Below are 72089 nucleotides of genomic sequence, written 5' to 3'. Positions count from 1 at the left end.
GAACGTATTTAATACATATTCTGTTGGAACGTATTTAATACATATTCTGTTGGAACGTATTTAATACATATTCTTTTGGAACGTATTTAATACATATTCTGTTGGAACGTATTTAATACATATTTTGTTGGAACGTATTTAATTCATATTCTGTTGGAACGTATTTTATACATATTTTGTTGAACGTATTTAATACAAATTCTGTTGGAAGGTATTCAATACATATTCTGTTGGAACGTATTTAATACATATTCTATTGGAACGTATTTAATACATATTCTGTTGGAACGTATTTAATACATATTCTATTGGAACGTATTTGATACATATTCTGAGGGGACATATTTCATACATATTCTGTTGGAACGACCTTGATACATATTCTGTTGGAACGACCTTAATACATATTCTGTTGGAACGTATTTAATACATATTCTTTTGGAACGTATTTAATACATATTCTGAGGGGACATATTTAATACATATTCTGTTGGAACGACATTGATACATATTTTGTAGGGACGTATTTAATACATATTCTGTTGAAAGTATTTGATACATATTCGGTTGGAACGTATTTAATACATATTCTGTTGGAACGTATTTAATATATATTCTGTTGGAACGTATTTAATACATATTTTGTTGGAACGTATTTAATACATATTCTGTTGGAACGACCTTGATACATATTCTGTTGGAACGTATTTAATACATATGTTGTTGGAACGTATTTAATACATATTCTGTTGGAACGACATTGATACATATTCTATTGGAACGTATTTAATACATATTCTGTTGGAACGTATTTAATACATATTCTGTTGGAACGTATTAAATACATATTCTGTTGGAACGTATTTAATACATATTCTGTTGGAACTTATTTAATACATATTCTGTTGGAACGACATTGATACATATTCTGTTGGAACGTACTTAATACATATTCTGTTTGAACGTATTTAAAACATATTCTGTTGAACGTATTTAATACATATTCTGTTGGAACGTATTTAATACATATTCTGTTGGAACGTATTTAATACATATTCTGTTGGAACGTTTTTAATACATATTCTGTTGGAACGTATTTAATACATATTCTTTTGGAACGTATTTAATACATATTCTGTTGGAACGTATTTAATACATATTCTGTTGGAACGTATTTGATACATATTCTGTTGGAACGTATTTGATACATATTCTGTTGGAACGTATTTAATACATATTCTTTTGGAACGTATTTAATACATATTCTGTTGGAACGTATTTAATACATATTCTGTTGGAACGTATTTAAGACATATTCTGTTGGAACGTATTTAATACATATTCTGTTGGAACGTATTTAAGACATATTCTGTTGGAACGTATTTAATACATATTCTGTTGGAACGACCTTGATACATATTCTGTTGGAACGTATTTAATACATATTCTGTTGGAACGTATTTAATACATATTCTGTTGGAACTTATTTAATACATATTCTTTTGGAACGACATTGATACATATTCTGTTGGAACGTATTTAATACATATTCTGTTGGAACGTATTTAATACATATTCTGTTGAACGTATTTAATACATATTCTGTTGGAACGTATTTAATACATATTCTGTTGGAACGTATTTAATACATATTCTGTTGGAACGTATTTAATACATATTCTTTTGGAACGTATTTAATACATATTCTGTTGGAACGTATTTAATACATATTTTGTTGGAACGTATTTAATTCATATTCTGTTGGAACGTATTTTATACATATTTTGTTGAACGTATTTAATACAAATTCTGTTGGAAGGTATTCAATACATATTCTGTTGGAACGTATTTAATACATATTCTATTGGAACGTATTTAATACATATTCTGTTGGAACGTATTTAATACATATTCTATTGGAACGTATTTGATACATATTCTGAGGGGACATATTTCATACATATTCTGTTGGAACGACCTTGATACATATTCTGTTGGAACGACCTTAATACATATTCTGTTGGAACGTATTTAATACATATTCTTTTGGAACGTATTTAATACATATTCTGAGGGGACATATTTAATACATATTCTGCTGGAACGACATTGATACATATTTTGTAGGGACGTATTTAATACATATTCTGTTGGAACGTATTTAAGACATATTCTGTTGGAACGTATTTAATACATATTCTTTTGGAACGTATTTAATACATATTCTGAGGGGACATATTTAATACATATTCTGTTGGAACGACATTGATACATATTTTGTAGGGACGTATTTAATACATATTCTGTTGGAACGTATTTAAGACATATTCTGTTGGAACGTATTTAATACATATTCTGTTGGAACGACCTTGATACATATTCTGTTGGAACGTATTTAATACATATTCTGTTGGAACGTATTTAATACATATTCTGTTGGAACGTATTTAATACATATTCTGTTGGAACGTATTTAATACATATTCTGTTGGAACGTATTTAATACATATTCAGTTCCAACGTATTTAATACATATTTTGTTGAACGTATTTAATACATATTCTGTTGGAACGTATTTCATACATATTCAGTTCGAACGTATTTAATACATATTTTGTTGAACGTATTTAATACATATTCTGTTGGAACATATTTAATACATATTCTGTTGGAACGTATTTAATACATATTCTGTTGGATCGTATTTAATACATATTCTGTTGGAACGTATTTAATACATATTCTGTTGGAACGTATTTAATACATATTCTGTTTGAACGTATTTGATACATATTCTGTTGGAACTTATTTAATACATATTCTGTTGGAACGTATTTAATACATATTCTGTTGGAACGTATTTAATACATAATCTGTTGGAACCTTTTTGATACATATTCTGTTGGAACTTATTTAATACATATTCTGTTGGAACGTATTTAATACAAATTCTATTGGAATGTATTTAATACATATTCTGAGGGGACATATTTAATACATATTCTGTTGGAACGACATTGATACATATTTTGTAGGGACGTATTTAATACATATTCTGTTGAAACGTATTTAAGACATATTCTGTTGGAACGTATTTAATACATATTCTGTTGGAACGACCTTGATACATATTCTGTTGGAACGTATTTAATACATATTCTGTTGGAACGTATTTAATACATATTCTGTTTGAACGTATTTAATACATATTCTGTTGGAACGTATTTAATACATATTCTGTTGGAACGTATTTAATACATATTATGTTGGAACGTATTTAATACATATTCAGTTCCAACGTATTTAATACATATTTTGTTGAACGTATTTAATACATATTCTGTTGGAACGTATTTAATACATATTCAGTTCGAACGTATTTAATACATATTTTGTTGAACGTATTTAATACATATTCTGTTGGAACGTATTTAATACATATTCTGTTGGAACGTATTTAATACATATTCTGTTGGAACGTATTTAATACATATTCTGTTGGAACGTATTTAATACATATTCTGTTGGAACGTATTTGATACATATTCTGTTGGAACTTATTTAATACATATTCTGTTGGAACGTATTTAATACATATTCTGTTGGAACGTATTTAATACATATTCTGTTGGAACCTTTTTGATACATATTCTGTTGGAACTTATTTAATACATATTCTGTTGGAACGTATTTAATACATATTCTGTTGGAACGTATTTAATACATATTCTGAGGGGACATATTTAATACATATTTTGTTGGAACGTATTTAATACGTATTTTATACATATTCTGTTGGAACGTATTTAATACATATTCTGTTGGAATGTATTTAATATATATTCTGTTGGAACGTATTTAATACATATTCTGATGGAACGTATTTAATACATATTCTGTTGGCACGTATTTAATACATATTCTGTTGGAACGTATTTAATACATATTCTGTTGGAACGTATTTAATTCATATTCTGTGGGGACATATTTAATACATATTCTGTTGGAACTACATTGATACATATTCTGTTGGAACGTATTTGATACATATTCTGTAAGAACGTATTTAATTCATATTCTGTTTGAACGCATTAAGTACATATTCTGTTTGAACGTATTTAATACATATTCTGTTGGAACGTATTTAATACATATTCTGTCATGTTGGTGTCAGTATATGTAGTATCTCACCCCAACTACATCTGTAGTAACACTGGCTTCCTACATGGATATGTATGTCGTGTTGGTGTCAGTATATTTAGTATCTCACTCCAAACTACATCTGTAGTAACACTGGCTTCCCACATGGATGTGTATGAACATAATGGTGTCAATATATTTAAAGTCTTACCCTCAAATACAGAAGCATCAGACACGTCACATTTCACAAAGAGGACATTGTCTGTTCCACTGGAAGCTTGTAGCTCCTTGGCAGTTGCCTCCCCTTGGTCCACTTTGACATCCGCGACACAAACCTGACCAGAAAAGGAACTAATATGTCAGACAGTGTATCTTCTTTCTTCAGATCCTTGATTGATGGGTGAAACAGACATAGACTATTATACAAGTTGGTCCAGGGCATCTACACCCTAAAGGGTTTACTATCCAGAGAGAATTTGTGTTCTGGGGCGGCTTTCCTTTGAAAACTCCGAAATTTAAAAAATGGAGGAAGTATAGAAATGAAGCCGAATCGTTTTGGTAGCTAACGTCTGACTTAACCCACGCGTCTTTCATTTAGGTTGGGCGGTCAAAGTTCGTTTAGAGTTCACGTGACGCGACTTCCTATGCAGATGTCCTCAGGTCTTCACACTGATACTTGGTTTTAAAAAGATTGAGACGTAGACATTGTAACTAGTAACATGTAAAAGTGAAGGATTTTGTTGATTGCTAAATAGATATGCATTATAACCTTTTGAGTAACAGACAAGCAAAGTGGTGTTTGGGAGACTCGTACAAACTCGACTCACAGAATAAAACAATAGAATCCAATTATTGCCTAGAAAATAATATCGGTATCTGACATAAATATCTTGAACCAATCTGTAAATATCTCTGTAAAAGGAATATTCTCACGATCAGTCGTAATAGTGTTTTCCTTGAAGCCTTGGATCGACCACATCGCACCATGACTTCAAAGATGTGATCAGAGCAAGTGGGTATTACTCCTCACATATAACGCGCTGAGAAATGCTACTAAAAATAATATTGAAGTGTTTTGTTTGTTTGGGTTGTATTTCAAGAAGAACACTTTTACCTTTGCACCCTTCTTCAGCACAGCTTCAGCCACGGCCTTCCCGAACCCCTGTGCACCTCCAGTGATGAACACGACCTTATCTTTCAGCTGCATGTCGACGACAGGTATGCTGAAGGTGTACATATTATATATAAATGTAATTACTATACTGCTCTGTGAACAGGGCTACAATAAGTGTGTGTTAATACATCGGACTGAAAACAACATTAAATTTCCACAACAGCTGTAAAACTAATAACATGATTATTGCATGGGGGGCATAGAAAACAATTTATATCATACGTCATGGCCAGATATATATTAAATGTCATTTCATTTGTTTCATATACCTTTACTACGTAATATAAACTGTATACATAGAGAATCTAACCCTCGTGTCTTTTGATATCAAATATATCAAAACGAGTTGATAAAAGTGGAAACATTCCGAGGCTTGCCGAGGATTTTTGCCACTTTTATCAACGAGTATTGATATATTTGATATCAAAAGACACGATGGTGAGGTTTTATTTATCATCCAACATCATTCTTCAAACTTTTCAATTTGTAGACAGTAATTAGCAGTGTTTTAAGTGCAAAGAATACTGCTAACAGCTTCAGTGACGTCACAATGGTCTGCAAAGCATTGTGATATAATTTCATTGCAGCGATATCTACAGTTTTGGAAGATAAAATTGAATAAATCAAATCTATTTTCAAAATATGTACTGAAACTATCAGTGACAGCCCTTATCACAAAGCCTACCAAAAATCATAACTAGCACCTGACCTTTTGCCTAGTGCTTCTGATATAACCTGTTGGAACGTGTCGAAATTGTTTTCACGTTGCGGATGGGTGAGTGAGTATTGCTTCTCGTCACTTTAAAGACAAACCCTTATGCACCACGGCGTGTCATCTTAATTCCAGTGGAAGGCAAAGTCGGGCTGCTCCGGACGTCTATCGGTATAATCCACGAGCGTGGACATTGAGGAGGATCAAGTGATGTAACTATTAGATTCAAATCCACAATCAGCACTTGCGGGGAAGGGGAAGGGTTTCCTTGCTTGTTGTTTAACGCCGCACTCAGCAATATTCCGGCTTTATGACGGCGGTCTGCAAATAATCGAGCCTGTTCAAGACAATCTAGTAATTGACATCATGAGCGTCAGTCTACGCAATTGGGATACGATGACATGCATCAACCAAGTCAGCGAGTTTGACCATCCGATCCCATTAGTCGCTCCTTACGATAGTAACTTTTAACGACAAGCATGGGTTGCTGAAGACCTATTCTACCCCGAATCGCAAGGCTAAGGGACGCAACTTTTCACAACTAAGGTGCGGCATATTAAACAACACACACGCACAGAAACCTACCTTCACCCATACACCCTCATCATGTTCAATAAACTACCACTCCTTAACGGCATCGCCTAAAGTCGGGCCGGGCCGGGCCAAGACGGGCCAAATTGTTATTGGCTAATTAGTTCATTATCGGCGATCATACCTACATATTATTGATGCAACATACACATGACATTACCATGCAACAATCACCAACCAAAACCGTGCACCATAATTAAGTATTTCGGAGTAAATCACTTGAAAACCAGAAAGTGGAGTTGTGTGTAAGCGTCGCTGATCTAGGTAACATGTAAAAGAGCAATCGTTAAACGAAAAAAGATTTGAAACGTATCAAATGCTTCTAGCTATAATGATACAAATTTCCATCTGTCGGCATAGCGTTTCTATTTATAGGAACTTCTATATCTAAGTAAATACCTTGTTTTCTTTAAATGTGATTTACTGTGACATTATAAAGTGGTATATGGGTAGCTAAAATACTAAGCTACAGATGTAAACACATTTGATGATCCATCTGTGTGTTTAAAGTTGGTTTTGACAGCCCGGGCCAAGTCGGACCCAAAACAGACAAAACACTGAGAATGTAGAGGGAAAAGGGCTTCACTTTGAGCACCTTGTTTTCTTAAAATACGATGTACTGAGATATCATAAAGTTGTATATAGGTAGATAAAATACTAAGCTACAGATGTAAACACATTTAATGATACATCTATGTGTTTAAAGTTGATTTTGACAGCCCTGGCCAAGTCGGACCTAACACTTCTGACAGAGATTTTCTTAAGAAAATACAGTAAATGTGTTTGACTTTAACGGACCGGTTTTCTTTAAATTCGATGTACTGTGACATTATAAAGTGGTATATAGGTAGATGTAATACTAATCTATAGATGTAAATATATTTGATGGTACATCTATGTGTTTAAAGTTGGTTTTGACAGCCCGGACCAAGTCAGACCCAACACAAGCCAAACACTTTTGAAAGAGACTATGTTGAGAATGTAGAGTGAAAAGGGCTTCACTTTGAGCACCTTGTTTTCTTTAAATACGATGTACTGAGATATTATAAAGAGGTATATAGGTAGATAAAATACTACGCTACAGATGTAAACACATTTGATGATACATTTATGTATTTAAAGTTGATTTTGACAGCCCGGGCCAAATCGGACCCAACACTTCTGACAGAGATTTTCTTAAGAAAATACAGGAAAGGTGTTTGACTTTAACGGAACAGTTTTCTTAAGATGTACTGTGACATTATAAAGTGGTATATAGGTAGATAACATACTTATCTATAGATGTAAATACATTTGATGATACATCTATGTATTTTAAGTTGGTTTTGACAGCCCGGACCAAGTCAGATCCAACACAAGCCAAACACTTTTGATAGAGACTATGTTGAGAATGTAGAGGGAAAAGGGCTTCACTTTGAGCACTGTGTTTTCTTTAACCAGCGCAATATGAGACAATAAAGTGGTATATAATTAGATATAATACAAGTCTTTAGGTATAAAGAATGATTATTAACTTTAGAAGTGCAAGGACAGTTATTAACACATGTCGTGTCAGCCTTATGGCATTCGCGAATATCCACTTCCAGAAAACATCGATCCTGTGTTGGTTTAACTTGAATTCGTAAAGGTTAATTAGGGATGCCCAACAAGTTAATTAATGAACGGTGAGTAGTCAAAACGCTGTCATTTCCTGGCCAGGACATCACACCCCTACACGCTAAGGTCAGTGAGAAACATCCTCATCAAAGAAAACACACAGTCAAGACACTGACTTTTCTACGAGGACTCACGGTATGTAGTCATAATTATCAGTTTATTACATTGTTGAAGATGCATTTTGATTCAAACTCAATTAAATGAGCAAAACTATACGTTTGTGGACATTTGAGATCTGTCCAGATATGCACCTTCCGTTTTATTATTCTGCAATCCATGTTTAGCATTACCCGCTAGACAGGCCCGGCCCGACTTTTAGGCAATCCCCTCCTTAACTCACACAATCATCAAAGCCGCTGATATATTGTACTCCTTCTACTCATAACTATTGCAAAAAAACAATCGAAGGCGTCACGATTAGAACCACTGGAAGGCAAAATTAGATAATTTAACCGGTTGGATTTACAGGATTTGCTGTTCACATCAAAACCCCTTCCATATCCAATAGCATGTCACCTTGACCCACAAATTCTATTTACTTGTATTTTAGCCTTGAATTATATACAGACCTCACCCGTTTACCTTGTGCTACACGACAGACGTTCAAGTATGAGTGTCTGGTGTGTATGCACGCCGACGTTATAGACAGAATGTAACCAAAATACTATTTGTGTTCCACATAATTGTTACTCACCGCGTTGCCCGATGCAATCGTCAATCGCAAGTCTCGGATTTGCTCAGAGTCAACGTCCCCGAGATATCGAACTTTAAACTTTCAACTTCGACACTATCGTGTGCAGCGACCAGAACTGGGTCGGTGCAGAAGCCTGTCTAAAACTGGGACAGTTTGCAGGGCGATGGGTGAATATCTGTGCACACGCCTACCTAGCGCTAGTGAGGACAGTTTACAAAGACTGCATGTTTGTTTGTTTGTTTTTTAACTCCACGTTCAGCAATACCCCAGCTTTTTGACGACGGCCTGTAAATAATCGTGACTGCACCAGACAAGAGAGATGGCAAAAGATTGTGCATCCTTCCCGTATCACTTGGACGCGCCTACGGATGCAGCTGGCAACATTGTCCCAAGTGCTTGGTCTTACCCTAAATAATAAAGATCTGTTGGCAAAATTCAAAAGCTATCTGAACATGCCGGCAAGGACTTTGAGTCCATAACGATTGATCCCTCAGGTTAGTAGCAATCTTCACATTTAGTATATTTAGTGGAAAATATGATATGAAAGACATCAGAGCTTCAGACAGATTTGAATGCTGAGGGATAAGTAAGCGATTATATGTGAGGTTAAATTTTGAAAATTTGTTGCAAGGGCCAGGTAAGGATGTATGTCAGATCGATAACCAAGGCCACAGGTCAGTCTGAAGTACTGAGGTAACAGTGACAATTAAGGTCATTTGGTTTGACCAGCATCAGACTGCAAGTGTATTATAGGTGAGGTGAAATTGGGTTTAACGTCGCGTCCAAGATTATTGCACTTATATAGCGACGTGCATGCACGTGTATGTGTGTGTGTGGCTGCTTGTACTAGTCCGGACTGATGCCGATTTATAGTGCTAGCTCACTGAGATACCATGCCGCAGTTTAACATGAGTACCCCACTCAGACACAGTATACTGACTCCGAGCCGACCAGTCCTTGTTTTAGCCCCTTAATGCCGAGCGCCAGACAGGGTAACAACAAGTACAATCTTTTAACGTCTTTTTGTATGACGCGGCCCGGGATCGAACCCTGGACCTTCCGCTCCACGGGCGGACGCTCTACCACAAGACCACGGAGGCGGTCGCAAGTGTATTATATGTATCATGTATATCATTGTATAATGTATGTCTTATTCCTCTTTCTTGTACAAAACATGTCTAACTGTGCAATGTGAAATGCATTTTAAGTATGTACTTAGTCATGTTAGTGATTAAATACTAAAGCCATCTGAAAATATACAAACAATATTTCATGAAAAATGCATGATAAATTTAACAATATGTCAAATAGCAAATTTATCTCTTCTTGCGACTCTTTTCATATACATGAATTTCATCAAGATGTTGCCATTTACTTCCATGTCTCATGTATATGTATTTTACTACTGGGATGGGATGCCTTTTGGTTGTTTTGGTTATATACTGAACCAAATTAAAAACTTCACAATCCTAAAATTTTAACATTTTGACCAGTTTGTGGGCCCTTATTGTGTATTTAAACAGTAATGACCACGTATTGTCTTCAGATAACACCCGTTTTTGTGCAGGTGAATCGATCAAAATCATGTGCACAGCACTATAGTGGCAAAAGTGTTTTTTCACGTGCAACTGGTCACGTGACCATAATACCGCACCTGTTTTCAGCCATACTTGTTAGCAGTCATTAACAAAAATAGAAAAACACAAGAAAACAAAAATCTTTACGGCCATTTGTCATGCCACGCCTTTCAAATGTGCAACGTGAACGTGCCACCGGCATGTTGCAGACAGGAACGTCCGTAGCTGAAGTCGCAAGGACGATGGGTTGTAGTCGACGGAATGTTTATGATTTACAGACGCGTCTACAGCAAACGGGTACCACCGCTGATCGCCCTCGGCCAGGTCGACCACGTTTGACGTCACATGCAGAGGATCGTCAGATTGTCCTACGTCACCTCCGTAACCGATTTTTGACGGCTACATCAACCAGAAAAGAACTGTTTAGGGGTAGACTGAGTGCGCAAACTCTTCGAAACCGCCCGAGAACTGCTCACCTTCAAGCACGACGGCCATACTGCGGGCCGATTCTGACTCAGTTACACAGACATCAACGTCAATTGTGGGCACAGCGACACTTACGATGAACTCGGAGGAATTGGAATCAAGTCGTCTTCAGTGATGAATCCCGATTTAATCTTGAGTTGCTGATGGTAGGACGAGGGTGTGGAGGCGCCGTCATGAACGTTACGCCCAATGTTGTGTACAGGAAGTTGACAGATTTCGAGGCGGAAGTGTCATGGTGTGGGGTGCTTTCAGTGGCAATGCACGTTCCAGGCTTCTTGTCATCCGTGGCAACCTCAACTCTGCTGCTTACCTCGACCAGGTACTGGCACCAGAACTTCTGCCTTTTATGGCAGCACATGGACCCGGTTTGATCTTCCAACACGACAATGCCAGACCCCACACAGCAATTCTGACAAGGAATTTCCTTCAGAATGTGGGAGTCAACGTCATGGACTGGCCGTCAAGGTCTCCCGACCTCAATCCCATCGAACACGTCTGGGATGTTCCTGGCAGAAGTCTGCGCACTCTCCAGAACCAACCACAGAATTTGCAAGATCTTGGCACCATTTTGCAGCAACAATGGCATCGTCTTCCCAATCATGTAAAGACGTTCTGCTGGACTGCACACTGCATATGGTGGCGCTCGTGAAACGTCCTTAACTCTGGATGTCACACTGACATTCCCAATTGGGTTAACTTAATCTCAACTGATATCAGTGCAAAACTGCGATAGCTGTTATAATAACAGCAACACGTGTGTACGTGGCCATTGTGCATGTGACCAGAAGAACCGGGCAATGTTGTGTGACCTGTTTTTGGCAATGATACAGGTTCAATGTCGGCCAGTGGACGCTACCAACAGACCATACAGGTAGCGCGATAGCGTGTAAATAATCTTGATCTACTTTCGTAAGTGACAAAAGCGGATTCCGCCGGTATCCAGTGGTCACTCGGGCACGGCTTGAGTTCTGTCACGTGATTATCAGCCATACCTTTTCGACCCTCTATCAACTTTCATTAACTGCTCAACTTTTGACAGGGTTATTCCTTATGTTACAGGTGCTTGATTATTTATGGTAATATGTATACGTATAGTATTACATTGCATAATAGACAACTGCATTTGTCATTCATCAGATAACATTTCCCAAATCATACTTTATATCTATGGAAAGTTTGTTTGTTGTGTAACGCCACACTCAGCAATATTCTAGCAATATGACGGCGGTATGTTAATAATCGAGTCAGGACCAGACAATCCAGTGATTGATATCATGAGCATCGATCCACGCTATTGGGATGCGATGACATGCATCAACCAAGTCAGCGGGCCTGACCATCCGTTCCCTTTTGTCGCCTCTGACAGCAAGCATAGTCGCCTTTTACGGCAAGCATGGGTTGCTAAAGACCTATTCGAACCCGGATCTCGGGAAAGTAGGGGAAAGTCCTTTCTGCGTAAGCGTATATGTATCTGATGTTCGGCTTATGTTTCAGGATTTGTTTCACCTGATATCATCACCGATTTTCAGTGATTCAGTGGAATCTGTTTCGGTGGATGAACCAGATTGGTTATTCTCTGTCCTTGATGTTTTATATTTCAGTAATTAAACACAGTGGACATGTACAAGATTATGTGTGCTCCACACAATTCACTCCTGCAACAAGGTAACTTAATTCTTATCTTCACTAAACTGATAGGCCGAAGCAATTGAAGAATTATAGATGCATCAATAGGGAGGCAAAATTCACCTGATGCAAGCTTCATTAGCCGTGTTGAGAATATCCATATTGGCCTTGTCTTCCTGGGTCACATGGTAAAACTTTACACCCTGGACCCTGTTTCCTAGAAGAAGGATCTGTCGTCATGAGTCAAAACATACAGGGTAAATACATATACTTATCTAACCTTTACATTAAAATACTAGCTTCTGATTGGATAAGGAGCGGGCAATTATTTTACATGTAGGTCCCTCATGTTTCCCGCTGACAAATCATTCGTAACACACCTTAGGTAAGCTTATCTCGCATAAGTGTCGATGAGCTGAAATGAACCGTTGTTTATAAGAATGTACAGGGCAAAGGGAAGTAACTCGGTTCGTTTGAAAAAATAGTTACATCAAAGCGTTTCTCTCAGTTAAACTTCGGACGTACATGTATATTCCGGGTCTGTATGACTGAATGTCGGTGACATAAATTAGTTGTCAACAGATAGGCTCACACACAGGGTAAATCGCACCCAATCCCCCTCGAAATTGGTTGACTACTTATAATGTAGAGAAGACAAGATGTCGTAATAGCATGTTTTATTCACAACATGTCATCGATCACTCATGTCGCTCATTTGTTGAGCGCCTTTCGCTTTATGGCAAAGATTCCAAGGCCATTGGACCATCTCCTGACTTCAGTGGATATACATACAACCATACATAATCCTTTCGGACTGTTTTATCTGTTTTGATTATATATATCTAACAAAATACCATGGATTACACGAAGGCTTTCTCTGTGGTCCGCATACACATCATGCAGTACTTTGCAATTTCTTTTTAAAAGGCATTTTAATACTACTGATTAAGTTCTTGTATCTTCTTGGGACTATTTCATGTGGTATTTTGGTATTACTCCGCCGGGACCAGTGACAACTTCATCTTTTCCACACCTTCTTTGCCTTTGATGGTGATGGCTGTGCCGTTGATGGTGTCGTCCTCCATTGCCAGCAGGAATGCCTCCACCACCTGGTCTACCCTGGAACATAGAGTGAGTGAGTGACTTCGGATTAACGCCGCTTTGAACAGTATTTCAGTTATAGCACGGCGTGTCAGCTTAATGTGGGATAACAAATCAAAGTTGTGCAGGTCTCAGACGTTTACCACATTATCGAGATCCACGAGCACGGGTTTGGTGCTAAAAATATAATCGGATCGAATCGGGATTCAAACCCAAAATCGTAGGTTTCCAGCGTGCCCAAGGGACGCAACTCTACACAGTGAAATGCGGCGCTTTAGACGACTGGGCCATCCGTTTCCCCTGGAACTCACATCAGATGCCACAACACAAAACAAGCAGAACATTACATTAACCCGTGAATGCGAATTTAGGAGTTCCAAAACAGGGGAACGTGGTGCCCTATTCGAAAAATGTATTGATTATCTTTAAACCTGTGTCTATGAATATCGATGATGTTTCTAATCATACAAACTCGTATTGCCAAATCAAATTCATATTATGATGAAGTGATAGAAATGGCAGCATTGTGGAATTCTCAAAAACACAAGGGGAAACACTGTATTTGTTCAGGGCACTTTGTCAAATTGAAAGCAAATGTCATCTCAAGTTTAATGAGAAAACAGCATGCGAAATGCTGGACATTCTCACAGATGAGGATATATCTGTGTTCCGTGATATTACTGGAATACTGTTAAAAGCGGCGTTAAATCCAACCCACTCACTCACTCACTCACTCACTCACTCAATGTATATAATGTCAGAGTTACACAGTAATATTCACAAGACTGTATAAGGAGGGATGACCTCAACTTTCCTTTTATGTCGGACAATATTTAACCAGCCTCTATGTTTACATTTCACAACTTTTGAAGTATAATCGAGCATGCTGTTTCTGCGAAGTTTGTGGCAGGTGGGGCAGAATACACTCACCTTTTCGCGAACATCTGGTTTCATGACGAATTGATAGTGATTCATAAACACATGCTTATGATACGGTCGGAATCGCACCATTGACCCTGCGTTTAGCAGAGGCTTGTAATGATTATGGAAAAGGTTTTGTCGTTCGAGACGTCTATCAATTCATTAAAAACCGACTTCATCTCATTATCTCATTAATAATCATGATAATAGGTTTGTTGTTCAGTTGTTAAGAATAATGGGTGCGTTCTTACGTGCAGTACACGACTTGTTCCATAACCTGCTTGAAGTGTGCGGGGTTTATGATCTGGTCATCAGCCAAGTCAAGCAGAGCCGTCTTAGCGCCCGACGGGCAGATACTAACCAGGCGAATTTCGGCGGCCTTCATTTCGGGGTTTTGCTGATGAAACAATGACATAATGTAGTGTATATTGTTGTCATTCACTGATGGGATAACGTCATCATACATTTATTCACATAACCATTTAACTGCATTTGAAAATGCCGTTAACTGCTTTGCATATAATCGAGACGTTGGCGTTCACGCTGTTGCGTTTATGCCAGTAGGGGCAGACAATTTGAGTTTGTATCGAGATTAGATATTTTCAGCTATAGCTACAAAACCAGATCCTGCATAATTCATAACTTTGAACCAAGAATTTTCGGGAACAATTTATGCTTTTGGATAAAACCCCAGTCCCTCAGCCCCTCAGCCCCCCAACACCCGCCCCAGCTCCAACCCCCGCCCCAACCCCCGCCCCAGCTCCAACCCCTAACCCCACCCCCACCAGAATATGTGATGGTTGGAACCTTACACATTTACACAATATTACCGGAAGAGTGGAGCGTTTCGCTCATTCCAAAAGTAGAAGATGTGGGTATTTATATCGAGTATGCATATATCCAGATCAAGGCGCAATATACTTGTATAAAAAACTATTTGAAATAAACTTACTGCCCAGCTCGCTGTGAAATGATAAACAGCACTTTTACTGGCTGCGTAAGCAGGGAACCAGTACGTAGGAAACAAACCTTAAAAAAGACAGAAAGAAAGAATAAAGTTTACAACATTCAAGTGCGTCGGAATCATACACTCGACTCTTAGCAGAGATATCGTGTGACTATGGAAAGGGTCGTGTCGCTTTTGGTAACCTTCAAAGATTATTAAGCATTAAGCATTATTAAGTGCAAGCATCACTTAGGAAGGGTTTCTTATTCATGCAAGTTATGGTATAACTGCTTCAGAGTAAGTGTGTCATATCTTTATGCAATGTTACCTTGTAACATGGTAGCTAGTTGGTCGATAATTGTGTTTGTTGTTTAACACAGCAATATTGCAGCCATATGACGGAGGTCTGTAGATAATCGAGTCTGGACCAGACAAACCAGTCACTGACATCCATCCCGTTGGTCGCCTCTTACGACAAACATGGGTCGAGACCCATTTTAAACCGGATCTTCACGGGGGCAGTCGCTAAGGGCAGGAAGCAAAGTAGATAGACTTCTCCTCCTCCAACGTCTCTCAAGCCACCCAATCACTCACAGACCTGCCACAACTTAAACACCTCATCTATGATCCGGAATATGATGTTTTGCATTATTGGATAAGAATGAACACTTCATACCTGCCAATGAAGCAGTATTGATGATGACACCGCCTCTACCCCCTTTATCCTTCCTCATGTGATTCAGCGCCATCATTGTCCCCCGCAGTACGCCACCCTGGAAGTTGACAGCAATAACGACATATGACAGTAAAAAGATATAGAGGGTGGTTGTATATTTATCAAAATTCGAAAAGTTCAGTTTTTTAGAAACCCAATGTTAAAATTCCGCAACACAACACATGCTTTTTTATCAAAAGATTGAACCTCATCTGAAACATGGAAGATAGATTGATAACTGGTGACCATATTTCCCATACTAGGATTGCTTGGGACTTTTAGTATGTTGTTCTTGGGACCTTGTAGAAATGCATTGAGGTGAAATAAATAACGTTGCAAATTGTTCCATGTGAAACCTCATTTTGCCTGGACTATGTGAGCGGTTGTATATCATGTGTATGGTGGATACTAAACTTTCAAACACTTACGAAGTTGATTTCGAGCTGTTTTTCCCATATTCGTTCATCCATGATGCCCGCATTGTTGCACATTACATCAACGTGACCAAATTTCGAGACGGCAGCTTTGAAAGCATCTAGATTAAAAGAGTCATACATATAGGTACACAATTATTGAGGTTCACCTCTATAGATATACATGGAGGGTTGAAGCCGTCTTGTTCAAAGCCAGAAACTAAAAATCGTAAAACAAATCGACAGCCGTATTATGAATATTATGTGTTTAATTATAAATGGAAGCAACATATAAACAAGGGGAAATGTTACAGGAGTGTATACACTGACCAATATTGTCACAAATGACTGAAAACACAACCAACACAACCAATGATCTGCACGTGCAACTCGAGGTATTATAGATATATTGTTTCTAACCTGATTAGTGAGTGCGTATGGTTTTACGCCGCTTTTAGCAATATTCCACCAATATCACGACAGGGTACAACAGAAATTGGTTACACACATGTGGGGAATCGAACCCATGTTTTCAGCGTGACAAGCTAACGCTTTAGCCAGTCGGCTACTCCACCGCCTCCAAGCCACATTAACAGCAGCAGTTGAGAATAGGCACTTGAAAACTACATGGACTACGACTCGCACCAGAGCTATTGGGATGTTCCAAACGACCACTCGAACTATTGCATATACACCAAGACATGAGGGAGGATATCGGAACCTTGTTCACCTCGTCAGGTTTCTAATCAACACAAGCAGCATGTTCTGTTTGCGTCCTTTCTCTGCTTGCTCCCCTGTCATTTGCCCTATCAATAGTTGCACCTAGTTTATATTTATTATGAATGTACTTAAGAAGTTGGCATTCAAGTGGTCTAAACCCTTACCTTGAAGTTGAGTTCCGATTGAACAGTATTGTTATGCTTATACTCATCAGAATCGTCGCATTTGATTCATATTCTGTGGAACGACATTGATACATATTCTGTTGGAACGTATTTAATACATATTCTGTTGGAACGACATTAATACATATTTTGTTGGAACGTATTTAATAAATATTCTGTTGGAACGACATTGATACAAATTATGTTGGAACGTATTTAATACATATTCTGTTGGAACGAATATTTAGTATCTCACCCCAACTACATCTGTAGTAACACTGGCTTCCCACATGGATGTGTATGTCGTGTTGGTGTCAGTATATTTAGTATCTCACCCCCAACAACAACTGTAGTAACACTGGCTTCCCGCATGGATGTGTATGTCGTGTTGGTGTCAGTATATTTAGTATCTCACCCTAACTACATCTGTAGTAACACTAGCTTCCCACATGGATGTGTATGTCGCGTTGGTGTCAGTATATTTAGTATCTCACCCCTACTACATCTGTAGTAACACTAGCTTCCCAAGTGGATGTGGATGTCGTGTTGGTGTCAGTATATTTAGTATCTCACCCCAACTACATCTGTAGTAACACTAGCTTCCCGCATGGATGTGTATGTCGTGTTGGTGTCAGTATATTTAGTAACTCACCCCAACTACATCTGTAGTAACACTAGCTTCCCACATGGATGTGTATGTCGCGTTGGTGTCAGTATATTTAGTATCTCACCCCAACTACATCTGTAGTAACACTAGCTTCCCAAGTGGATGTGTATGTCGTGTTGGTGTCAGTATATTTAGTATCTCACCCCAACTACATCTGTAGTAACACTGGCTTCCCACATGGATGTGTATGTCGTGTTGGTGTCAGTACATTTAGTATCTCCTCCAAACTACAACTGTAGTAACACTGGCTTCCCGCATGGATGTGTATGTCGTGTTGGTGTCAGTATATTTAGTAACTCATCCCAACTACATCTGTAGTAACACTAGCTTCCCACATGGATGTGTATGTCGCGTTGGTGTCAGTATATTTAGTATCTCACCCCAACTACATCTGTAGTAACACTAGCTTCCCAAGTGGATGTGTATGTCGTGTTGGTGTCAGTATATTTAGTATCTCACCCCAACTACATCTGTAGTAACACTGGCTTCCCGCATGGATGTGTATGTCGTGTTGGTGTCAGTATATTTAGTAACTCACCCCAACTACATCTGTAGTAACACTAGCTTCCCACATGGATGTGTATGTCGCGTTGGTGTCAGTATATTTAGTATCTCACCCCTACTACATCTGTAGTAACACTAGCTTCCCAAGTGGATGTGTATGTCGTGTTGGTGTCAGTATATTTAGTATCTCACCCCAACTACATCTGTAGTAACACTGGCTTCCCACATGGATGTGTATGTCGTGTTGGTGTCAGTATATTTAGTATCTCCTCCAAACTACATCTGTAGTAATACTGGCTTCCCACATGGATGTGCATGTACATGATGGTGTCAATATATTTAGAGTCTTACCCTCAAATACAGAAGCATCAGACACGTCACATTTCACAAAGAGGACATTGTCTGCTCCACTGGAAGCTTGTAGCTCCTTGGCAGTTGCCTCCCCTTGGTCCACTTTGACATCCGCGACACAAACCTGACAAGAAAAGGAACTAATATGTCAAACAGTGTATCTTCTTTCTTCAGATCCTTGCTTGATGGGTGAAACAGACATAGACTTTTATACAAGTTGGTCATTAACACCAGTGTGCATTTGTCTTCTCACATCTAAGAAACCTTATAGAAATCAGATCTTTCATTCCAATACGAAACAGCTTTACGTGAAGATCTGAGAACACCTCCATAAAACGACTGTATCTTGAACATGATGATATCGGGTAGTTCCGAATGCAAAACAATAAAGCCACGCTATTATATTGCTGAGGATATTGTATACATCCTGTATTTGATGAGCGCCAGGCCATCTACACCCAAAAGGGATTATCCCGAGTGCATTTGTGTTCTGGGGCAGCACTCCTTTGATGAGACCGAAATTTCAAAAATGGAGGATGTATAGAAATGAAGCCGAATCGTTTTGGTAGGTAACGTCTGACTGAACCCACGCGTCTTTCATTTAGATTGTGCGGTCAAAGTTCGTTCACGTGACGCGACTTCCTATGCAGATGTCCTCAGGTCTTCACACTGATACTTGGTTTTAAAAAGATTGAGACGTAGACATTGTAACTAGTAACATGTAAAAGTGTAGGGTTTTGTTGATTGCTGAATCGATATGTATTATAACCTTTTGAGTAACAGACAAGCAAAGTGGTGTTTGGGAGGCTCGTACAAATTCGGCTCACAAAATAAAATAATAGAATCCAATTATTGTCTCGAAAATAATATTGGAATCTGAACTCATCTGTAAATATCTCTGTAAAAGGAATATTCTCACTATGAGTCGTGATAGTGTTTTCTTTGACGTCTTGGATCGACCACATCACACCATGAGTTCAAAGATGTGATCAGAGCAAGAGGGTATTACTCCTCACATATAACGCGGTGGGAAATGCTACTAAAAATAATATTGAAGTGTTTTGTTTGTTTGGGTTGTATTTCAAGAACACTTTTACCTTTGCACCCTTCTTCAGCACAGCTTCAGCCACGGCCTTCCCGAACCCCTGTGCACCTCCAGTGATGAACACGACCTTATCTTTCAGCTGCATGTCGACGACAGGTATGCTGAAGGTGTACATATTATATATAAATGTAATTACTATACTGCTCTGTGAACAGGGCTACAATAGGTGTATGTTAATACATCGGACTGAAAACAACATTAAATTTCCACAACAGCTGTAAAACTAATAACATGATTATTGCATGGGGGGCATAGAAAACAATTTATATCATACGTCATGGCCAGATATATATTAAATGTCATTTAATTTGTTTCATATCCCTTTACTCTGTAATATAAACTGTTTACAATTGAATAAATCAAATCTATTTTCAAAATATGTACTGAAACTATCAGTGACAGCCCTTATCACAAAGCCTTCCAAAAATCATAACTAGCACCTGACGTTTTGCCTAGTGCTTCTGATATAACCTGTTGGGACGTGTCGAAATTTTGTGTCATCTTTATTCCAGTGGAAAGCAAAGTGGAGCTGCTTGTTGTTTAACGCCGCACTCAGCAATATTCCAGCTATATGACGGCGGTCTGTAAATAATCGCGTCTGGACAAGACAATCCAGTAACTGACATCATGAGCATCAATTTACGCAATTGGGATACGATGACATGCATCAACCAAGTCAGCGAGTTTGACCATCCGATCCCATTAGTCGCTCCTTACGATAGTCACTTTTAACGACAAGCACGGGTTGCTGAAGACCTATTCTACCCCGAATCGCAAGGCTAAGGGACGCAACTTTTCACAACTAAGGTGCGGCAGATTAAACAACACACACGCACAGAAACCTACCTTCACCCATACACCCTCACCATATTTAATAAACTACCACTCCTTAACTCACACAAACATCAAAGCCGCTGATATATTGTACTCCTTCTGCTCATTACAAAAAAAACTATTACAAAAAACAATCAAAGACCCCACGATTAGAACCCCTAGAAGACAAAATTAGATAATTTAACCGGTTGGATTTACAGGATTTGCTGTTCACCTTAAAACCCCTTCTATATCCAATAGCATGTCACCTTGACCCACAAATTCTATTTACTTGTACTTTAGCCTTGAATTATTTACAGACCTCACCCGTTTACCTTGTGCTATACGACAGACGTCCAAGTATGAGTGTCTGGTGTGTAAGCACGCCGGCGTTATAGACAGGATGTAACCAAAATATTATTTGTGTTCCACATAAAAACTCACCGCGTTCGTTGCCCGCTGCGATCGTGAATAGCAAGTCTCGGATTTGCTCAGAGCCCACGTCCCCGAGATATCGAACTTTGAACTTTGAACTTTGAACTTTGAACTTCGACACTATCGTGTGCAGCGACCAGAACTGGGTCAGTGAAGACGCCTGTCTAAAACTGGGACAGTTTGCAGGGCGATCGGTGAATATCTGTGCACACGCCTTCCTAGCGCTAGTGAGGACAGTTTACAAAGACTGCATGTTTGTTTGTTTGTTTGTTTTTTAACTCCGCGTTCAGCAATACTCTAGCTTTTTGACGACGGCCTGTAAATTATCGTGTCTGCACCAGACAAACCAGTGATTGATATCATGAGCGGATCAGTGATTGATATCATTTGGGATACGATGACATTCTTCAACCAAGTCAGCGATCCCGTTAGTCGGCTCTTAAGAAAAGCATAGTCGCCTTTACGGCAAACGTGGGTTGCTGAAGCGAGAATGATGTATGTACAAATATTGGTGTACCGGCGATAATGTTCCCGAACAATCTACGTACAACCGGTACATCCGACAGGGACGGGACATGTCAAACCACGGACCTAAGAAAGGTTATTTAGGTCCATGGTCAAATCCATTTCGCGACACCGCATGGTGCGTGTAAGTATAGGTGAAAACACACCGAGGTTTTGGTTGAAATTTTTTAACACCATTAGCTATAGTGTGTTTAATTTTTTCAAACAGAACCTCGGAGATGTTTAGAATACAGTTAGGGACATTCTCACGATCTCGACCTCTGAGAAGAAACTGAATATACACAAAGTTCGAGAACGCGAGCACGCCAGATAATGAAATCTCGCATTCTCGCATTCTGGCGATTTAAAGGCTTGCAGCCAGATTTGACAAGTCGAGATTGTGAGATTGCGATATTGCGATAAGCGATCATAGATCAAATGCAGAGACATGTAGCAGAATATGTGTGTGCATCGATAAATGATGTCAAAAACACAGCTACTGGTGTGATTCGTTTTATTAGATTATGCCCTTTCTTTCACACCCTGAAATGCACAATAACACTCAATAAGAATCTTGTAAATTATGACAATTAAAATGGGAACATGATACTTCATTAGGATAACCTTATACATATATAGAGGATATGTATACGTCCGAATATGATACATCATTAGAATTACGTTATACATACATATAGTATATGCATACATCAAATCAAAATACTTCTTAGGTGGTGTAAAACGTCATCAATAGATAAACATAATAATAATTATAATATATATTTACATGTGGTGATAAGTAAACATACCAGAAGTATGGCCTCTAGGTGTAGGTGACACTTTAGTCTGTCACGACTACATCATACATGGCCAGGGCAACAGTGACATCAAAGTACCTATAAATATGGAAGTTATTCTAAATGTACAATAAAACTAGCTTCCTTGCACAATGCTCTTGCACGTGTGGACATTATTATCAAATCGGTGCTATTGTTTATACATATTGACAGATCTGAACACAGCACTACCATAAAACACAATAAATTACTAAACATCCTAAAACTATCAGAAATGTCCACACACTTACAATACATTTTAACACATATATGATAATAGCCTCATAAACATAGTCAAACAACACTCTGTCCAGGAGAATCGGACATTGACTAAATCTCACACACATCATAACAAATACCTTATTTAACGTACACCTATTTATGTAATCTTATTTATGAAAAGATAGATTTATATATGTTTGAATATTAAATTGGAAACATACCTTGACTTTACAAAATCTGTAAAATGTGTCCACTTGCTGTCGCCTGTCAGTGACTTGTCTGTGTAGTGACTGAGGTGCAAGTGAGGGTTAAAAAGCATGCAAAGCTGACCCTTAGGAAAACAATAGGGTCAACCACTCAACCAGAACATTTGCACTGGCTGACACAAAGGAGCTGATAGAGTAGTGACTGAACCAAGCATAACTAAGTTAAAAGGTGTTGTATCAAATCTTCATTAAAATCCCTAAAACCCATACTGCAAACTAATACTAAATACTAATACTAAATACTAATATTAATAATAATACTAATGCCAATACTAACTACAGTATCAAGTTTCAACGGCTCATTATTTTGTGTAAATAAAGAACTCATCCTCCATCTGCCTGAAAATAAATCTGCTCAGTCCCCAAATAAAGTCTCGACCACAATATGGCCATCCTCTTCAATACAGAGTATTCCGTTAGTAAAGCCGTAATCTTTGATATCGAGACGTGAGCATGATAGATATTATGTCTGTAACACTTATTGATAATCATTTCAAAACTTCCATTTCAAGATGTCAGACAGTATTGTGTATGCCCACCTCGTCCTGAATTGACAGGGCGAATTATACTGCATTGCAGGAGTAAGGATGCCGCATTGGCCAGGCTACAGATGCTGACACCTCCAAACGGTTCGACATCTTGATTGCAATAACGTTCTTCTTACATCTGCCAGGAAAAGCTTGAATCTGTTCTCTCCTGTGAACATGACTCTTTACCAGTTTCTGTTCCACCAGCGATACAGTCTGTCAGCGTTACGTCTCGTATAGCTCTGTAGGCTCTAATATTCTACCGACACACTCTTCTGGACACTGTCAAGCGACTAGGAGGAAGGCTCAGCTGATGATGTCACAGTGATAATATCATTCCTCAGATGGAGGATACGCACGCAGCGTTTCCTGGATGGTGATGACAAGAGGTCTGCCACTCCAAGACCTGTCTCTCTTCCACCCAGTCTGCTTCAATCAGGCTATGCGCCTGGTGACTGTCATTAGTCTACAGCCAAAACCCCTTACGGCGTGGTCATGCGTTGCTCGTTGTTGTATCAGAACAGCTTGTTCTCTCTGTTGTAGAGTTAATCTTAGCATGACATTGTCCAACGGTTTGATACGCATGTCTTGTTTGTGGGTTGGCATGCTGTAAGTGCAGCCAAAGTTTAACTTCAAATTCAAGTTCCCTTGATCGGCGGCACGTTTATTAGTAGAATGCACTAACTTAAAAAAAGGAAACGGAATTGGAATAAGCCCATTCTGCCCCAGCAAGCTGTCAGCAAGTCTGTTCGCCCTACATGAAAGGTTTGTAGTTGTTCCCACCGACAGGGCCTCAAATAACACAACCATTATACGTTAATTGTTTGATCAAAGAACTTGGTATAAATGACATATCAAATAATGCCACATGTAACCTCTTTTGTACCGGATTCCAAAGCTACATACAAATCTGTACAAAGAGAGAGATTGACGAGTCAAGCAAATGTACCACCAAATCCCTGTCTCAAATACTAAGCATAACCCTTATTTCAATTCTTTATATCAGTATAAAGGTCATAGGCCCACGTACAAATACTCATTCAAAATACAGTATGAGGCAGATGCCAGAGGGTATTAAGTGACAGTATTTCGGATTGCAAGTGCTTCCAGTATATACTTAACACAATTAGTTACAATACTAGTGCGGTTACAAGATAAAAGTGTATTATATTTAATAAAGTAGGATTGGAAGAGTAATAAATAGGTAAATACTTATTTCTTAAATATCTGTAACATGGGCAGACAAGCATAAAATGAAACTCATCTCCAATTTCCTGTAAATTACAAAATCTGCACTGCCTATAACAGTACTCTATACCGCATCTTCTGCCTAAATTAACCATCAATGGCAACTCGCCAACTCTTAACAAACAAAACATACTTCTATAATGACGGCTTGTGATTTCACAGAGATACTTTTCAACTGTTAGCAATGACTTATATTCCTCATACATTGATAATTTACGTATTTCATCAACTTTACAATACCAGTTCTGTTGGTTACAATCTTTTAACCTTTGAATAAATGCATTAATAAAGAGGGTCTCATAACCAACTTCCTGCGAAAACCACACGTGGCCAAATCCATAACTGAATAATAATCTTTTGACACCAGTTACCCATGTATTGCGATTAACTTCATCTAAAGATTTCAGCATTAAATAACATTGCTTAGGGTATCTATAACTGGGTAAAGATAACAATTTCAACCAATATTTAATACATCTCTTGTGATAATCAATAAATAATCTTTATCTACCACATTCGCCAAGGGCAGCAACTTTTGTAACATGACTTCCAATTCCAATAGTAAATTTACAGAATTTAATCTGAAATTTTTCAATTGCTGCAATTTTGGAATAGCCCCATATTTCTGAAGTGTATAATAATACAGGCTTCATTTGACTGTTATATATTTTGAAAAGTATATGTACGGTTATGTTCTTCAAACAATGCTGTAATTTCTTAACGACAAACATAGCCTTATTTGCCTTCTGAACAAGAGAGCTGATACCAGTCGTCCAACACAGCCGATTTGAAAATAACAAACCAAGATAATTATAATAGGTAGATACATTAACATTAACATCTCCAAACCTCCATTTCTCAGTACTCCTATGTTTTCCACCATTTCTGAAATCTAAAATTTCAATCTTACTAAGGTTAACTTCTAAACCCCATTTAGTACAGAAAGACATAAGGATATTAAGTTTTCGTTGGAAACAAACTACAGTATCATCAATTATGCACAAATCACCGGCATACAATATCAACAAAATGTCTAGAGATTCTTGACTCACAAATATTCCCCTCTCGCCGGAGGACTGCAACATTGATTTTAATTCAACAATAAGCAAAGAGAACAATATTGGGCTAAGGGTGCAGCCTTGGCGTACACAACTTAGCGTTTCAAAGCAGCAAGTTGCTGTGCTATTTGATAACTTTACAGCCGATTTCACTTTTAAATACATATCTTTAATGACATAAAATAACTTTCCATGTATACCCTTATTTAACATGACATACCACAACAATTTTCTATTTACACAATAAAAGGTTTTTCGAAAAACAACAAATAAACAGTAAAATCTGCCATTAGCTTTAGATAAGTATTCCTGTATTAGAATTTGCAACACAAATATATTATCAATGGTGCTGTATCCAGCTCTAAAACCTGCCTGAGACTCTGGTATCTTATCGTAAATGTCACAAAACATAGTAAGCCGTTTATTAAGAATAAAAGTAAATATTTTACCCAATGCATCACTAAGTGTAATACCCCTATAATTGTTAACATCAAATTTGCTGCCTTTCTTATGAAGGGGAGTAAGTAAACCTCCAGCCCAATCCTCAGGAAAATTACCACTCTGGATAATAGCGTTATATAATATAACTAGATAAGGAAGAAGATTACCCTTGCAACACTTTATCATTTCTGGTAGAACTCCATCGGGACCAGCCGCCTTACCATCTTTCAAGTGATTAATAGCATGTAAAATCTCTGGTTAAGTGATTTCACAATCCAAAATATCATTTAATTCTTCATCATTGCAGACAAAACAGTTAAATTCCTCATGTTCATAAACAAAACTCTCAGCGGAAGCAAGATTATCATGATCAACATCATAATCAGTTATATTCAAAATATTTTTAAAGTAGGAGACCCATTCTGATGGAGCTATAAACTGAGTTGCCTTACTGTTTTTTTATACCAGTCCCTTCACTTGGTTCCAGAAGATCTTAGGACTACAAGTATGAGACATTAAATCCTCAAGTAATCGCTCTTCAAAAATCAATTTCTTTTGTCTACACATATTTCGATACGCATTTCTTAACTGTCTAATCTGTTGTAGATAGTTCAGATCACCAGTTATTCTAAACATATTAAGAATACGATATTTCTCATATTTCAGCTCTTTACATTCGCTATCATGCCATATTGCTCCTGAAAATGTACATATGTTTGAACTTGTAATTACCTTCATATCACTGACAGAAGCACAAGTAATGATCAATGGTGTCAACTTTGTAACAGCACAATCAACACCGCTAGAAATATCACCCATGAAATCATCAAAACTATATGATGATTGCGAGTCGCGAAGTAACTCAGAAAACGCTTCAGCCTTACCAGCACACCATCGGTATCTACAACTAGATTCTGCATTATCAGCATTCGTGTTACTGATAACATTCTCTGTATCTGTAACAGCAAACTTAAACACAATGGGAAAATGATCTGACTCACATCTTGTGGCTACACTGAAATCATAATTCAGTACTAAATAAGTCAGATGAACATAAACAATAATCAACCATGCTGGCACCCCCACCAGCAAAGAATGTAAAATCCCCGCGGGGATCTGATATTGTTCTCCCATTCATCATATGTATATCAAGAGAACAGCATAAATCTATTAAATCACAACCATAGGAGTTTACATGATCATCTGTCCACTTTCTAGATATGCTAAAACTGTCAGTTTTATAATTCAAATCTTCCAGTGAAAGAATGTATTTGTTGCCATCCTGTAAAATAAAATCCTTTAAGTTGCCTGTTCTAGCATTCATGTCACCCATAATCACAAAAACAAAGTCTTCAATATCAGCATCTGTGATGCACGAGAGCAAACAGTTTTCTAAATAATCAATCCCTTTCTGCAGTCTTGGGTCGCTCCGGACGGATGAATATACAGGGTGAATATACACACACCCATATAAAATATCATATGTGTAACCAAAATGTTTCTTATCCAAAAGCACAAAAATACAACAGTAAAGTCAGACCAGATCTTCTTGATGTATTGACTTGAAAAATGGCTAACGCAAACGGCAACACCGCCTCTGTTATTAAAGTCCCGTTGGTTAATATACTTAGACAAATTAAAAACTTCACATTTTTAAAAGTAACCCCATATATGATATACAACGGACAAATGTATCAGAGAAGGTAATTTTTAATCATTAATGTCTAAAGAAGGATTTTAATTTACGGTGGTAACCATAATTTGTTCCAAGCACCTACGGTATTCGGTAATAACATCAACAGTTTAAATCATTAGTCCCAAGCACGAGAATCTGATGGCACACAAGTTCAGTTGCCTGTATAGTCACCATGTGGGTTGACAACTGCCACACAACGCCTCCACATGGACCTTGTGATGCTTGTGAACACATGATTGGAACGACGACGCCATTGTTGCTGCAAAATGGTGCTGAGATCTTGCAAATTCTGTGGTTGGTTCTGGAGAGTGCGCAGACTTATGCCAAGAGCATCCCAGACGTGTTCGATGGGATTGAGGTCGGAAGACGTTCATGACGGCGCCTCCACACCCTCGCCCTACCATCAGCAAATGGAAGATTAAATCGGGATTCATCACTGAAGACGACTTGATTCCAATTCCTCTGAGTCCATCGTAAATGTCGCTGTGCCCACAATTGACGTTGACGTCTGTGTAATTGAGTCAGAATCGGCCCGCAGTATGGCCGTCGTGCTTGAAGGTGAGCAGTTCTCAGACGGTTTCGAAGAGTTTGCGCACTCAGTTCATTTCTGGTTGATGTAGCCGTCAAAATCGGTTACGGAGGTGACGAAAGACAATCTGACGATCCTCTTCATGTGACGTCACACGTGGTCGACCTGGCCGAGGGCGATCAGCGGTGGTACCCGTTTGCTGTAGACGCGTCTGTAAATCATAAACAGTCCGTCGACTACAACCCATCGTCCTTGCGACTTCAGCTACGGACGTTCCCGTCTGCCACATGACGGTGGCACGTTCACGTTGCACATTTGAAAGGCGTGGCATGACAAATGGCCGTAAAGATTTTTGTTTTCTTGTGTATTTCTTTTATTGTTAATGACTGCTAACAAGTATGGGTGTAAACACGTGCGGTATTATGGTCACGTGACCAGTTGCACGTGAAAAAACACTTTTGCCACTATAGTGCTGTGCACATGATTTTGATCGATTCACCTGCACAAAAACGGGTGTTATCTGAAGACAATACGTGGTCATTACTGTTTAAATACACAGTAAGGGCCCACAATGATAACTGGTCAAAATGTTAAAATTTTAGGATTGTGAAGTTTTTAATTTGGTTCAGTATATAAACAGTACGGTTTGTAAATATAGAAGAAATGTCATCTTTATTTACATTGTTCCTTATTTCAACAAATCCAATGACATCAAACTTCAGACAATAATGTATAAAGTCAGAGTCAGCTGGTTTCTGTTTCAAACCATGAACATTCCATGTTACTATTTCAAACCAAGTACTCACATCAATCTCTGGCGGCAACTGGTGGACCGGGCCATCTTCCTAGCTTATGCCGGGCGAGCTGATGACATCATCAGACGCACTCACTGCACGTGAAAGTCCTGGCTTGTGACCTGATTTGACAGTTGTGACACAGTCTAACCCCAGGTCATAGGAATAAAAATTATCCTCAGTATACAGCTTATCAAACCGCAAAAATACCTTCAAACCTGATTCACGCGCCTGAAACATCTTCGGGAGGAGTTTCTTTCTCTTCTGTCGCACCAATGGGGAGAAGTCCTCAGTAATAAACATACCAGTGTCCTTCAAAGCTTTAGATGCCCTCAGAATAGCGTGTTTGTCCTTGTCGTCTGCTAGCTTAACAATAATAGCCTTCCCCTTCGTAATGCGATGTGCCCTTTGAATGTTCACATCATCTAATAACTGCAGGTCGTCCCTAAGGACATTTTTTACAATCAGTTCACAATCAGTCCATGACTCTGTTTCATTACCTCTCGGGACACCGTGAAATATCAGATTGTTACGCCTGCTCACATTCTCAAGGTAATCACGTTTGTCATCCATTGCTTTCATCTAATCTTTCAAACGAAAATTTTCCTCTTCTAGGGCTTGACATCGGTTATTAGTCTCAGAATTCTGCTCTAAAACCATCTTCACTGTACTCTCAACAGTCTGAAGTTTCAGATTCATATCATCATTAGAACGCTGAATTTTGTCTATCTTACATGACACTCTTCTCAGTTCATCCAACACAGTTTGTAAAGTTTTTTCACTTGCCTTTGAGGATAATGTAAGTTGCTTCTCTCCACCTTTACCACCAGTAGTAGATCTAGTTTGTACGCCATCATTAGAATCCGGACCTGGGTTGGGTTCGACACCTCCCATCAGTAACAGCATGAGAATGAGGTTCAGCACAACCAAGCGGGTATGTATACCAACCAGCGCGTAAAAACGAGGGATGCGTCCACGTCTGGCCTTATTTGCTTTTCTCGTCAATATCTTGATGATGACTGTAGCAAATCCTCCTACAGCCACCCGATATTGTTCCAGACACATTCCCATCGTTGTATTTCAATAGTTTATATATCACTGACCTCAAATTCTCTTTGAAATACACTTTCACTTCAGACACATGGGTGAGTCGACTACCCAGTCCGCCATCTTACCACAAGTTAATACCCTTAATACAATCAAGGAAGGACTACTTTCTTTATATTCAGAGAAAGTATTTAAGACAGGTGGAATTAATATCATATGGATTCTCAAAAACTCAAAGGATTTGCTTGACGTTCTGCAATCTCACAAAAGAACCAAGTTTCATTCTGTCAAAACATTTGATTTCTCAACTTTGTACACCACTATCCAACATGACAAGCTTAAGGAAAAACTTCATTCCTTGATCCTTGGGGCTTTTGTTATAAACACGTCTTGACTACAGATACAGTGTACATTACACAACTTTTGAGACACACTCGAGCATGATCTCTCTACCAAGAATTCAAAGAGCGTCGTATGACTCTTGCTCAGAAGTTATTTGATCAATGTTACACCACTCAAGGCCTCAGTAAAGCTTTCAAAACATTTTATGGTAGACATGTGGAGGACATTTCCAAATTTGACGCATCAGTGACAAAAATGATGCCCGATGCAAAAACCTATTTTAACTTGTACCATATGTTCCAATGTTTATTCAGGTGAACATTTGACATCCCTTTGCATGTGTTTGTGACGGGTACCACCATTGGGGCAGGATACGCTCACCTCTTCGCGAATACCTGGTATCATCACTATTTAATAGTGATTCAGAAACACATGCTCATGATATAGTCGGAATCGTACAATCGACTCTGCGTTATGCAGTGATTTCTATTGGATATGGAAAAGGTTTTGTCGCTTTATTTACATGAACCAAGTCGATTTGTCTCCTGTTGGACAGTTTGTCCCCGAGACATATCACAAGCTTGATACCATTTACCATACAAATGTTGAATGAACAAAATAGACACTGTTTGGCCCGAGACAGCTTTGTGGTCTTTTAAAAATGGTCTTTTATCATACAAAAATGCTTTATAATACTTCTATATTCAATGTTCTGTTTTCGGGTGTCTCCCTGCCCCGATATTGCTGGAATGAAGCTAAAAGCGGCGTAAATCCATACTCACTCACTACATATTTCACTCTGTTTCGACGGATATTCTCTAGTGTTGATGTTATATATTTGTGTATGTTTTCGTCGCAAATAGCTGAAAGATTGCTGATGTGGCGTTGAACAATAATTACTCACTAAGTCAGGTTTATTTCATGATTATAAATATTTGAAATGCTGGCCTAACATCTATGTAAAATTTGGGGACAGGCCATTCAGGCAGGAAGGGGGCACAGGTGGCCCTGTCGTCTAAGGTGACGCAATTCGCTGGGCACGCATGATTGTCGGTTTGAATCCCGGTTCGCCCAGTTTATGCTTCTAGATTTGTGAGCAAACTCGTGGGTTTCACCAAAGTAAACGTCTAAGACCTGCATCATATGGCATCCCCATTGGCAACAATTATGCTCCCCGTCTTGATGATCTGTTTCTTTATGGTGGCGTGGTCGCCAGTCATCTAGGGTGTCGCAATTCACTGTGCAAAGGGTTCGATTCAGGGTTCTAGGTTTGTCAGTACCATACCCATTCTCGTTGGTTTCACCAAAGTGGTAAACGTCTGAGACCTGCCTTACTTCGGGCTTTCCTCCCACATTAAGCTGACACGCTGTGATATAACTGGAATACTGTTCAAAGGGGAGTAAAACCTAACTCACGCACGTAAACTATATATATGGAATTGAATAATTTATAATGCATATTAAACCAAGTATCTTGAAGGGAAAAAAATAAGGCAATATTAGTGACAAAAAACGTTAAAACCTACTCGTATTCCGGAAACTACCGAGAGTTGTGCCAGGTGTAGATTGACGCTTACCATTGTCAAAACATTGTTAATTGCATTTAGCTTACTACCTGCATAGTGGCTCTTCTCGTCTTGGCAAAAAAAACATCCATCGTTATTAACATTGACTACCATATACACTCTTTAAAAATAGAAATGCACAGGTAGTATGTAGTTCATTGAACCAGACTACACACATCGAACTGGATATATGTTATTGGAAATGCTGGTGGCCAGATATTCGACAAACGGTGAGTCAAAACGCAGCCATTGTCGCTTTGCAATGTTTTAAACGGCATTGTTTTCACAGTTGTTCAAAAATGCCATGGAGGAAAACAGTAAAGCAAAATGCATGTGCAAGATGGCATTCGTAACTCGTAGAAGTGGCTATAAAAAGGGAAGCATAAGCCAATAATTTGTCATTCAATTGTCAACATTTTCGAAAATGTCGAAACGCTGCCGATCGGAACATCGCAATAGGACGTATCCAAAGTTCGGAATCTTCTGTTGCAGGCAACTTCTACGTCCGCCACAGCACTATTTGCCGCCTTTGGGACCGATACACACAGTTCAATTCCACTGCAGACCGTCCGAGAACCGGCCGACGAAGAGTTACCACCCCAGCACAGGATCGCTACATTCGACTGTTACACCTACGTCATCGCAATGCCACAGCTACGGTGACTACAGGAAGCATCCCTGGTTTGAGGAGGTTATCGGTCCAGACTGTCAGCGAAGCTGAAATCCGACCCAGAAGACCAGTTATCGTCCCCGTTTTACCACAGATCAATCGACAGCGACGCTTGCGTTGGTGCCTTACCTAACAGCCTTGGAATTTGAGAAACTGGAGAGGGGTGTGGCTAAGCGATGAATCATGATTCCTTCTTCACCGGCGAGATGGAAGACAACAGGTTTATCGTCGTCGAAATGAGCGTTTAGCCCCACATTGTGTACGTGAATTCGACAAATTCGGTGGCGGTAGTATCATGGTGTAGGTGACCATATCCTACACCACGAGATCTGACTTGGTTGTGGTTCAGCGAAATTTGACAGCAAATCGCTACATGAATCAAGTTCTTCAACCTCACCTTCTACCAATCATTGACCGCCACAGGGAGCTGTTTTAACAGCGCTCCACCGCACACAGCTCGTGTCACGGTAGACTACCTTGATAATGCCAACATCAACATTTTGTCCTGGCCGTCGATCTCATGAAGCCAATCGAACAACTCTGGGATGAACTCGATCGACGTGTACGTCAACGTCAGAACACGCCGCAGACACTTCCACAACTGACCAACACTTATCCAGTCAGTGCGGAGAAGATCCAGAGCTGTGATTGCTGCCCGGGGCGGTCACATGAGTGCAGCGCCACCTGTGGCCTTATGTGACATGACAATGAACAGTTTTCAATGCCTCTTTACACCGTCAACATGTGACTATCGCGCTCCAAAATTTCATATTTGTATCTATGATATTAAAGTAAATATATCGACTTTATTAGGTACAATAAATTGTAAAATCGACCTGTGCGTGTATAAGTGAGAGACACAAACGAAGAATAAAATCAATTTATGTTACAACAAATAAATGAACTAAAACTGACAAAATCACACTAAAAATACCTATCACATTATAATTTCTCTCAAAATGTACACCAAATTCACATTTTTCTAACCTAAACAAGTTTTTTTGGTCGAACAATAACGTATCCCAGATTAAGACAGAACAAACCACCACAACCCCATCCTTTCGAAAGCTTCCCTCCCCAACGAATGTAAAAGCACAGTTAGTTTGAGAAAAACTGGATCCGCCTCTGATTATTAATAATCGATAATATAACCAATAAAAATGACACAGAAATACTTTTTGTCACATTGACATATATCGTATAATCATTCCCGAGGCAAATGCATGTACTTGATAAGAAAAAATATTTTTTATTTTTCATGCCTAAGACATTTTCATTGATGTCATCTATCCTGTTTTCATAAACAAAAGGTGTATATAATGTACTAATAGTCTTTTTTTTCAAAATGAGGGCTCAATTAATTTCCGTGCTCAGAGATACTGTGCATACAGAATATTCTCAGCTTTAAGTCTAGTGTATTAAAGACGAACACCCTTTTGCTACCAATTGATCAATGATGACTTACATTTTCCACAGGTTCATTATACAGTTTCGGAAATCTCTCCCGTCACATATATCATGTGGGCCATTTAGATGTCTTGAACTTGATGTAAATGTACTATGACGAGCTATCGCTATGACTGATTAACTGAGTTAGTTCTAAATAATCCTTTCTCCTCTAATAATGATATTATTTGAGTATATTTACTCTAAACAAACTACAAATACGCATACGCTCATGTCACCTCTCTTTTTGAGGAACTACTTTATTCAGCGATACCGGTTGTTGTATACTTGTAAGTGTAAACAAGAAGACGTACAAAATAGAATTGTGCATAGATCTACATCCTTCGAGGTATAAAATAGTAAAAGCAAATCAAGAACAAACCTGAAAAAGGAATATAAAGGCTTTTAGGTGTCACGGCTAACTAAACACATACCGAAGTTCATTTAAATATTGACTTTCACAATGTGTGGGTTTATTGGAGTTTGAACCTTCAAGGAGTGATGGCCAAACATTGTATTTGAAGCTCCGACGTTGATACAGTTTGGCCCTCACTCTACGAAGGTTCATACTATAATGAAAGCGTTTATATTCTTTTTTTTCAGACAATTTACGTTTCGTTCTTCCAAAAAAAGCTTGTGTGCTACCTTTCGAATAATATATCTACAAAGGGGCATTTTTAATGTTTGTATGATGGGTATTTTCTTGGGACTATTTCATGTGGTATATATCTTGGTATTACTCCGCGGGGATCAACGTCATCTTCATCTTTTCCACACCTTCTTTGCCTTTGATGGTGATGGCTGTGCCGTTGATGGTGTCGTCCTCCATTGCCAGCAGGAATTCCTCCACCACCTGGTCTACCCTGCAAAATACAGAAGACACGTGGACAAGCGCACCATGACATTGGCCCAAGTTCATCAGCTCCCAAAGCGGAAGGTGTCTCACTCACTGAGGGAAAAACGTGTCATTTCTTATTATAGTATCGGTATATATATATTTTGATAATGTTAATATTCGTGCATACCTGTATGGACAGATCAAGATAAAACCACTTGTGGAGATATGGATATCAGTGCTATGGAATGTCAAAAACACATATGGAAATATATACGGCAAAATAGCAGTTGCAATTATAGGAATGGATCACTGAAAATCAATGATCATATCAGGCGTTCGTGAACAGGATAAACGTATCCTGCCCTATCGGTAGCACCCGCCACTCACAATTTGTATAAAAAGGTATGTTCAGAGCGTATGGTATTAGTTCTACAAACAATCGATACGTCATATATTTGCGAATACCATTATTAACTTTACCTATAACAGATCCGTACTTACCCGCAAAACTCATAACGATCTATAAACTGCTTGAAATGTTCGTAGTTTATAACCTTTTCTTCAATACAATCCAGAAGAGCTGTCTTAGCTCCCGGCGGGCAGATACTAACCATTCGAACATCAGCTGACTTCATATCAGGGTTTTCCTGTTGAAACAATGATATTTCATTGTGTGTGTGATAGTTAAGCGTCATACACTAATTAAAATGTTTATAACTACAGTTTCATAGCGGCCTGAAACACAACTTTCTCTTTGTTATTTCCATTACATGACACAAGAGTTTGTTTCAGCAACTGAAGAGGGGGTATGAAGAAGTAGTTTATTCGGTATCAAAGGCCGCATCGCCAAGAGGACAATACATGAGATACACTTTTGCACATGGGCAGGTGGGACAACTGTTTTACTATCTCAATACAATATGTATGATGCATTATACAGGCAGATGTCTTTTCAAATATATACCAATATCTTTAATTAGCTTAACATTTTTTGTTGCTACTAGTTGCTTAAATTTCTCCTCTGATGGATACTTGTAATAGTAGCTTGGGATGTAGAGCTTTCTGTTTTCCATATAAAATGGACAAACTAAAAGGAAATGGTATTCATCCTCAGTTATATTATGATTACATTTCTTGCAATTTAGTAAATCAGTATTTACTTTGTATTTGTAACGAAAGTGTTGAATACCCAACTTATGGCTCAAACATCGGAATTTAAATAATATGCGGATAAGATCTTTGTTTGGACATAACTCCATAATATATTTCTCTGGTTCGAGTGCAGACTTAAAAGTAGAATACTGGTTTAGAAATGAGGAAGAAATAATTTTAGCATGCCAATTCTGAATCTCTATGTCTTTACATCTTTGCTTAAAACATTGTATAAACTTTGATATGCTGCCACACTCCTGTGCAATCCAAACATACGTAAATCCGGTTTCTAATAGCAGCAAACGAACATGTGTTACCCAGTTGTGGCTGCCGTTTTCATCCTGTAATTTCAACATGTCATAACGTGCTTTTGGGTATCGATAACTATCCATATACAACAGCCTGCACCACTACTCAATACAGTGACTAAAATTATTAACACATAAGTAGGTTCTACCTACTTCGCCTAGTTCAGCATTGGTTGATACTTTTCTATAAACACACAAATACCGTTTAAAGTAAAAACTCTGGATTCTTTGAATATTTGCACGAGAAGTGTAACCCCAAATTTCCAAACCATATAACAATATGGAAGCTTTTTTTACTGTCAAATATTGTAGATGCTACCTTTAGAGAAATGTTTGGATAATCCTTTAATAAGGTAATAATTGGAAACGAAGCCTTTCTGGCTTGAAGTGCTAATGTTTCACACGCTTTTGACCAAATTAATCTGGATGTGAAGACAATACCTAGATATTTATAGTGGGATACTACTTTCATATGTTAACCATTTTAAGTCCATTTTTGGGTATTTCTTAGGCATCTGCCATTTCTAAAAAACAAAACAATACACGACTTCTCCAGGATAACATCTTGACCCCATTTGTTACAATAACCTTTTAACACATCACGTTTTCTTTGTAGGCCTACATTACATTGTCATCAATCAATGTTACGTCATCTGCAAAAAATAGCAGTATGATATCGTTTAGTCCATGTCTGACAAAAACGCCTCTCAGTCCATATTTCTTCATTTCATCTACAAGCTCATTTATAAAAAGTATAAATAAAACAAGACTCAACATACATCCCTGGCGTACTCCTAATGATGTTGTAAATATTTCAGTTCTCGGATCTCCGATTCTAACACATGCTGAGACCTTGTCATACATATCTTTTAGAATTCTAAACATTTTCCCATGTACACCTTTCATAAGAAGTACATACAATAGCTTATTTCTGTCAACAAATGCCTTACGAAAATCAATGAAAGCTGCAAAGAATCTGTGTTTTGGTTTTCCCAAATACCTTTGACACAGTGATTGTAGGACAAATACATTGTCAATTGTAGAAAAGTCATGTCTAAAACCTGCTTGACATTCATGTACTACTTAATGTACCTGTTGTCATATCCTTATTCTGGGGGCGGTCGGGTAGCCTAGTGGTTAAAGCGTTCGCTCGTCACGCCGAAGACCCGGGTTCGATTCCCGACATGGGTAAAATATGTGAAGCCCATTTCTGGTGTCCCCCGCCGTGATATTGCTGGAATATTGCTAAAAGCGGCGTAAAACCATACTCACTCACTCCTTATTCTGGATTCAAGGATAGATCTGAATATTTTACCCATTACATTTAGCAAAGAAATACCACGGTAATTATTTGGATCATAAACATCCCCTTTTTTTACAATGGGATAATCATGCCGACATTCCAACTATCGGGAAAAACACCGCTTTTCAATATGGCATTGAATAATATTTCTAAATAGGGTAAAATTGAATTAGCGTGTTTAAAAATTCGGGTGGTATACCATCAATACCCAGGGTTTTTTCCCATTTTCAGTGACTTGATTCATTTCTCAATCTCCTCTCTGGTAATACGTTCTGACAGATTATCCATACTGTTACTATAAGAATAATCACCACCGTGATGTGTCATATAATCATTGACAGTTGCACCAAACCCATCACTGCTGTTACAACGAGTCGGGTTTAGTCAATCTTTAAAATATATAAACCACTTCTCTGACGGGATATGTATCTTCTCATTACGGTACTGTAACAGTGCTTCTTTTATTTTAAACCAAAAGTTCTTACAATCGCCATCTGCAACTGCTGTACTAATATCGTCCGCGATCGCATTGTTGAAATGTTGGCACTCATCTTTACACAAAAGACGGAAGTGTCTCTTAGACTGAATATACCTGTCAAATTATCATTTGTTCGACATCTCCAAAACGTATTTAGACGACAATGTTTGGTTTCTTTTACGACTCACATTCAGTAGAGGGGAATGTCCGAGTAACTCTCCATTCCTTAAACAATAATGGAGCAGAGGTCCCGCAGGGGCCGAGGCCCATTATTTTTAAGGAATTACGAGAGTGTGTTACGAGGATATTCCCCTACTTAAAACTCATCCCTACTTTTACACTTTGACAAAATATTCTGTAGTTGAAAATATTTGAAATATTCAAATGCTGCTTCAAGATAATGTACAGTTGACAAGCAACTCTCCATTCCTGAAAAATAATGGAGCGTTCAAACAATAGAATGGCGTCACAGATGTGTTTTAATTTCGGTTGAACACGTTTTAAACCCTGTCGACTGTTACAGTTAACTTTAAGATGATTCCCCATATGTTGCAAGAGCTCCACTAGCTACTCAGTGGCAGCATTAACATTGAAATGTACTAATAGCAGAAAATCATTCACAATGTTACACGATACTTCAGATATTTCAGCTTCATTGAATTGTGTACGTCCTAGATCAACCCATTTCTATTTCAGCACGTCGTCACGTATTACACTACCATCGTTTGCGACATAACCAGCACTTGAATTTAATTTAACTTGTAAAATAGGCTTGATCCATTACTTGTAATACACATGACTAAACCTACTTCATCACCTTTTCTCCTACCATTTACAATGTGTATTCCCCACGCGTTGATTAAAGGGAAATAAATCTCTCCTAAAGGTTTAATGAATGGCAACGCATATCAGCTTTGTCTGAAGAGAGGATCCCAGTATACGTTATGTTTGTCTGTACTGTAAGCGGGGCGTTTGGGTAGCCATGTGGATAAAGTGTTCGCTCGTCACGCCGAAGACGCGGGTTCGATTCCCACATGGGTACAATGTGTTAAGCCCATTTCTGGCGTCCCCGCCGTGATATCGCTGGAATAATGCTAAAAGCGGCGTAAAATCATACCCATTCACGCACTCCCTATACTGTAAGCATAACACTATTTATTTGTTCATGTTATACCTCCTGATACAAGAGAGGGAGAGGGGGTTGTAATGATAATAAGTGTGTGTATACAAGAGTATAATGGAATGAAACATATTTGAAATTCACTTACTGCCCAACTCGCAGTGAAATGGTAAATAGCACTCTTGCTGGCTGCATATGTAGGAGCCCACGGAAAAGGAAGAAAGCCTTGATAAAGAGCGAAAGAAAGAATTACTCTGAAAGTATATTAACATTCAGAAGAGATTCATATTCAAGCAAGTTATAGTATCACAGCTCCTGTGTTCTTCCAAAATAAGCGTCCAAAGGTTATTTGTGTCATGTACGTAACAAGGTGATCGGTCGTTACGTGGAGGAAGTCACTGCCAATATATCACCATAAGATGTTGTTTGTTGTTTAACGCCGCACTCAGCACTATTCCAGCTATATGACGGCGGACTGTACATAATCGAATCTGGACCAGACAATCCAGAGATTGACTACTTGAGCATCGATCCACGCAATTGGGATACGATGGCATGCATCATCAACCAGCCGATCCCGTTAGTCGCCTCTTACGACAAGCACAGTCGCTTTTTACGGCAAGCATGGGTTGCTGAAGACCTATTCGACCCCGGATCTTCACGGGTGTCATCATACGATGTACATGTGAACACATGCAGTAGCTTCCTCCTCCTCATACCTACATCCCCCATCCCGTCTCATTCCATCCCATTACCCACACGCTTGCCAAGCACCCAAGAAAACACAGTTCTCTGAGGTCCAGCAGAAAGGTTACTGTACCACAAGGATGACCACTTCATACCTGCAGTTGAAGCGGTATTGATGATGACACCGCCTCTACCCCCTTTATCCTTCCTCATGTGATTCAGCGCCATCATGGTCCCCCGCACAACGCCACCCTGGGAGTAGACAGCAATAACGACATATGACGGTAAAAAGATATAACATTTATGAAGGGGTGATACATGCAAGTTAGTCATGCAGAATAACGCTGCGTACACATGTTAGATAATGTACGTTTACCAACTGTGTCAAGTCAAGATATAGTACGGCAATAACTTACCGATGAAGACATGGTAAAATGGTGACAAATGAAACTTTTTGTGGATAAAAGCTAAGATTCCAAACACTTACGATGTTGATTTCGAGCTGTTTTTCCCATATTCGTTCATCCATGATGCCCGCATTGTTGCACATGACATCAACGTGACCAAATTTGGAGACGGCAGCTTTGAAAGCATCTGTGTGACAAAATGCTCATGATCACACATGTTTTATTGTGAACTTAAGAAGATGAAGCTGCAAGTTATGTGATGCAAAGTAAGAACGTTGACTTTCACTGAACAATATGGTCAGGCTTATTCTCATTAGACATTAGAGTTATGGATGTTCAACAGATGATATTGTCAAATGGATTTTGAATATATTGATAGTTATTCAAAACATTTCAGAATCCCTTGTATATATATAACGATTCATTTGGCTATTCATTAACAAAGATAATGATCTCCGTATAACATGAGTGAGAATCTGCGCTCGCCGTCGGGGCACCATGACTTGTCATGTCATATCCCAGACTTGGTTTCAATTGGATTTGAAAATACAAATTGGTGTTAATTGGTCCTTATAAATCCATACAAAGAGCGATATATTGTTAGGTCAAAAAAATGTAGACCAAATACATGTCTCAAAGATTAAACGTAATCCTTAATACAATCAAGGCATTTCTTTCACAGAAAGTATTTGAGACAAGTGGTATTAATAACGTGTATTCTAAAAAAATCAAAGGATTTGCTTGAATTATTACAATCTCGGAAAAGGACCAAGTTCAATTATCAAAAAACATTTGATTTTTCAACTTTGTACACCACAATCCAACACGACAAGCTTAAGGACAAACTTGAACCATGGGTCTTTTCTCACGTGGTGACTATACCCATTAACATATATATCTTCAAACGTTTAGGGCCGCCTCCGTGGTCTAGTGGTAGAGCGTCCGCTCGGAGAACGGAATGTCCGGGTGTTCGATCCCCGGCCGCGTCATGCCAAAAGACGTTAAAAGAAAGTATTTGTTGTTGCCTTGTCTGGTGCTTGGCGTTAAGTGGTTAAAACAAGTACAGTATACTATGCCTGCGTGGGGTATTCATGGAAAACAGCGGCATGGGGTCTCTGTGGGCTAGCACCATGAAATCGGCACCAGTCCGGTCTACTACAAGAAGCCACACACACGTGCATGCACGTCGCAATATAAGTGCAATAATCTTTCACGCGACGTTAAACCCCATTTCACGCCACTTCACCTCAAACGTTCAGGACAATTTGTCAAAAATGAAAGCAAATGACAAGTGAAGTCTACTGTCATAACTTGTGAAATTTGGGGAAAGGACGTTTCAGCAAGAATATTTCATTGTGCATTTAAATCGGAAACTCTGCTCAGACTGGCAGAATGAAAGCAAGGTAATTTAAACTTACTTAACTTAAGCTTCAGGTATAGCGATGATATCATTCAAAATGAACCAATGGACAATGTCCTTCAACATTTCCATTCATTTACCCACCTCAACTAGAACTAAAAGAGACCAGACCCGTGAAGATTCCGGGGTAGAATAGGTCTTCGGAAACCCATACTTGCCGTTAAAAACGACAATGCTTGTCGTAAAAGGCGACTAACGGGATCGGGTGGTCAGGCTCGCTGACTTGCTTGATGCCTGTCATCGATCCCAATTGCGTGGATCGATGCTCATGATGTCAATCACTGGATTTTCTGGTCGAGACTCGATTATTTTTACAGACCGCCGTCATATAGCTGGAATATTGCTGAGTGCGGTGTGAAACAACAAGCAAACAAACAAACGAACATCGAGCACGTTCCATTTACGAAAATTTCAAAAAGCGTCATATGATTCTTGCTCAAACACCCTTTCAACATTCAAGGCCTCAGTAAAGCTTCCAAAACAAATTTTGTTCGACATGTGGAGGACCATATAAAAAATGAACAAAGGTGAACAATGTAATTGCCTTTGCATGTGTGTGTTTGTGATAGGTGCCACCAATGGCGCAGGGTGTACTTAACTTGTCGCGAACACCTGGTATCATCATTTTTTTATTGTGATTCATAAACACATGCATATGATGTAGATGATATATTGTGATAAGGGAAATGATTCTGTCGGTTTTATTTATTAATACCTGTTTGTTCGCAATACCAAAATATACATTGTAGCCAACTGATCCTTGTTTTCATATGTTTTTATTTCGCTTTGCTGCACCTCCTGTAACTGTAATAACGTATTGTGATCAATGATTCACATATACAGAGGTGTGTTTTGGCATGGTATTTCGCGAGACAGCTAAACATAATGTTCATTCCTAATATAGGATATTTGCTATCCCAGAAATCACAAGTATGATTTCCTTTATCATATAATGCCATTTTTAAGTTCTATCTTCAAAGTAAATATTTGCGTCTCTTACAAACGGTACTTAAACATTGCAAGTTTTCCTGTAATGTGTTCATTGACACATTACACCACAAGGTCAATACAGTTCAGAATACAATTTGTGAAAGTGTCTATACAATTGCCTACACATAAAAGTCTGCCTTGCCAGTCACAGGGTTGCCAAATGCAAGGAGATGTCGGACTGAGCGACAAAATGAAACAAATGGAAAAGACGGAGAGGTCTACAAGCACAGATATGTAAACTGTCCGCTAGCGTCCTCGCGGACAGACTTCGCCGTTTACGTTTTCAAAGTTACCTACACTTGTAAAATGTCTCAGCTAAGCCCTTGTTGGACCCTGCCTTTCGGTGTCTTGGACTATTATTGTAATATTGATACCAGTTAGCCAAGTAATGTGTCCAGAACACCGATGGTCAGTTCTGACTCGACTTCGTATAGACAAGGGCGACGCCAAGCTTTTTGTAAAGAACTGAAACCTTCCCATTATAAGATACAGTAAGGTATCTCCCCCCTCAAGCACAGTAGCATCAGACTAGCATCCCACATGGATGTGTATGTACATGTTGGTGTCAGTATATTTAGTATCTCACCCCAACTACAACTGTAATAACACTGGCTTCCCACATGGATGTGTATGTCGTGCTGGTGTCAGTATATTTAGTATCTCACCTCCAACGACATCTGTAGTAACACTAGCTTCCCACATGGATATGTATGTCGTGTTGGTGTCAGTATATTTAGTATATCATCCCAACTACAACTGTAGTAACACTGGCTTCCCACATGGATGTGTATGTCGTGTTAGTGTCAGTATATTTAGTATCACACCCCAACTACATCTGTAGTAACACTGGCTTCCCACATGGATGTGTATGTCGTGTTAGTGTCAGTATATTTAGTATCATACCCCAACTACATCTGTAGTAACACTGGCTTCCCGCATGGATGTGTATGTCGTGTTGGTGTCAGTATATTTAGTATCTCACCCCAACTACATCTGTAGTAACACTAGCTTCCCGCATGGATGTGTATGTCGTGTTGGTGTCAGTATATTTAGTATCACACCCCAACTACATCTGTAGTAACGCTGGCTTCCCACATGGATGTGTATGTCGTGTTGGTGTCAGTATATTTAGTATCACACCCCAACTACATCTGTAGTAACACTGGCTTCCCGCATGGATGTGTATGTCGTGTTGGTGTCAGTATATTTAGTATCTCACCCCAACTACATCTGTAGTAACACTGGCTTCCCGCATGGATGTGGATGTCGTGTTGGTGTCAGTATATTTAGTATCTCACCCCAACTACATCTGTAGTAACACTGGCTTCCCGCATGGATGTGGATGTCGTGTTGGTGTCAGTATATTTAGTATCTCACCCCAACTACATCTGTAGTAACACTAGCTTCCCACATGGATGTGTATGTCGTGTTGGTGTCAGTATATTTAGTATCTCACCCTAACTACATCTGTAGTAACACTGGCTTCCCACATAGTTGTGTATGTCGTGTTGGTGTCAGTATATTTAGTATCTCACCCCAACTACATCTGTAGTGACACTGGCTTCCCGCATGGATGTGTATGTCGTGTTGGTGTCAGTATATTTAGTATCTCATCCCAACTACATCTGTAGTATCACAGGCTTCCTGCATGGATGTGCATGTACGCGTTAGTGTCAGTATATTTAGTATCTCACCCTAACTACATCTGCAGTAACACAGGCCTCCCGCATGGATGTGTATGTAAATGTTGGTGTCAGTATATTTAGTATCTCACCCCAACTACATCTGTAGTAACACAGGCTTCCCGCATGGATGTGTATGTCGTGTTGGTGTCAGTATATTCAGTATCTCACCTCAAACTACAACTGCAGTAACACTAGCTTCCCACATGAATGTATATGTCGTGCTGGTGTCAGTATATTTAGTATCTTACCCCCAAAAACATCTGTAGTAACACTGGATTCCCACACGGATGCGTATGTCGTGTTGGTGTCAGTATATTCAGTATCTCACCTCAAACTACAACTGCAGTAACACTAGCTTCCCACATGAATGTGTATGTCGTGCTGGTGTCAGTATATTTAGTATCTCACCCTAACTACATCTGTAGTAACACTGGCTTCCCACATGGATGTGTATGTCGTGTTGGTGTCAGTATATTTAGTATCTCACCCTAACTACAACTGTAGTAACACTGGCTTCCCACATAGTTGTGTGTGTTGTGTTAGTGTCAGTGTATTTAGTATCTCACCTCAAACTACAACTGCAGTAACACTAGCTTCCCACATGGATGTGTATGTCGTGTTGGTGTCAGTATATTTAGTATCTCACCCTAACTACATCTGTAGTAACACTGGCTTCCCACATGGATGTGTATGTCGTGTTGGTGTCAGTATATTTAGTATCTCACCCCAACTACATCTGTAGTAACACTGTCTTCCCGCATGGATGTGTATGTCGTGTTGGTCTCAGTATATTTAGTATCTCACCCCAACTACATCTGTAGTAACACTAGCTTCCCGCATGGATGTATATGTCGTGTTAGTGTCAGTATTTTTAGTATCTCACCCCAACTACATCTGTAGTAACACTGGCTTCCCACATGGATGTGGATGTCGTGTTGGTGTCAGTATATTTAGTATCACACCCCAACTACATCTGTAGTAACGCTGACTTACCGCATGGATGTCTATGTCGTGTTGGTGTCAGTATATTTAGTATCTCACCTCCAACTACATCTGGAGTAGCACTAGCTTCCCGCATGGATGTGTATGTCGTGTTGGTGTAAGTATATTTAGTATATCTTCCCAACTACATCTGTAGTAACACTAGCTTCCCGCATGGATGTGTATGTCGTGTTGGTGTCAGTATATTTAGTATCTCACCTCCAACGACATCTGTAGTAACACTAACTTCCCGCATGGATGTGTATGTCGTGTTGGTGTCAGTATATTTAGTATATCTTCCCAACTACAACTGTAGTAACAGTGGCTTCCCACATGGATGTGTATGTCGTGATGGTGTCAGTATATTTAGTATCTCACCTCCAACTACATCTGTAGTAACACTAGCTTCCCGCATGGATGTGTATGTCGTGTTGGTGTCAGTATATTTAGTATCTCACCTCCAACTACATCTGTAGTAACACTAGCTTCCCGCATGGATGTGTATGTCGTGTTGGTGTCAGTATATTTAGTATCACACCCCAACTACATCTGTAGTAACGCAGGCTTCCCACATGGATGTGTATGTCGTGTTGGTGTCAGTATATTTAGTATCACACCCCAACTACATCTTTAGTAACACTGGCTTCCCGCATGGATGTGTATGTCGTGTTGGTGTCAGTATATTTAGTATATCACCCCCAACTACATCTGTAGTAACACTAGCTTCCCGCATGGATGTGTATGTCGTGTTGGTGTCAGTATATTTAGTATCTCATCCCAACTACAACTGTAGTAACACTGGCTTCCCACATGGATGTGAAGGTCGTGTTGGTGTCAGTACATTTAGTATCTCACCCCAACTACATATGTAGTAACACTAGCTTCCCAGATGGATGTGTATGGCGTGTTGGTGTCAGTATATTTAGTATCTCACCCCAACTACATCTGTAGTAACACTAGCTTCCCACATGGATGTGCATGTACATGATGGTGTCAATATATTTAAAGTCTTACCTTCAAAAACAGAAGCATCAGACACGTCACATTTCACAAAGAGGACATTGTCTGCTCCACTGGAAGCTTGTAGTTCCTTGGCAGTTGCCTCCCCTTGGTCCACTTTGACATCAGCGACACAAACCTGACAAGAAAAGGAAATAATATGTCAGACAGTGTATCTTCTTTGTTCAGATCCTTGCTTGATGGGACATAGACTATTATACAAGTAGGTCATTAACACCAGTGTGCATTTGTCTTCTTACAAGAAACCTTATAGAAATCAGATCTTTCATTCCAATACGAAAAAGCTTTGCGTGAAGATCTGAGAACACCACCATAAAACGACTATATCTGGAACATGTTGATATCGGGTAGTTCCGAATGCAAAACAATAAAGCCACGCTATTGTACTGCTGATGATATTGTATACATCCTTCATGTGATTATCGCCAGGGCATCTACACCCTAAAGGGTTACTATCAAGAGTGCATTTGTGTTCTGGGGCGGCTTTCCTTTGATAAGACTGAAATTTCAAAAATGGAGGAAGTATAGAAATGAAGCCGAATCGTTTTGGTAGCTAACGTCTGACTGAACCCACGCGTCTTTCATTTAGATTGGGCGGTCAAAGTTCGTTTAGAGTTCACGTGACGCGACTTCCTATGCAGATGTCCTCAGGTCTTCACACTGATACTTGGTTTTAAAAAGATTGAGACATTGTCACTAGTAACATGTGAAAGTGTAGGGTTTTGTTGATTGCTGAATAGATATGCATTATAACCTTTTGAGTAACAGACAAGCAAAGCCATGTTTGGGAGACTCGTACAAATTCGCCTACAGAATAAACCAATATAATCCAATTATTGTCTCGAAAATAATATTGGTATCTGACATAAATGTCTTGAACTCATCTGTAAATTTCTCTGTAAAAGGAATATTCTCCCTATCAGTCGTGATAGATGTGATCAGAGCAAGAGGGTATTACTCCTCACATATAACGCGCTAAGAAATGCTACTAAAAAAATGTTGAAGTGTTTTGTTTGTTTGGGTTGTATTTCAAGAACACTTTTACCTTTGCACCCTTCTTCAGCACAGCTTCAGCCACGGCCTTCCCGAACCCCTGTGCACCTCCAGTGATGAACACGACCTTATCTTTCAGCTGCATGTCGACGACAGGTATGCTGAAGGTGTACATATTATACATAAATGTAATTACTATACTGCTCTGTGAACAGGGCTACAATAGGTGTATGTTAATACATCGGACTGAAAACAACATTAAATTTCCACAACAGCTGTAAAACTAATAACATGATTATTGCATGGGGTACATAGAAAACAATTTAAATCATACGTCATGGCCAAATATATATTAAATGTCATTTCATTTGTTTCATATACCTTTACTCCGTAATATAAACTGTATACAATTGAATAAATCAAATCTATTTTCAAAATATGTACTGAAACTATTAGTGAAAGCCCTTATCACAAAGCCTTCAAAAAATCATAACTAGCACTTGACGTTTTGCCAAGTGCTTCTGATATAACCTGTTGGAACGTGTCGAATTTCACGTTGTGGATGGGTGAGTGAGTATTGCTTCTCGTCACTTTAAAGACAACCCCTGAACAATCATCAACCAAAAATGTGCACCATAATTAAGTATTTCGGAGTAAATCACTCGAAAACCAGAAAGTGGAGCTGTGTGTAAGCGTCGCTGATCTAGGTAACATGTAAAAGAGCAATCGTTAAACGAAATAAGATTTGAAACGTATCAAATGCTTCTAGCTATAGTGATACAAATTTCCTTCTGTCGGCATAGCGTTTATATTTATAGGAACGTTCTATATCTAAGTAAATACCTTGTTTTCTTTAAATGCGATTTACTGTGACATTATAAAGTGGTATATGGGTAGCCTAAATACTAAGCTACAGATGTAAACACATTTGATGGTACATCGCAGTATGAGACAATAAAGTGGTATATAATTAGATATGAAACAAGTCTTTAGATATAAAGAATGATAAGTAACTTGAGAAGTGCTAGGACAGTTATTAACACGTGTCGTGTCAGCCCTATGACATTCGCGAATATCCACTTCCAGAAAACATCGATCCTGTGTTGGTTTGACATGAATTCGTAAAGCTTAATTAGGGATGCCCAACAAGTTAATTAATGAAAGAAGAGTAGTCAAAACGCTGTCGTTTCCTGCCCAGGACATCACACCCCTACACGCTAAGGTCGGTGAGAAACAAAGAAAACACACAGTCAAGACACTGATTTTTCTTCGAGGACTCACGGTATGTAGTCATAATTATCAGTTTATTACATTCTTGAAGATGCATTTTGATTCAAACTCAATTAAATGAGCAAAACTATACGTATGTGGACATTTGAGATCTGCCTAGATATGCATGTTTCGTTTTATTATTCTGTAATCCATTTTTAGTTTTACCCGCTGGCCCGGGCCGGCCCGACTTTTAGGCAATCCCCTCCTTAACTCGCACAAATTCAAAGCCGCTGATATATTGTACTCCTTCTGCTCATTACAAAAAAACAATCAAAGACCTCACGATTTGAACCCCTAGAAGACAAAATAAGTTAATTTAACCGGTTGGATTTACAGGATTTGCTGTTCACATTAAAACCCCTTCCATATCCAATAGCTTGTCACCTTCACCCACAACTTCTATTTACTTGTACTTTAGCCTTGAATTATATGCAGACCTCACCCGTTTACCTTGTGCTATACGACAGACGTTCAAGTATGAGTGTCTGGTGTGTATGCACGCCGGCGTTATAGACAGGATGTAACCAAAATACTATTTGTGTTCCACATAATTGTTACTCACCGCGTTGCCCGCTGCAATCGTCAATCGCAAGTCTCGGATTTGCTCAGAGTCAACGTCCCCGAGATATCGAACTTTGAACTTTGAACTTCGACACTATCGTGTGTAGCTACCAGAACTGGGTCGGTGCAGAAGCCTGTCTTAAACTGGGACAGTTTGCAGGGCGATGGGTGAATATCCTCATTTACAAAACAAAAAGTTGAAATTCTTCGGTTCTGGCGCAGTTTGCATGCTGCAGATCATTCCCGAATGCTGAGTATTATTTGCAGACGGTCAGTAAAATTCCGTAGATCCTGGAATAATACAGTTTTCAACTACTTTGTCAGTTTACATTTACCAATTTATGATCTAAATAATATTTCTACTGAAGAGTTTAACTTGTCTAAAGTCACTGTTATCCTATTATGATTGGTTACATGGGCTCTGGAACGATAGGGGCCAGGTAAATGGTAATAAGTTACGTACATACAGATTGTTTAAAGATTCTTTATCAGTAGAACCCTATGTCAGTTTATTGATGAACAGATGTCAGCACAGTATATTAAGTAAGTTTCGCTGCAGCTCACTGCCATTAGAAATAGAATGGGGAAGATTCACCCGCCCCAAAACACCGCTTACTGAACGTATGTGTAAATTCTGTAATTGCAATGCTGTTGAGGATGAAATACACTTTTTTGCTGAATGTTCTCTCTTTTCAGATTTACGCTATGATTAATGGAATTTAGCTTCTCAATCATCTCCAAACTTTATACAGATCAGACCGTGTTCTTAATGCGGAACAATAGGGAGGTTCGACCCCTAGCCGCGCTTCTTCATCACATGTACCAGCGAAGAGAACTGTGTCTTTCGTCTCTACCAACTTAGTTCAATGTATTTTATTTCTTAGTATCAGAATGTTCTCCTTTCAACTTTTGACCTTGCACTGGTGATAACTCATTTTTATGTGTATGTATGTACTGTGATATTTCTCATTTTTACTTATATGTATGTGACGTCCTGCGTGTCTCGTAGGCCATAATGTCCGGACACCGTACACACTATTTGTGTATTTTTATTGGCATTGTTGTACAGTGTGTGAGACGTAAATAAAATAATTGTCTTTCTCTTTCTCTCTCTCTGTGTTCCACATAATTGTTACTCACTGGGTTGCTGAAGCAAGAATGTATGTACAAATATTGGTGTACCGGCGATAATGTTCCCGAACAATGTACGTACAACCGGTACATCCGACAGGGACCGGACATGTCAAACCACGGATCTAAGAAAGGTTATTTAGGTCCATGGTCAAATCCATTTCGCGACACCGCATGGCGCGTGTAAGTATAGGTGAAAACACACCGAGGTTTTGGTTGAAAAATTTAAACACCATTAGGGAATTTTTTCAAACAGAACCTCGGAGACGTTTAGCATACAGTGAGGAACATACTCACGATCTCGACCTCTGAGAAGAAACTGAATATACACAAAGTTCGAGAACGCGAGAACGCTTGATAATGAAACCTCGCATTCTCGCATTCTCGCATTCTGCCGATTGCGAAGTCTTGCAGCCAGATTTGACAAGTCGAGATTGGGAGATTGCGATAAACTATCATAGATCAATGCAGATACACACAATATGAAGTTTCGAGTTTCAACGGCTCATTATTTTGTGTAAATAAAGAACTCGTCCTCCATCTGCCTGAAAATAAATCTGCTCAGTCTCAAAATAAAGTCTCGACCACAATATGACCATCCTCTTCAATACAGAGTATTTCGTTAGTAAAGCCGTAATCTTTGACATCGAGACATGAGCATGATAGATATTATGTCTGTAACACTTACTGATAATCATTTCAAAACTTCCATTTCAAGATGCCATCTCATTCAAGTGCCTGAATCGTATCCTTGGACAATGTTGACTTCACTTTGTCCAGCTGTGATATGACTGAACTGAAACAGTTGTTGATTGTGATGTGAAATGCCACTTACCCTCACCTGGCATAAAATACAACATAAACATACACGAATTATGTATCAACACCATTACAAGTTGTGCCATGAATGAGAACAAAAAGAAGGTATTGACTTATTCAGCATTCGATCAACAATCAAGACTGAAATCATGAAACTCCCTTTAATCCTTCAGAACGTCACCTCTGTCAGTCAGCATTGTGTATGCCCACTTCGTCCTGAATTGACAGGACGAATTATACTGCATTGCAGGAGTAAGGATGCCGCATTGGCCACGCTACAGATGCTGACACCTCCAAACGGTTCGACATCTTGATTGCAATAACGTTCTTCTTGTTGGAGGTTGACACAAGTTCTTACATCTGCCAGGAAAATATTGAATCTGTTCTCTCCTGTGAACATGACTCTTTACCAGTTTCTGTTCCGACAGCGATACAGTGTGTCAGCGTTACGTATCGTATAGCTCTGCCAGCTCTGATATTCTACAGAGATACTCTTCTGGACACTGTCAAGCGACAAGGAGGAAGGCTCAGCTGATGACGTCATAGTGATAATATCATTCCTCAGATGGAGGATACGCACGCAGCGTTTCCTGGATGGTGATGACAAGAGGTCTGCCACTCCAAGACCTGTCTCTCTTCCACCCAGTCTGCTTCAATCAGGCCATGCGCCTGGTGACTATCATAAGTCTACAGCCAAAACTCCTTGCGGCGTGGTCATGCGTTGCTCGTTGATGTATCATACCAGCAGCTTGTTCTCTCTGTTGTAGAGTTAATCTTAGCATGCTATTGTCCAACGGTTTGATACGCATGTCTTGTTTGTGGGCTGGCATTGCTGTCAGTGCAGCCAAAGTTTAACTTCAAATTCAAGTTCCGTTGATCGGCGGCACGTTCATTGGTAGAATGCACTAACTTAAAAAGAGGAAACGGAATTGGAATAAGCCCATTCCTCCCATTCAAGCTGTCAGCAAGTCTGTTCGCCCTACATGAAAGGCTTGTAGTTGTTCCCACCGACAGGGCCTTAAATAACATAATCATTATACGTTAATTGGTATAAATAACATGTCAAATAATGCCACATGTATCCTCTTTTGTACCGGATTCCAAAGCTACATAAAAATCCGTACAAAGAGAGAGAGAGAGAGAGAGAGAGAGAGAGAGAGAGAGAGAGAGAGATTGACGAGTCCAGCAAATGTACCACCAAATCCCTTTCTCAAAGACTAACCATAATCCTTAATACAATCAAGGAAGGACTTTCTTTATATTCACAGAAAGTATTTAAGACAGGTGGAATTAATATCATATGGATTCTCAAAAACTCAAAGTATTTGTTTGACGTTTTGTAATCTCACAAAAGAACCAAGTTTCATTCTGTCAAAACAGTTGATTTTTCAACTTTGTACACCACTATCCAACATGACAAGCTTAAGGAAAAACTTCATTCCTTGATCCTTGGGGCTTTTGTTATAAACACGTCTTGACTACAGATACAGTGTACATTACACAACTTTTGAGACACACTCGACCATGAACTTTCTACCAAGATTTCAAAGAGCGTCGTATAACTCTTGCTCAGAAGTTATTTGATCAATGTTACGCCATTGAAGGCCTGAGGGATTCATAAACATATGCTCATGATATAGTGCGTTATGCAGAGATTTCTATTGGATATGGAAAAGGTTTTGTCGCTTTATTTACATGAACCAAGTCGATCTGTCTCCTTTTGGACAGTTTTTCCCCCGAGACATATCACAAGCTTGATACCATTTACCATACAAATGTTGAATGTACAAAATAGACACTGTTTTGCCCGAGACAGCTTTGTGGTCTTTTAAAAATGGTCTAAAAATGCTTTATAATACTTCTATATTCAATGTTCTGTTTTCGGGTGTCTCCCTGCCCCGATATAGCTGGAATGAAGCTAAAAGCGGCGTTAATCCATACTCACTCACTACATATTTCACTCTGTTTCGACGGATATTCTCTAGTGTTGATGTTATATATTTGTGTATGTTTTCGTCGCAAATAGCTGGAAGATTGCTGATGTGGCGTTGAACAATAATTACTCACTTAGTCAGGTTTATTTCATGATTTTAAATATCTGAAATGCTGTCCTAACATCTATGTAAAATTTGGGGACAGGCCATTTAGGCAAGAAGGGGGCACAAGGTGGCCCTGTCGTCTAAGGTGACGCAATTCGCTGGGCACGCATGATTGTCGGTTTGAATCCCGATTCGCACAGTTTATGCTTCTAGATTTGTGAGCAAACTCGTGGGTTTCACCAAAGTAAACGTCTAAGACCTGCATCATATGGGGCTTTCCGCCCACGTGAAGCTGACACACCGTGATATAACTTCAATACTGTTACAAGGGGCGTTAAACCCAACTCACACACTCAGTCAGACAATAAGAAGGCATCCCCATTGGCAACAATTATGCTCCCCGTCTTGATGATCTGTTTCTTTATGGTGGCGTGGTTGCCAGTCATCTAGGGTGTCGCAATTCACTGTGCAAAGGGTTCGATTCAGGGTTCTAGGTTTGTCAGCACCATACCCATTCTCGTTGGTTTCACCAAAGTGGTAAACGTCTGAGACCTGCCTCACTTCGGGCTTTCCTCCCACATTAAGCTGACACGCTGTGATATAACTGGAATACTGTTCAAAGGGGAGTTAAACCTAACTCACGCACGTAAACTATATATATGGAATTGAATAATTTATAATGCATATTAAACCAAGTATCTTGAAGGGAAAAAAATAAGGCAATATTAGTGACAAAAAACGTTAAAACCTACTCGTATTCCGGAAACTACCGAGAGTTGTGCCAGGTGTAGATTGACGCTTACCATTGTCAAAACATTGTGAATTGTGTTGTCTTTATGCCAAACGATTTGCATAGGGCTATTTAAACTAAATTTGTTTTCTATACAAATGAATGTTATGGGTTGAAATTGTGTTGTCTGGTGATGGTTGGTTCAGTTGATATTGCCGTGTAAACAATTTTAATAATATATATTTCTTTGATCGTAAGAGGGATATTAGTGGCGGGCATTTAGCTTACTACCTGCATAGTGGCTCTTCTCGTCTTGGCAAAAAACATCCATCATTATTAACATTGACTGCCATATACACTCTTCAAAAATAGAAATGCACAGGTAGTATGTAGTTCATTGAACCTGCCAACACAAATCGAACTGGATATATGTTACTGGAAATGCTGGTGGCCAGATATTCGACAAACTGTGTGAAAACGCAGCCATTGTCGATTTGCAATGTTTTAAACGGCATTGTTTTCACAGTTGTTCAAAAATGTCATGGAAGAAAACAGTAAAGCAAAATGCATGTGCAAGATGACATTCGTAACTCGTAGTAGTGGCTATAAAAAGGCAAACATAAGCCAATAATTTGTCATTCAATTGTCAACAATTTCGAAAATGTCGAAACGCTGCCGATCGGAACATCGCCATAGGACGTATCCAAAATGGGGAATCTTCTGTTGCAGGCCACTTCTCCGTCCGCCACAGCACCATTTGCCGCCTTTGGGACCGAAACACAATGTTCAATTCCACTGCAGACCGTCCGAGAACCGGCCGACCAAGAGTTACCACCCCTTTAGAGGATCGTTACATTCGACTGTTCCACCTACGTCATCTCAATGCCACAGCTACGGTGACTACAGGACGCATCCCTGGTTTGAGGAGGATATCGGTCCAGACTGTCAGCGAAGCTGAAATCCGACCCAGAAGACCAGTTATCGTCCCCGTTTAACAACAGATCAATCGACAGCGACGCTTGCGTTGGTGCCTTACCTAACAGCCTTGGAATTTGAGAAACTGGACATGGGTGTGGCTAAGCGATGAATCACGATTTCTTCTTCACCGGCGAGATGGAAGACAACAGGTTTATCGTCGTCGACATGAGCGTTTTGCCCCACATTGTGTACGTGAATTCGACAAATTCGGTGGCGGTAGTATCATGGTGTAGGTGACCATATCCTCCGCCACAAGATCTGACTTGGTTGTGGTTCAGCGAAATTTGACAGCAAAACGCTACATGAATCAAATTCTTCAACCTCACCTTCTACCAATCATTGACCGCCACAGGGAGCTGTTTTAACAGCGCTCCACCGCACACAGCTCGTGTCACGGTAGACTACCTTAATGATGCCAACATCAACGTTTGTCTTGGCCGTCGATCTCATGAAGCCAATCGAACACCTCTGAGATGAACTCGATCGACGTGTACGTCAACGTCAGAACACGCCGCAGACACTTCCACAACTGACCAACACTTATCCAGTCAGTGCGGAGAAGATCCAGAGCTGTGATTGCTGCCCGGGGCGGTCACATGAGTGCAGCGCCACCTGTGGCCTTATGTGACATGACAATGAACAGTTTCCAATGCCTCTTTACACCGACAACATTTGACTTTCGAGCTCCAAAATTTCATATTTGTATCTATGATATTAAAGTAAATATATCGACTTTATTAGGTAAAATAAATTTGCTAAAAATCGACCTGTGCGTGTATTAGAGAGAGACACAAACGAAGAATAAAATCAATTTATGTTACAACAAATAAATGAACTAAAACTGACAATATCACACTAAAAATACCAGTCACATTATAATTTCTCTCAAAATGTACACCAAATTCACATTTTTCTAACCTAAACAATTTATTTTATTTGTCGAACAATAATGTATCCCAGATTAAGACAGAACAAACCACCCCAACCCCATCCTTTCGAAAGCTTCCCTCCCCACCGAATGTAAAAACACAAATACTTTTTGTCACATTGACATATATCGTATAATCATTCCCGAGGCAAATGCATGTACTTGATAAAAAAAATTATTTTTAATTTTTCATGACTAAGACATTTTCATTTATGTCATCTATCCTGTTTTCATAAACAAAAGGCGTATATAATGTACTAATAGTCTTCTTTTTTTCAAAATGAGGACTCAATTAATTTCCGTGCTCAGAGATACTGTGCATACAGAAAATTCTCAGCTTTAAGTCTAGTTTTGCTACCACTTTTTGTTTTGTTTTTGGTGGGTTTTTTCGATTCAGGATCTACTGAGAGGGTATTCGGTAATCAGCAATGTAGTGCGCGGGACATTTTTACAAATGTAGTGGTGTACGCAAAAGGATTTTTTCAGTCATTTTACTTGAACTCTAGTCTACAGTCTCTAGTGGCAGTCTGCAGGAATCTATGAATTCACCTTAGTATCTGTTGGACATATCTTTACACTCACCTTTCAATGGTCGGTCAATTGATCAATGATGACTTCCATTTTCCACAGGTTCATTATACACTTTCGGAAATCTCTCCCGTCACGTTTATCACGTGGGCCATTTAGATGTCTTGAACTTAATGCAAGTGTATTACGACGAACTATCACTATGACTGATTAACTGAGGTAGTTCTAAATAATCCTTTCTCATCTAATAATGATATTATTTGAGTATATTTACTCTAAACAAACGACAAAAGTTGTCACTGTGAGTAAACATTCGCTCATGTCACCTCTCATTTTGAGGAACTACTTTATTTAGCGATAACGGTTGTTGTATACTTTGTGTTAGTGTTAGTGTTAGTGTAAACAAGAAGTCAGACGTACAAAATAGAATTGTGAATAGACCTACAACCTCCGAGGTTTAAAATAGTTATATAAAAGCAAATAAAGAGCAAACCTGAAAAAAGGAATATAAACGCTTTGAGGGTATCACAGCTAACTAAACACATACCAAAGTTCATTTAAAAATTGACTTTCACAATGTGTGGGTTTATTGGAGTCTGAGCATTGAAGGAGTGAGGGCCAAACATTGTATATGAAGCTCCGACGTTGATACAGTTTGGCCCACACTCTACGAAGGTTCATACTATAATGAAAGCGTTTATATTCCTTTTTTCAGACATTTTACGTTTTATTCTTGATTTGCTCTTAAATTCTCACAAAATTAATTAAGAACACTCTAAACATCTACTGCTCTGAACTTGTCTGACTTTAATGTAATAGCATGTATCTTCTCTTGATGACACCATACCTTATCAAATCGACACAATTTAGTGTTAGTTTTTAGTCCGCGGGATATATGTACAAAATATCTAAATATAAAATCGCTGACTTTTAAGTGGCCTTTTCCTTTCATGTTTTAAACTGTTGACTACAGTGATATTATTATTTATTTATTCTTACCGGATTCCGAAAAATTATAAGAAAAGCTTGTGTGCTACCTTTCGAATAATATATCTACAAAGGGGCATTTTTAATGTTTGTATGTTGGCTATTTTCTTGGGTCAATTTTGGGGGTATATATATTTTGGTATTACTCCGCGGGGACCAGCGACATCTTCATCTTTTCTACACCTTCTTTACTTTTGATGGTGATGGCTGTGCCGTGGATGGTGTCGTCCTCCATTGCCAGCAGGAATGCCTCCACCACCTGGTCTACCCTTCAAAATACAGAAGACACGTGGACAAGCGCACCATGACATTGGCCCAAGTTCATCAGCTCCCAGGTGGAAGGTGTCTTACTCACTGAGGGAAAACGTGTCATTTCTTATTATAGTATCGGTTTATATATATATATATATATATATATATATATATTGATAATGTTAATATTCGTGCATACCTGTATGGACAGATCAAGTTAAAACCACTTGTGGAGATATGGATATCAGTGCTATGGAATGTCAAAAACACATATGGAAATATATACGGCAAAATAGCAGTGGCAATTATAGGAATGGATCACTGAAAATCAATGATGATATCAGGCGTTCGTGAAAAGGATAAACATATCCTGCCCTATCGGTAGCACCCGCCACTCACAATTTGTATAAAAGGGTATGATTGAAACCATGCCTTTTTAGTTTTTGGGTACTGGACGCTTACGGATTGATAACTTTCTATGATATTATTTCATTGGTCACAAGCAAGAAGGGGGCCACGGGTGGTCCAGTCGTCTGAGGCGCCGCGATTCGCTGTGCAGAGGTGCGTCCCTTGGGCACGCCAGAAACCTATGAATCGAATCCCGGTTCGCCCCGATTATGTTTCTAGGTTTGTCAGCACCATACCTGTGCTCGTGGGTTTCACCGAGGTGGTAAACGCCTGAGACTGCATCACTTCGGGCTCTCCTCCCACATTAAGCTGACACGCCGCGATATAACTGGAATACTGTTAAAAGAGGCGTTAAACCCAACTCACTCACTCACTCACAAGCAACAAGTGCTGCTACGGTTCAGAGCGTATGGTATTGGTCTACAAACAAGAGATACGTCACATATTTGCAAATACCATTATTCATTTTATGTACAACAGAGCTATACTTACCTGCAATATTTAGAACGTTCCATAAACTGCTTGAAATTTTCGTAGTTTATAATCTTTTCTTCAGCCATATCCAGAAGAGCCGTCTTAGCTCCCGACGGGCAGATACTAATCATTCGAACATCAGCTGACTTCATATCAGGGTTTTTCTGGTGACACAATGATATTTCATAGTGTATGCGATAGTTAAGCATCATACACTTATTAAAATCTTTATAACTACAGTTTCATAGCGGCCTGAAACACAACTCTCTCTTTGTTATTTCCATAACATGACACAAGAGCTTACACTGCCATGTGCTTCAGCATAACGCGTACTTTAATACATTGGGTTAATGTGGGTATGCATCCCTACATACTCGCATATCCAGAGAGAGAGAGAGGGAGTGTGTGTGTGTGTTGGGGGGAGGGGAGGGGGGGCAGACACAGAAAGAGCAGGAGTATTAAAAGAGAGTAAACATACATTGCAAATGTAATGGATTAACCAGTCTTGATTATCCGCCGAAACAAACTACATTTGGCGTAAAGGGCACAATAGCTGTGAAAAAGAGTAAAGAGTACATTAGGCGTTACATAATTAGATTCTTGACTGGGTGTAATTTGGAGTAAAGAGTCAAACGTCATTACGGCCTTATTCGAACAGGGAGCCTGAACATGTCTGCACTGATTATTGTCAAGATGCGCGTTAATTAAAGGGAAATAAATCTCTCCTGAATGGCAACACATATCAGCTTTGTCTGAATAGAGGATCCCAATATACGCTATGTTTGTCTGTACTGTAAGCACGACACTATTTATTTGTCATATAATTTGTCATAATACAAGAGAGCGAGAGGGAGTTGTAATGATTACAAGTGTGTGTATACAAGAGTATAATGAATAACAAATATTTGAAATTGACTTACTGCCCAACTCGCCGTGAAATGGTAAACGGCACTCTTACTGGCTGCATATGCAGGGAACCAGAAGGAGGGGAGCAAGCCTTAATAAAGAGCGAAAGAAAGAATTACTTTGAAAGTTAAGTAACATTCAGAAGAGGTTCATATTGAATCAAGTTACAGTATCACATCATAAGATGTACATGTGAGCACATGAATTAGCTTCCTCTTCCTCAAACCTACATCCCCCATTCCATCTTATCCAGTCCCACCCCATCTCATCCAGTCCCATCCAATCTCCTCCAGTCCCATCCCATCTCCTCCAGTCCCACCCCATCTCATCCAGTCTCACCCCATCTCATCCAATCTCATCCCATCTCATCTCATCCAGTCCCATCCCATCCCATCTCATCCAGTCCCATCCCATCTTATCTAGTCTCATCCCATCTCATCCAGTCCAATCCCATCCTATCCAGTCTCATCCCATCTCATCCCATCTCATCCAGTCCCATCCCATCTCATCCAGTCCCATCCATCTCATCCCATCTCATCTCATCCAGTCCCATCCCATCTCATCCAGTCCCATCCCATCTCATCCTATCTCATCCAGTCCCATCCCATCTCATCCCATCTCATCTCATCCAGTCCCATCCCATCTTATCCAGTCCCATCCCATCACACCCCATCTCATCCAGTCCCATCCCATCCCCTCTCATCCAGTCCCATCCCATCTCATCCCATCTCATCTCACCCAGTCCCATCCCATCTCATCCAGTCCAATCCCATCTCATCCAGTCTCACCCCATCTCATCCAGTCCCATCCCATCTCATCCAGTCCCATCTCATCTCATCCAGTTCCATCCCAACTCATCCCATCCCATCTTATCCTGTCCCATCCCATTTCATCCAGTCCAATCCCATTCCATCTCATCCAGTCCCATCCCGTCTCATCAAGTCTTGTCCCATCTCATCCAGTCCCATCCCATCTCATCCAGTCCCATCCCATCTCATCCAGTCCCATCCCATCTCACCAAGTCCCATCCCATCTCATCCCGTCCCATCCAATCTCATCCAGTCCCATCCAATCCCATTCCATCTCACCCCATCTCATCCAGTCCCATCTCATCTCATCCAGTCCCATCCAATCCCATTCCATCTCACCCAGTCCCATCCCATCTCATCTAGTCCCACCCCATCTCATCCAGTCTCACCCCATCTCATCCAGTCTCACCCCATTACCCACACGCTTACCAATTACCCAAGCTTGTTCTCTGAGGTCCAGCAGAAAGGTTACTGTACCACAAGGATGACCACTTCATACCTGCAGTTGAAGCGGTATTGATGATGACACCGCCTCTACCCCCTTTATCCTTCCTCATGTGATTCAGCGCCATCATGGTCCCCCGCACAACGCCACCCTGGAAGTAGACAGCAATAACGACATACGACGGTAAAAAGATATAACATTTATGAAGGGGTGATACATGCAAGTTAGTCATGCAGAATAACGCTGCGTACACATGTTAGATAATGTATGTTTACCAACTGTGTCAAGTCAAGATATAGTACGGCAATAACTTACCGATGAAGACATGGTAAAATGGTGACAAATGAAACTTTTTGTGGATGAAAGCTAAGATTCCAAACACTTACGATGTTGATTTCGAGCTGTTTTTCCCATATTCGTTCATCCAAGATGCCCGCATTGTTGCACATGACATCAACGTGACCAAATTTGGAGACGGCAGCTTTGAAAGCATCTGTGTGACAAAATGCTCACATATGTTTTATGGTGAAGTTGAAGGAAATGAAGCTGCAAGTTATGTGATGCAAATTAAGAACGTTGACTTTCACTGAACAATATGGTCAGGCTTATTATCATTAGACATTAGAGTTATGGATGTTCAACAGATGATATTGTCAAATGGATTTTGAATATATTGATAGTTATTCAAAACATTTCAGAATCCCTTGTATATATATAACGATTCATTTGGCTATTCATTAACAAAGATCATGATCTCCGTATAACATGAGTGAGAATCTGCGCTCGCCGTCGGGGCACCATGACTTGTCATGTCATATCCCAGACTTGGTTTTAATTGGATTTGAAAATACAAATTGGTGTTAATTGGTCCTTATAAATCCATACAAAGAGCGATATATTGTTAGGTCAAACAAATGTAGACCAAATACATGTCTCAAAGATTAAACGTAATCCTTAATACAATCAAGGCATTTCTTTCACAGAAAGTATTTGAGACACGTGGTATTAATAACGTGTATTCTAAAAAATTCAAAGGATTTGCTTAAAATTTTGCAATCTCGGAAAAGGACCAAGTTCAATTATCGAAAAACTTTTGATTTTTCAACTTTGTACACGACTATCCAACACGACAAGCTTAAGGACAAACTTGAACCATGGGTCTTTTCTCACGTGGTGACTATACCCATTAACATATATATCTTCAGACGTTTAGGGCCGCCTCCGTGGTCTAGTGGTAGAGCGTCCGCTCGGAGAACGGAATGTCCGGGTGTTCGATCCCCGGCCGCGTCATACCAAAAGACGTTAAAAGAAAGTATTTGTTGTTGCCCTGTCTGGTGCTTGGCGTTAAGTGGTTAAAACAAGTACAGTATACTATGCCTGCGTGGGGTATTCATGGAAAACAGCGGCATGGGGTCTCAGTGGGCTAGCACCATGAAATCGGCACCAGTCCGGACTACTACAAGAAGCCACACACACGTGCATGCACGTCGCAATATAAGTGCAATAATCTTTCACGCGACGTTAAACCCCATTTCACGCCACTTCACCTCAAACGTTCAGGACAATTTGTCAAAAATGAAAGCAAATGACAAGTGAAGTCTACTGTCATAACTTGTGAAATTTGGGGAAAGGACGTTTCAGCAAGAATATTTCATTATGCATTTGAATCGGAAACTCTGCTCAGACTGGCAGAATGAAAGCAAGGTAATTTAAACTTACTTAACTTAAGCTTCAGGTATAGCGATGATATCATTCAAAATGAACCAATGGACAATGTCCTTCAACATTTCCATTCATTTACCCACCTAAACTAGAACTAAAAGAGACCAGACCCGTGAAGATTCCGGGGTAGAATAGGTCTTCGGCAACCCATACTTGCCGTTAAAAACGACAATGCTTGTCGTAAAAGGCGACTAAAGGGATCGGGTGGTCAGGCTCGCTGACTTGCTTGATGCCTGTCATCGATCCCAATTGCGTGGATCGATGCTCATGATGTCAATCATTGGATTTTCTGGTCGAGACTCGATTATTTATACAGACCGCCGTCATATAGCTGGAATATTGCTGAGTGCGGTGTGAAACAACAAGCAAAGAAACAAACAAACATCGAGCACGTTCCATTTACGAAAATTTCAAAAAGCGTCATATGATTCTTGCTCAAACACCCTTTCAACATTCAAGGCCTCAGTAAAGCTTCCAAAACAAATTTTGTTCGACATGTGGAGGACCATATAAAAATTGAACAAAGGTGAACAATGTAATTGCCTTTGCATGTGTGTGTTTGTGATGGGTGCCACCAATGGCGCAGGATGTACTTAACTTGTCGCGAACACCTGGTATCATCCTTTTTTTATTGTGATTCATAAACACATGCATATGATGTAGATGATATATTGTGATAAGGGAAATGATTCTGTCGGTTTTATTTATTAATACCTGTTTGTTCGCAATACCAAAATATACATTGTAGCCAACTGATCCTTGTTTTCATATGTTTTTATTTCGCTTTGCTGCACCTCCTGTAACTGTAATAACGTATTGTGATCAATGATTCACATATACAGAGGTGTGTTTTGGCATGGTATTTCGCGAGACAGCTAAACATAATGTTCATTCCTAATATAGGATATTTTCCATCCCAGAAATCACAAGTATGATTTCCTTTATCATATAATGCCATTTTTAAGTTCTATCTTCAAAGTAAATATTTGCGTCTCTTACAAACGGTACTTAAACATTGCAAGTTTTCCTGTAATGTGTTCATTGACACATTACACCACAATGTCAATACAGTTCAGAATACAATTTGTGAAAGTGTCTATACAATTGCCTACACATAAAAGTCTGCCTTGCCAGTCACAGGGTTGCCAAATGCAAGGAGATGTCGGACTGAGCGACAAAATGAAACAAATGGAAAAGACGGAGAGGTCTACAAGCACAGATATGTAAACTGTCCGCTAGCGTCCTCGCGCACAGACTTCGCCGTTTACGTTTTCAAAGTTACCTACACTTGTAAAATGTCTCAGCTAAGCCCTTGTTGGACCCTGCCTTTGGGTGTCTTAGACTATTATTGTAATATTGATAACAGTTAGCCAAGTAATGTGTCCAGAACACCGATGGTCAGTTCTGACTCGACTTCTTATAGACAAGGGCGACGCCAAGCTATTTGTAAAGAACTGAAACCTTCCCATTATCAGATACAGTAAAGTATCTCCCCCCTCAAGCACAGTAGCATCAGACTAGCATCCCACATGGATGTGTATGTACATGTTGGTGTCAGTATATTTAGTATCTCACCCCAACTACAACTGTAGTAATACTGGCTTCCCACATGGATGTGTATGTCGTGTTGGTGTCAGTATATTTAGTATCTCACCCCAACTACAACTGTAGTAACACTGGCTTCCCACATGGATATGTATGTCGTGTTGGTGTCAGTATATTTAGTATCTCACCCCAACTACAACTGTAGTAACACTGGCTTCCCACATGGATATGTATGTCGTGTTGGTGTCAGTATATTTAGTATCTCACCCCAACTACAACTGTAGTAACACTGGCTTCCCACATGGATGTGCATGTACATGATGGTGTCAATATATTTAAAGTCTTACCTTCAAAAACAGAAGCATCAGACACGTCACATTTCACAAAGAGGACATTGTCTGCTCCACTGGACGCTTGTAGTTCCTTGGCAGTTGCCTCCCCTTGGTCCACTTTGACATCAGCGACACAAACCTGACCAGAAAAGGAATTAATATGTCAGACAGTGTATCTTCTTTGTTCAGATCCTTGCTTGATGGGTGAAACAGACATAGACTATTATACAAGTAGGTCATTAACACCATTTGTGCATGTCTTCTTACATCTAAGAAACCTTATAGAAATCAGATATTTCATTCCAATACGAAAAAGCTTTGCGTGAAGATCTGAGAACACCACCATAAAACGACTATATCTGGAACATGTTGATATCGGGAAGTTCCGAATGCAAAACAATAAAGCCACGCTATTGTCTTGCTGAGGATATTGTATACATCCTTCATGTGATGATCGCCAGGGCATCTACACCCTAAAGGGTTACCATCAAGAGTGCATTTGTGTTCTGGGGCGGCTTTCCTTTGATAAGACTGAAATTTCAAAAATGGAGGAAGTATAGAAATGAAGCCGAATCGTTTTGGTAGGTAACGTCTGACTGAACCCACGCGGCTTCCATTTAGATTGGGCGGTAAAAGTTCGTTTAGAGTTCACGTGACGCGACTTCCTCAGGTCTTCACACTGATACTTGGTTTTAAAAAGATTGAGACATTGTCACTAGTAACATGTAAAAGTGTAGGGGTTTGTTGATTGCTGAAAAGATATGCATTATAACCTTTTGAGTAACAGACAAGCAAAGCCATGTTTGGGAGACTCGTACAAATTCGCCTACAGAATAAACCAATAGAATCCAATTATTGTCTCGAAAATAATATTGGTATCTGACATAAATATCTTGAACTCATCTGTAAATTTCTCTGTAAAAGGAATATTCTCACTATCAGTCGTGATAGATGTGATCAGAGCAAGAGGGTATTACTCCTCACATATAACGCGCTAAGAAATGCTACTAAAAAAATGTTGAAGTGTTTTGTTTGTTTGGGTTGTATTTCAAGAACACTTTTACCTTTGCACCCTTCTTCAGCACAGCTTCAGCCACGGCCTTCCCGAACCCCTGTGCACCTCCAGTGATGAACACGACCTTATCTTTCAGCTGCATGTCGACGACAGGAATGCTGAAGGTGTACATATTATACATAAATGTAATTACTATACTGCTCTGTGAACAGGGCTACAATAGGTGTATGTTAATACATCGGACTGAAAACAACATTAAATTTCCACAACAGCTGTAAAACTAATAACATGATTATTGCATGGGGTACATAGAAAACAATTTAAATCATACGTCATGGCCAAATATATATTAAATGTCATTTCATTTGTTTCATATACCTTTACTCCGTAATATAAACTGTGTACAATTGAATAAATCAAATCTATTTTCAAAATATGTACTGAAACTATTAGTGAAAGCCCTTATCACAAAGCCTTCCAAAAATCATAACTAGCACTTGACGTTTTGCCTAGTGCTTCTGAAATAACCTGTTGGAACGTGTCGAATTTCACGTTGTGGATGGGTGAGTGAGTATTGCTTCTCGTCACTTTAAAGACAACCCCTGATGCACCACGGTGTGTCATCTTTATTCCAGTGGAAAGCAAAGTCGGGCTGCTCCGGACGTCTATCGGTATAATCCACGAGCGTGGACATTGAGGAGGATCAAGTGATGTAACTATTAGATTCAAATCCACAATCAGCACTTGCGGGGAAGGGGAAGGGTTTCCTTGCTTGTTGTTTAACGCCGCACTCAGCAATATTCCAGCTTTATGACGGCGGTCTGCAAATAATCACGTCTGGACAAGACAATCCAGTAATTGACATCATTAGCATCAGTATACGCAATTGGGATACGATGACATGCATCAACCAAGTCAGCGAGTTTGACCATCCGATCCCATTAGTCGCTCCTTACGATAGTAACTTTTAACGACAAGCATGGGTTGCTGAAGACCTATTCTACCCCGAATCGCAAGGCTAAGGGACGCAACTTTTCACAACTAAGGTGCGACAGATTAAACAACACACACGCACAGAAACCTACCTTCACCCATACACCCTCACCATATTCGACAAGAAAACATTGATGCAGAGCATCAAAGTTCCCCGCCATATGTGATGCCTCACAAACGCATAATTATGATGTTACTGCAAGGCATGATGGAGCATAATTATATTAACAACAAATAACACAACGCTGTTGTGGAAAAAAATATTATTTATTTTGAGTATTGGGCAACACAGTTGATACATTTGCATAGGGTAGGTCTATTTAAAAATAGTTTCTTGTTTAACGCCGCACTCAGCAGTATTCCAGCCATATGACGGCGGTCTGTAAATAATCCAGTCTGTACCAGATCATCCAGTGACTGACACCAAGAGCATCGAACTATGCAATTGGAATATGATGTTATGCATCGACCAAATCGGCGAGCCTGACTACCCAATCCTGTTCGTCGCCTCTTAAATTACGGCAAGCATAGGTTGCTGAAGACCTATTCTAACCTAGCTGGGTCCTCATTTAAAAAGTAGATCGAAGGAAATGGAAGCAATTTACATGTAAACATGTGGAAATAGTATCAAAACTGCCAACAACATTGGCAGATGCACATACTCAAATAATAGATCACATTGTTTTTACACTTGGCATTTGGTTATAATAATGTAAATGAAAATACTAAGGGCTCCATATGGCAAACACGTTATACTAGATAAGGTCTTTTTGTCACAACAACAGATGCACATACTCAAAATATTATCACGTAGTTGGAGAACATTTCAATACCGGGGCTAATCAATAACGGAGATTCCTCGTCTCTTGTTTTACGTTTTTTGGTCAGTTTCTTTTTTGTATTTCTTTCTTTCAAAGAATAGCAATTGTGATCATGATGAGTTGAGTTACTTTTTTTTCTTTCTATGTACTGTTTTTTTTATCCAGTGTCAGTAACTGTTGTGGAATGTGGTTTACTTGTAACAATGACTGGTTTGAGTTCACATGATGATGATTGATTGGTTTGTCGTTTAACGCCGCACTAAGCAATATCCCAGCTATGTGACGGCGTTCTGTAAATAATCGAGTCTGGACCAGACAATCCAGTGCCTAATATCATGAGCATCGATCCACGCAATTGGGATCGATGCCATGCATCATCTAAAGCCTGACCATCCGATCCCGTTTGTCGCCTCTTACGACAAGTATATATAGTCGCCTGATATACTGTTAAGATGTAACATAAATATTCATCCGTACTACTAAACAGAAGTAAAACCGCTCGTCCATTCGGATCAATCTGACCCAAACCATTCCGCTGATGAGAGTCAAATAATGCATACGAATCAAAATCGGTAAAAATTGCAATGGAGACATCATTAAAAGTTACCAAAAGTGACGGGGATATCAATATTGCTTGTTGAAATGATTATATGAAATTTGTTTTCCCTGCTTCAATGTTTGGAGCACCTGTGACGGAGCCATAAAACTGATCCGTTATGTAGACAATATCGCTTGAAGCATTTGCTGCTGGGAGCTTATTATGACCTAAATACCCCTCATAGCCTTCGGTGTTAACTATGTGACTGTAGAGAGCTGTGCCTTCATCCAACAGATTATCGAGGTCAGTGGAACACGGTACAGACGCAAATAGATTTGAGCCATGGGACACAAAATATATGAGTGACCAGAGCTACGGCTGTACATTGAATTCCATTAAACGGTTAAAAAATACTACAGCCTTGATGCAAATTCGGCGACATACTACTCCGATTTTGCTTTGACTTTGCTATCAAACGTTTCACATGTGGCTATGTGGGGTGCACTGATTAAAAAAAACACGGGGGACTGGGTTAACTCAAAATACGGAATAGTAACTATTCCAAATATTTCCAGGGAACATGAGCATCCAAACAATCAAAAGTGTGGTATGTAGAAAGTGGAATTCAGCCATATTACATTTAAATTGAGATGTCGTCGTTGTTCATGAATAAGCATATTCAGAACAGAACTTTTATTATGCTGTTATTTACGATCTCCGGAGCACAGTTCGTCTTTTGTATACACCATGAAAATTAGTCCTTGAGGAAGAAAGGACATCGGATTACACATGAATGGTTTAATAATGTCAGCTAATGACCAGAAACGGCCAGATGCATCAATTAACTACATAAAGACGATTTTGAAGTATCTCTTATTGCTGGAAAAGAATAGCATCAACATTCCACGCACATGATTTGTATGTTTTGTTTCCGTAAATGCGTGGCTTGAAATTTCAAATAAACCAACATGTCGACATACATACTTCAAAATTAACGTTTCCCGTATACTTCCCCGCCTTAAGGGCGGGGAAGAATAAACTACCACTCCTTAACGGCATTGCCTAAAAGTCGGGCCGGGCCGGGCCAAAGTGTTATTGGCTAATTACTTCATTATCGGCGATCATACCTACATATGTTTGATGCAACATACACACATGACATTACTGAACAATCATCAACCAAAAATGTGCACCATAATTAAGTATTTCGGAGTAAATCACTCGAAAACCAGAAAGTGGAGTTGTGTGTAAGCCTCGCTGATCTAGGTAACATGTAAAAGAGCAATCGTTAAACGAAATAAGATTTGAAACGTATCAAATGCTTCTAGCTATAGTGATACACATTTCCATCTGTCGGCATAGCGTTTATATTTATAGGAACGTTCTATATCTAAGTAAATACCTTGTTTTCTTTAAATGCGATTTACTGTGACATTATAAAGTGGTATATGGGTAGCTTAAATACTAAGCTACAGATGTAAACACATTTGATGGTACATCGCAGTATGAGACAATAAAGTGGTATATAATTAGATATGAAACAAGTCTTTAGATATAAAGAATGATAAGTAACTTGAGAAGTGCTAGGACAGTTATTAACACGTGTCGTGTCAGCCCTATGACATTCGCGAATATCCACTTCCAGAAAACATCGATCCTGTGTTGGTTTGACATGAATTCGTAAAGGTTAATAAGGGATGCCCAACAAGTTAATTAATGAAAGAAGAGTAGTCAAAACGCTGTCGTTTCCTGCCCAGGACATCACACCCCTACACGCTAAAGTGGGTGAGAAACATTCTCATCAAAGAAAACACACAGTCAAGACACTGACTTTTCTACGAGGACTCACGGTATGTAGTCATAATTATCAGTTTATTACATTGTTGAAGATGCATTTTGATTCAAACTCAATTAAATGAGCAAAACTATACGTATGTGGACATTTGAGATCTGCCTAGATATGCATGTTTCGTTTTATTATTCTGTAATCCATTTTTAGTTTTACCCGCTGGCCCGGCCCGGCCCGACTTTTAGGCAATCCCCTCCTTAACTCGCACAAATTCAAAGCCGCTGATGTATTGTACTCCTTCTGCTCATTACAAAAAACAATCAAAGGCCTCACGATTTGAACCCCTAGAAGACAAAATAAGATAATTTAACCGGTTGGATTTACAGGATTTGCTGTTCACATCAAAACCCCTTCCATATCCAATAGCTTGTCACCTTGACCCACAAATTCTATTTACTTGTACTTTAGCCTTGAATTATATGCAGACCTCACCCGTTTACCTTGTGCTGTACGACAGACGTCCAAGTATGAGTGTCTGGTGTGTATGCACGCCGGCGTTATAGACAGGATGTAACCAATATACTATTTGTGTTCCACATAATTGTTACTCACCGCGTTGCCCGCTGCAATCGTCAATCGCAAGTCTCGGATTTGCTCAGAGTCAACGACCCCGAGATATAGAACTTTCAACTTTCAACTTCGACACTATCGTGTGCAGCGACCAGAACTGGGTCGGTGCAGAAGCCTGTCTTAAACTGGGACAGTTTGCAGGGCGATGGGTGAATATCCTCATTTACAAAACAAAAAGTTGAAATTCTTCGGTTCTGGCGCAGTTTGCATGCTGCAGATCATTCCCGAATGCTGAGTATTATTTGCAGACGGTCAGTAAAATTCCGTAGATCCTGGAATAATACAGTTTTCAACTACTTTGTCAGTTTACATTTACCAATTTATGATCTAAATAATATTTCTACTGAAGAGTTTAACTTGTCTAAAGTCACTGTTATCCTATTATGATTGGTTACATGGGCTCTGGAACGATAGGGGCCAGGTAAATGGTAATAAGTTACGTACATACAGATTGTTTAAAGATTCTTTATCAGTAGAACCCTATGTCAGTTTATTGATGAACAGATGTCAGCACAGTGTATGAAGTAAGTTTCGCTGCAGCTCACTGCCATTAGAAATAGAATTGGGAAGATTCACCCGCCCCAAAACACCGCTTATTGAACGTATGTGTAAATTCTGTAATTGCAATGCTGTTGAGGATGAAATACACTTTTTTGCTGAATGTTCTCTCTTTTCAGATTTACGCTATGATTTATGGAATTTAGCTTCTCAATCATCTCCAAACTTTATACAGATCAGACCGTGTTCTTAATGCGGAACAATAGGGAGGTTAGACCCCTAGCCGCGCTTCTTCATCACATGTACCAGCGAAGACAACTGTGTCTTTCGTCTCTACCAACTTAGTTCAATGTATTTTATTTCTTAGTATCAGAATGTTCTCCTTTCAACTTTTGACCTTGCACTGGTGATAACTCATTTTTATGTGTATGTATGTACTGTGATATTTCTCATTTTTACTTATATGTATGTGACGTCCTGCGTGTCTCGTAGGCCATAATGTCCGGACACCGTACACACTATTTGTGTATTTTTATTGTCATTGTTGTACAGTGTGTGAGACGTAAATAAAATAATTTTCTTTCTCTTTCTCTCTCTCTCTGTTCCACATAATTGTTACTCACTGGGTTGCTGAAGCAAGAATGTATGTACAAATATTGGTGTACCGGCGATAATGTTCCCGAACAATGTACGTACAACCGGTGCATCCGACAGGGACCGGACATGTCAAACCACGGACCTAAGAAAGGTTATTTAGGTCCATGGTCAAATCCATTTCGCGACACCGCATGGTGCGTGTAAGTATAGGAGAAAACACACCGAGGTTTTGGTTGAAAAATTTAAACGCCATTAGGG

General features: G+C 39.3%; 5 protein-coding genes across 6 annotated transcripts in view; all 5 read right to left on the bottom strand.

Annotated features, from left to right (window-relative positions):
- Nucleotides 1-8858, bottom strand: part of LOC125382091 (15-hydroxyprostaglandin dehydrogenase [NAD(+)]-like) — a 16260-nt gene extending 7402 nt beyond the window's left edge. The window contains exons 1-3 of the mRNA XM_048400106.1: nucleotides 8843-8858; nucleotides 5255-5363; nucleotides 4352-4475 (exon numbers count right to left, since the gene is read on the bottom strand). Of these exons, the coding sequence (XP_048256063.1) occupies nucleotides 4352-4475; nucleotides 5255-5347 (217 nt within the window). The 5' untranslated portion in view covers nucleotides 5348-5363; nucleotides 8843-8858. The remainder of the gene's footprint in view (nucleotides 1-4351; nucleotides 4476-5254; nucleotides 5364-8842) is intronic.
- A 4460-nt stretch (nucleotides 8859-13318) lies between these two features.
- Nucleotides 13319-21628, bottom strand: LOC124136699 (15-hydroxyprostaglandin dehydrogenase [NAD(+)]-like). Its single transcript, XM_046502697.2, has 8 exons — nucleotides 21521-21628; nucleotides 20256-20364; nucleotides 19159-19282; nucleotides 16768-16874; nucleotides 16301-16397; nucleotides 15631-15707; nucleotides 14930-15075; nucleotides 13319-13775 (listed from the first exon to the last, which is right to left on the bottom strand). The coding sequence occupies exons 2-8, from the start codon at nucleotides 20346-20348 to the stop codon at nucleotides 13649-13651; spliced, it is 771 nt and encodes a 256-aa protein (XP_046358653.1). The 5' UTR covers nucleotides 20349-20364; nucleotides 21521-21628; the 3' UTR covers nucleotides 13319-13648.
- Nucleotides 21629-29683: 8055 nt separating this feature from the next.
- LOC124136730 lies at nucleotides 29684-30205 on the bottom strand. Its single transcript, XM_046502726.2, has one exon. It carries the CDS (start codon nucleotides 30203-30205, stop codon nucleotides 29684-29686), a length of 522 nt encoding a protein of 173 aa, XP_046358682.2.
- Nucleotides 30206-34606: 4401 nt separating this feature from the next.
- LOC124136701 (15-hydroxyprostaglandin dehydrogenase [NAD(+)]-like) lies at nucleotides 34607-50016 on the bottom strand. The gene is made up of 8 exons (XM_048399988.1): nucleotides 49919-50016; nucleotides 48137-48245; nucleotides 47086-47209; nucleotides 41076-41182; nucleotides 40744-40840; nucleotides 40050-40126; nucleotides 36042-36187; nucleotides 34607-35565 (listed from the first exon to the last, which is right to left on the bottom strand). Exons 2-8 carry the CDS (start codon nucleotides 48227-48229, stop codon nucleotides 35439-35441), a joined length of 771 nt encoding a protein of 256 aa, XP_048255945.1. The 5' UTR covers nucleotides 48230-48245; nucleotides 49919-50016; the 3' UTR covers nucleotides 34607-35438.
- A 6395-nt stretch (nucleotides 50017-56411) lies between these two features.
- Nucleotides 56412-70808, bottom strand: LOC125382076 (15-hydroxyprostaglandin dehydrogenase [NAD(+)]-like). Of its 2 annotated transcripts, none has more exons than XM_048400020.1 (8): nucleotides 70719-70808; nucleotides 66015-66123; nucleotides 64966-65089; nucleotides 61738-61844; nucleotides 61406-61502; nucleotides 60112-60188; nucleotides 59210-59355; nucleotides 56412-58326 (listed from the first exon to the last, which is right to left on the bottom strand). In XM_048400020.1, the coding sequence occupies exons 2-8, from the start codon at nucleotides 66105-66107 to the stop codon at nucleotides 58200-58202; spliced, it is 771 nt and encodes a 256-aa protein (XP_048255977.1). In that variant the 5' UTR covers nucleotides 66108-66123; nucleotides 70719-70808; the 3' UTR covers nucleotides 56412-58199. The 2 variants fall into 2 exon arrangements, with proteins under 2 accessions (XP_048255977.1, XP_048256011.1); XM_048400054.1 differs by lacking the exon at nucleotides 56412-58326 and adding an exon at nucleotides 58390-58411.
- Nucleotides 70809-72089: the final 1281 nt, after the last annotated feature.

This window comes from Haliotis rufescens, unplaced genomic scaffold (genome assembly GCF_023055435.1).
Source record: "Haliotis rufescens isolate VD_foot unplaced genomic scaffold, xgHalRufe1.0.p SCAF_1, whole genome shotgun sequence".
In the NCBI taxonomy this organism is placed as follows: domain Eukaryota; kingdom Metazoa; phylum Mollusca; class Gastropoda; order Lepetellida; family Haliotidae; genus Haliotis; species Haliotis rufescens.
Note: the sequence above shows the minus strand (reverse complement) of the source record. Positions and strands in the feature narration are given on the sequence as shown.

Coding starts and splice junctions, on each gene's coding strand:
- LOC124136699 (XM_046502697.2), bottom strand. CDS start 20,348: ATGCAGCTGAAAGATAAGGTCGTGTTCATCACTGGAGGTGCACAGGGG. Junction 19,283..20,255: donor TGCTGAAGAAGGGTGCAAAG/GTAAAAGTGTTC, acceptor TTTTCTTGTCAG/GTTTGTGTCGCGGATGTCAA. Junction 16,398..16,767: donor AACAGCTCGAAATCAACTTC/GTAAGTGTTTGA, acceptor GTCAACTTCCAG/GGTGGCGTACTGCGGGGGAC.
- LOC124136730 (XM_046502726.2), bottom strand. CDS start 30,205: ATGGATGACAAACGTGATTACCTTGAGAATGTGAGCAGGCGTAACAAT.
- LOC124136701 (XM_048399988.1), bottom strand. CDS start 48,229: ATGCAGCTGAAAGATAAGGTCGTGTTCATCACTGGAGGTGCACAGGGG. Junction 40,841..41,075: donor AACAGCTCGAAATCAACATC/GTAAGTGTTTGG, acceptor GTCTACTCCCAG/GGTGGCGTTGTGCGGGGGAC. Junction 36,188..40,049: donor ATTTCACTGCGAGTTGGGCA/GTAAGTGAATTT, acceptor TTGTTTCAACAG/GAAAACCCTGATATGAAGTC.
- LOC125382076 (XM_048400020.1), bottom strand. CDS start 66,107: ATGCAGCTGAAAGATAAGGTCGTGTTCATCACTGGAGGTGCACAGGGG. Junction 65,090..66,014: donor TGCTGAAGAAGGGTGCAAAG/GTAAAAGTGTTC, acceptor TTTTCTGGTCAG/GTTTGTGTCGCTGATGTCAA. Junction 61,845..64,965: donor TGATGCTTCTGTTTTTGAAG/GTAAGACTTTAA, acceptor TTTGTCACACAG/ATGCTTTCAAAGCTGCCGTC.